Source organism: Arachis stenosperma, chromosome 7, assembly GCF_014773155.1.
Source record: "Arachis stenosperma cultivar V10309 chromosome 7, arast.V10309.gnm1.PFL2, whole genome shotgun sequence".
Classification (NCBI taxonomy): Eukaryota; Viridiplantae; Streptophyta; class Magnoliopsida; order Fabales; family Fabaceae; genus Arachis; species Arachis stenosperma.
In genome coordinates, this window is record NC_080383.1 from 85,647,100 (window position 1) to 85,717,101 (window position 70,002).

Below are 70,002 nucleotides of genomic sequence, written 5' to 3' on the forward strand. Positions count from 1 at the left end.
CTACGTGTAGCTAAGGATTAATAAAAGATGCGACTCCCCTAAATTTACTTAAATTGATAACTAGCAGCACTTGAAGATGAGATTACGGTATGCCCAAGCAAAACAAGTACACTACATAGCTATGCCCAAGCAAATAGACCCAACACACAGAGATTACGGTATCGATAAGCATGCATCCATCACAAAATAAAGTCCTAAATATGGTATATATAGTTAGAAAAGGTGATTGCCTCTTGCATAGCCTCCATCATGTCTCTTATACAACGATTTGATTCTTGATTATTGGTTAACAAGAGAATATCTAAGTATATATTGGGTGAAAATAAAAAATGATCAAGTATTTGATTGACTCAATATATAACTTCATTTTGACTGTGAACAACTAGCCATTAGGATAGTATTCAATTTCAAGTTCTGCAAATCACATGCAGCATGGAGTAGATAATTAAATTAAAATAAGAGAAAGTAAAGTAGATTTGGTGTCTTATGTCTATAAAGGTGTTTTGATTTGAAGTATTGGTAGCAGTCTAATAGATACCACAAATTCTACCTATGAGTAATCCACAATATAAACTCAGAGCCAACTAAAAGCATTGTTAAATACTCAATTAAAGAGCTAATGATAAGAACATTTTTAATGTCAAATTGTACTGTAATAGCAATAGAAATAAGAGAATGCAAAAAAAAAAAAATAAACAAATTTGATTGAAGCATTTCATCGAACATGTTGAATATTGTGGTTAAAAGAGAAGAAATAGTTACCGAAAAGAGGGGATTAGGGTTTACACTAACAAAAGAGGGAAAGAGAAAGGACAGCGTAGGAGACGGAGACGGAGACGGAGACGGCAAACTCGAACCGCCACGGTGAACGGCGAACTCGAACCGCGACGATGATGAACGGCGAACGGCAAACTAGAACTGCGATGGGAGAACAAGGAACAACGAACTCAAACCGCAATTGTGAACGACGACGAACTCGAACCGCGATGCGAGAACAGTGAACGGCGGACTCGAACCGCAACAGTGAACTCGAACGGGAATGATTGTTACTTTCTCATCTCTTCTCCTCTCATCTCCATGATTATAGCGGAATGGATTTGTGAATGGGGTTTTGAAAAAACAAAATAAGAGAAAAGAGTGAGACTCAGACAGAAAGATACTAGTACTACAGTGACGGTTACAAATTTATAAATATAAATGTCACTATATAAATGCATAGAGACCCTTAAAATAAGGGTCACAAATTAAATGTAGCTATATGTTAAATTTGGCGTAGTGTCATAGCTATGGTATTCTTTTGCTTTAGTAATATAATGTGTATGTTGAAAAATTAATGAAAATAACGTGGGATTTTGGTATCGTCCAGGACTGCACTGTGCACTGCTTGCAAGTGAAATTATGTTATGATCTAAATATATTTTTTTCAACTTTCTATATTCTGACGCAAACTACATTGCTCATGCAGGTGTGCCACATGAAATTATAAAAAGAGCTGCAGTTGTGTTGGATGCTGTTGCAAATAACAAGTGTGTTGAAATTACGCCATTATGATTGAATGGAAAAGTATAGGGTACCAACATATTATCTGCCAACTTATTGCCAATAATAATTAGTTATTATATTTTAAACATATATATAAAGAGACACATCCAAAAATATATTTATAAAGACACTTCTATTAAAACACAGCTATAAAAAGGACATTTTTATTAGACACATCCACAAAGACACTTCCATTAAACACAATTATAAATAAGAGTTGGCAGATGTTGGCAGAAATGATGTTGGTAACGTAGCGGAATTGTGATTGAATTTATATTGGCTTAATATAGTTAAGAAATTGATTGGATATCTGCACATTGTGATTTCTGTAACTGAAAAATTCGGTAAACGATGAACAAATTGAAAATTGACGAGATGGATAAAGCGATGAACAAATTGATAATCAAAGAAATTTGATGGAAGATCACAATTATAGAATTGGTTAATTGAAATACAAATTAACGATATATTATGTACCAATTATTAATTTTAGTATTCAAAAAGATAAAATTTTTTTTTGGTGACTTGAAAAAGATAAGATTAAAATATCTAAATCAAAATAAGATTAAAAAAAATTAAGATAGAATTTTAAAGATAATATAGATGAATAATAAAATAATAATTTATAAAATAAAAATAAATTTTAAATTAAATAATAGATAAATAATTAATTTATAAATAAAATTAAATAAAAATTATTTAATAATTATTAAAAAATATAAAAAATATATTTTGTTATTAGATCATTTAATAGTTCAAACATTCTGGACTATCCAATCCTTTACCAACTGAATAATCCTCAATCCTCTCGTTAACAGATGCTGATTTCACTTGAGTCCAGGTCTAAGCAGCAAGGGTTTCCTAGCTTCTAAACTTACTACTAACTTAATAATCTTATAGACTAGCTTCTATTCTATTTATTCCAAAAATTTAAACCGATACAAATAAGTAGGTTATATCTTTAATTTTAATTTAAATTCAAATACTATAATCAGAAAAGGGCTTACTGTTTAAGAATTACAAGCCTTCATTTCATTCAATAATATAATGCAACAGTCCAATAAGGCAACAATCGAGCTTTAATTCTTGGAACATTGAAATATATAGTGAAAATTAATGTTAAAGCCATTAAGTTTATTTTTGTTAAAGCCATTCAATCTCGATGCTATGTTAATATTCTCATAGCATCTATGTAAGATTTTCCATCAAGTTTACGAGCAAATAATCCCTGTAGGTACTCCTTTAATTTGATTGTTTTGAATCGTGGTGGTGTTTCTTTAGTGATCAAACTTGATGCAGGACCTAATGTGGTATCATATCTTGGACTGTAGAATGTAGCAATTGAAAGCCTTTCCTGTTCAGAATTCACCACTGCTCGATGCTCTATACTTCGATATATCCCATTTGTTACAATCTGCATTATTTGTACGTAAATATGCAATCAAAATAACAAAGTAGAGAAAGTCTAGGGCCAGCAGATTTTGTGGTTTTTAGCCATCAATGATATTTTTAATGGTGTGAGATTGCATCTAATAGTATAAAATTATTCAATTTTTTTTATGGTTAAGTGCTGGCCAGAATTTAACAAAAGTGCCGACTCCCTAGGAATATTGTAAAGAAAAAGTAGAAAAGCCATATATATACTCAGTACAAATTCATATACAAAATCCACTTTTTTTTTTTTTCAATTTAGAGGTTGGATTTAATTTTAAGTCATACCAAAGTATCACACATCAAATTTGTTATTATTAGTTGTACTGCTTTTTAACTTATATAATATAATTTCTAACCTACACACAAAAGTGAAGAATGAGTAGTATTGCCTTGATATATAAGACAAAACAGTTAAGTATAACAAATTAGTAATTTCTCTTAAACTAATGGTCACTTTTTCTATAAATAAAGGTTGACTTACAATTCAAGCTCCCCTGCCCCTAAAACAAGCGCCCTATTTCATGTTTAATCCTGTTTAACGTTAACATACATAAGTAAATTGACTTTTTCTAAATATGTAAATTGACCCTTAATACATTTTTCATCGATTATTATAAAAAATTAATTGAACATACTTATCAAAGGGCGTTAAAATGACATATTTAAGAAGGAAAATATTAAAAGGTGAATACTTTTAGTATATAAAAAAAGAGTTGGTTAGCATTAATTTAAATGTAGAATAAAACTAAAAAAAGAGTATTGATCACCCAGAATTTCTCATTTAAGAAAATTCAGGTGGCAGTTTCACATTACCACAAGTTCAAGGGATTAAACATAATTATTATGGGTAAAATTGCATATTGTAAAGTCAAAGGATAGATTTGCCGACTTAGACAAGTTTATCTAGGGGTGCACATGGTCAGCTTCTATCCGAAAATTCGGTTCGGTTTTGAATATTTTAATGGTTAATTTGGTGTAATTTTATCGAATTTAGTATCGAGTAAGGATATCAAAAATAAACCCGATCATTATTTTGGGCCAGATTTGGATCAAGGTGAATTCGGTTTCACTGGACTTCACCTGGTTCATGTACACCCTAAGAAAACTAAAAAAGATATATATATATATATATATTAAATTAATTTCAATAGCATGTTATATTAATTATAGGTTTATTGTTTTATTTTTAATCACATTTATTGAATTAGAAAATAGATCAAAGCATTAAATTAAAATTTATCAAGTTCAAATATGAATATCAACTTTTCAGTAACAATTTTTTTTTTTCATAAATAAGTACATCATAAACAAATTTTTTTTATAAATTATTATTAAAATTTTAAAGACCCGATTTTCACTTGATTTGGATCTGATTTTACCCGCCCATGAACATCCTTGAGTTTATCAACCAATTTATATATTTTTAAAGCATATAATTAGCTAAAGTTTAATTAGAAAGTGTGAAATATAGTTAATCGTAAAATAAATCCGTGATATAGGTGAATAATATAATAAAGTATGCATGTACCTCCAAGATATCCCCAATGTTAACAATGAAGGCATTAGGGAGGGGTGTGACAGGAACCCATATGCCATCTTTCTTTATTTGTAGCCCTTCAACTTCACTAACTTGTAGGAGAATGGTTAAACCTCCTCCATCTGAATGTGGTGTGAGACCAATAACCTTCTCTGGCTCAGGACATGGAGGGTAATAATTCATTCTCATGGATTGTATTCCATCTACTTCAAATAACTCCCTCATTTCTTTTTCATCCATATTCAAAGCTATTCCCATTTGTTTAATAATAACATTGCCTAGATTTTTCAGCTCCTCTGAGTAAAGTTCTAGAGTCTCTCTGCAGGCCCACAAAAAACCCAAAATCAATTAACACACATAATATTTTTTTTAAGCATTTTTTGCTGTTAATTAACCTCCAAACTATATTAAGTACTAAATAATTAATAAAATATTTACACATAAAATTGTCATTATATAAGGTTATTTTGGTAACTAATTATGTAATAAATTTTTTATGAGTTTAGGTTTCTTAATTAGTGTACAACACTACACCTGATCAAATTATAGTGATAGTTAATTGTATTTAATAGAAAGTTACAAAGTAAATTAATAGTTCTAATAATGAAAAATTTTAAGTATGAGCAATTATAAGTTTACAACTATGGAAAATACCAATTTATTCAAAGATTGAATTAACTTGACAAAATTATCTGAAACATTTTATAAAACTATCTAAGAAATGACCTACTTTGTGTAAATTTATTGAACTATTTATTTATTAATATCAAGTTGTTTACATTATTTATGGTTAAGATTACAAATTTTCAAATTTTTCATGGTTAAATGTAATCCATAAGAGATTTTTTTTTTTGTCAAGATACATGTTTACGCCTAAGGCACACATATAGACATATAGACACTCTCTTTTAGAATTGGCAGTATATATCTTATCCGCGAGTACTCAACTCGAACCAATCCGTTCAGGTAGAATTGTCTATTCGACCCGCTGCGGGTAGGGTAAGATATGGTGCGAATTTGTCTGCGAGCAGGGTAGGATACAAGTTCAGGGTATATCCTATCCTACCCGCACTCTTAATATATTATATAATATATATGTAAAAGTTATGTATGTAGTGAAGAAAGTGAATGTTGAATTCACAATCTTCCTTTTATAAAAATTTGAAATAATCACTAAACTAGTTGATGATCATATTATTTATAACTTTATGTTAAATTTCTTTAAGATTTTATTGTTTTTAATTTTAATTTGAACTTAGGTTTTTATTTTCTATTTTATTAATATGTATAAAATTTAGAATGGTTAGATTTTATATTTGCTTAAATTTTTTTTATTTTTTTGCGGATAAAATCAGATAGGGTAGGGTTTATAACTTTAGGATGTGGGTAGGATTAGGGTTGAGAGATTCTCAACTCACGGATAAAGTAAGGTAAAATTTTAAAAAAATTTTTAACCCACGACTAAAATTAGGGTAGAGTCAAAACCTTACTCTACCCTACTCATTGCGACCCTACTCCCTTCCCTCCCATATGTTTTATATAACTACTTTCTAGTCACACCTGAAATTTGAATCGGTATACTTGTTAATGCCTAAATGTAAATGCTACTAAACCAAGTCTTATAGTGTATCTAAGGGTGTATATGGTTAAGGTTAACTAAAAAATAAACATATTTTTGATAATCAAATATTTATTAGTTTATGTTAATTAATCAAATTAATTTATATAATAAAATTAATTATTAATCGATTAAACAAATTAAAAAACTAATTTTTAACCGATTACAAAAATAAAAATCAATTTAAAAACATAACTAGTTTTTATCTAAAAAACTGATTTCTACGTAGGAAAAACGATTTTCCCAAAAAAAAATGTTAAAAATCGATTTTTACAAAAAAAAAAAAAAACAGTTAACCAATTTAGAACAAAGATTACAAAAATTTAATTTTGGTTAACCGATTAAAAATTAATTTTTAAAATTTGATTTTGATTAACTAATTTTTAATAATATAGATATAATTTTTAAAATTATTTTATTAAATTGGTTAACCAAAATTTAATTATAATTTTTATCTAATTAACCACATTTTAGATTTTAAATATACACCCCTAAGTGCATCCATAAATAAAATCACATTCCAAATAAATAAAAGCACATAGATACACACATAATTGACAAATAGAAAGATCAAAACCTGAAAGGAAGGGGAAGGTTTGGAAATAGGTGGGGCAATCTCATGTGAGTTGGAAGAGTGGACATATAATAGATATCAGCCCAATCAAGTTTTTGGTCTTCACTCACAACAAAAGCTTGTCCAAACCCTTCAACATATTGAGAGGTTTGCCAAAACTTTTTCTTCTCTGACATTGGAAGGTTGAAGAAATCCTTAGTCTCCAACTTTACTTTCTCTATTAAAGAAGGGCTAACTCCATGATTTACCAGCTATATTAACAAATCAAATATAATTAACAGTAATCCCAGATAAAGCATGAATTGGCATAAAGTTTAAGTGATCCAAGTATCTGAAAACTTCAAATTATACTTGATAACAAATATTTTTTTTGGTTAAATTACTCTATTAATAGATATATTTTTATCAAATCTATAATTAAGTTCATACGTTTCAAAAGTTTTTAATTGGGTCATACATCAATTTTAAATTTATATCACTCTATCGTTTAAAAAATGGGGAATTTTATAGTGATATTAGTTTTGGTGGCTAATAAAAATGACATAAATTTAACTTACAAATAAAATATTAACACATGACATGATAAATTTATGACCAAAATAATTCTCTCTCTCTTATAATTTTTTATTATTACTTTTATATCAAAATAATTTCTTATATTATAAAAAATAATTTCAAAAAAATAAAACCAAAATAATTTTTTCACTATATTTATAATTGTTATTTTATTATTATTTTTATTTTTAAAAAGTAATTTTTTATAATTATTTTTACTAAAATAATTTTTTATAATTATTTTTATTTTTTAATTATTTTTTATTATTATTTTTAATAATTTCTAAAAAACCAAAATTATTTTTTTAATTATTTTTGTTTTAAAAAATAGTTTATAATGATTTTATTATTATTTTTGCCAAAATAATTTTTTATAATTATTTTTTTTGAAATTTTAAAAAACTAACACCAAAATATATTCTCTCTTATAATTTTTTATAATTATTTTTAAAGTAACACCAAGAGAATATTATTTTGATGTTAGTTTTTTAAAATTATAAAAAATTATTTTGGTAAAAATAATAATAAAAATAATTATAAAAAATTATTTTTTAAAAATATAAATAATTAAAAAATAATTTTGATGTTAGTTTTAGAAATTATTAAAAAATAAAAATAATTATAAAAACTTATTTTAGTAAAATAATGATAAGAAATTATTTTTAAAAATAAAATAATAAAGTAATAAAATAATAATTATACATATAATTAAAAAATTATTTTAGTGTTATTTTTTTAAAGTTATTATTTATAATTATAAAAATAATTATAAGAAATTATTTTAATAAAAATAATCATAAAAAATTATAAGAGAGATAAAATTATTTTGGTTATAAATTTAGATGTCATGTGTTAATATTTTATTTGTAGGTCAAATTTATGTCATTTTTAGCCACCAAAATTAATGCCATTATAGAACTTCCCTTAAAAATTATTTAACTTAATAAAATATATTGAGGTATATTTACTAATAGTATAAAATGGATGTAAAATTTTTATAACATTTATTGTTAAAAAAATCTAATTACAAATTAAAAATTAGTATAAAAATTCAATTAAAAACTTTTAAAAAATAAAAATTTAAATTACAAATTTAAATAATTATAAAGACTAAGAAAATAATTTAACCCATTTTTTTCAATTATGAAGAGTATAAAGTGGAAATAATATTGACTCGGTTTTTTTTTTTTTTCAAATGATAGATATTATATAAACTGCAGACATATAATAGAAGATTTTGGAGGAAAAAAAGACCTGAAAAAATCCCCAATCTTTGCATGCAAGGTGAAACTTAGACAATTCAGAATTCCCATGTTGAGTAGAAAGCAATTTCTGCAAATCAATAACTGGAATCTCAAGAGCAAGATCAGTTTCAGAGATGACCAAATCTTCATGTTGCTGAGGATGAACGTATCTTTGTGGCACAGTTGAAATTTTGTGTTTGGCTAATTCTTGAACTGATGGCACAAGAATTGAAGTCCCATATGGATTCTTGATCTCATCCATTGCTCAATATAATCGTGTCCTTATTGTCAACTCTTAATTGATTTGAATATATATAATGACAAGCAAATTCAATCAGCCCTATCTAATTTTTTTATTTTTCTAACATGCACAGTGACAAAGCTAACAACTTGCTTATAGCTTTCAAAAAACGTGAATATTGTCATATCTGAGTGGCTTTCTATCTAGAAGAACTATTACTATCATTATTGGGAAACACGTGTCATAATCCTATATGTGATGGAACTAATAGGTGGTGTTGCTATTTGAATTTGGGGACTGAAAATTCCAAAAGTTTGAAAAAAAATTATTAATTAGTAATATTTCAGCACAAGATCCAGATGACAGTAATGTTTGGTAAGACACCTACCGACTACAGCAAGGTCATGTATTCTGGGAAACTGCCAAATTAGGATTAGATTGTGGAAATCTCCTATCATATGCACAAATATCAATTTCCTACGCATCACAGATTCACTTTCGCATTCACACATATTCAAGGGTTTTATTTGCTATTCCTTTAACTATTGAGTATTGCCAAAATTCTAACTCGAATGTAACATATTAAAAGACATTATGTTTTATCCTTCAACCAAAATAATTCTTTTTTTCATTATTTATTTTCCGATACAAATATGAGTGGCGATCCTCCTGCAGTTTGTTTAACTCGTCAAAAAAAAGCCGCCAAAATTAAATACCAATTTGATATTAGAGAGGTTAAATAATACTCTAAAAATATTATTAACAAAATAATTCTTAAAAAGTTATTAATTTTAACAAAAGTGATCAATATCAACTAAGTTAGATAATATTATCCTTAAATACTAAGGTGACAATCAATAATTATAAAAATTACCCTAAAATTATTTACAAGAACTATGATAATCAAAAGCTAATGTAAAGCAATAAAAGCAAGAAGTTCCATGGCAGATATTCAACGGGACATATGAGAGCTACTAGGAAGCATGAACAACTGTGGCATTACCTGAATTCTTAGGAAAGGAAATGCCTTGGCACATGAAGCAGCGAAACTAGCAGCAGTGGGTGATTTTTCTCAGAATTGGGGCTCCAATCCGCCGTAATCCTTACTCAACATCATCCGAAAAGAAGCTGTTCGAGTGCGGCAATGGCAGAGAGGCCAGACCTCCTCCATGGGAGACTCAATGAAGCTTCGGATGAAGGAGTGCGGCGGCAATGAGGAAATGGGTTAAATTTAATACACCCAACACACTTGTTTACGGGAGTGGATCCTCTCCAGTTAAAAAAAAATTGGATGGTGTGCAGTATTTATATTTAATCATTCATTACTCCCTCTCTCTTATTTATTTTTGGTCCTACTTATAAAATCAAAAATAAAAGATCACACTGAATTTTGTCAAGTATTAAAAAAACTAGAAAAAATCTATTTCCCCTATTTACAGTACCTCCCAATATACAAACAAATCTGTGCATCAATTAATTCATTTGGAAATATATTTCATGATTTATAAGAAAAGAACTCATAATTTTTTATTCAAAATACATTTTTAATTAAATTAAAAACAACCAATTCAAGTTTTTTTTATGATTTTTATCTTTTATATTCTTTGTTCTTGTATGTAATAAATCAATGAAAATAGTATAACAATATATAATTTAATACAATAAATACCAAAATTTAATGGACAAATTTAAATATTAGTAATATATATTTTCAGATATTATTTGTCCGCATGAGTCTTGTTCAGTCTTATTCTAGTTGAGTAACAATGCATTCAATCAGGCACACCTAAGCATTGGAACATTGAAGTAGTACAAATAAAGCTATCAATTAATAAGTCGTTAGCTACTGTTATCTAGATTATTTTTTTATCAATAATAGATTTACCATTATAATTATTTTTTAATAAAAATACATAAAAAATACATAATATATAAGGTATAATAATTTAACAAATATTTTTTAAGGAGATTTTTTATTCTCTTAAACAATGAGAAGAACTTATTTTTCTCCATCTCTTAATCCCTTCTGGTTCATCAAACCATCAACATCACAGCTTGAACAGCTTAGGACATAAGATTTTATTCATGGTGCGGTGAGCGTGGAGAGCAACCAAGCTGTGAATCCAATTAAAAAAAGAGTTATGAATTGAGATCCAATCCAATTTCGCCATTTTTGTTTCGACATTTTCTTTTCCCCATTCTTACCCTCTTCCTTCAAACTCATCCAATTGAGTTTGATGAGAGGCTATTTCGCAAGATTCTTTTTTGGTGAACATAGCTGTTCCAATCAACGAGTTGGAAGGAAGAAGATCCGAATCCTTATTACTCTGGATTCATTGATTTCTCAAAATGGCGAACATGGTTAACATATCCTCTCAAAAAGAGTCTATGGTCACAGTGTTTCAAAAAAGGGTGACCTAAAAGGGTCTATAGTCACGGTTTTTGGGGGTGGCCTAAAGGGGTCTATAGTCACAGTTTTGGAGGGTGGCCTAAAAAGGTCTATGGTCACGATTTTTCAAAAGGATGACCTAAAAGGATCTATGGTCACGGTTTTGATGAGTGATCTAAAGGTATCTATGGTCACGGTTTTGGGAGGTGGCCTAAAAGAATATATGGTCACAATTTTCTAAAAAAGGGTGACCATAGAGTATATATAGTCACGGTTATTGAGGGTGGCCTAAAGTACCCTATGGCCAAGGTTTTTTTAATTTTAGAGTAAAGTATCGTTTTTGTCCCCAACGTTTGGGGTAAGTCTCAAAGTTGTCCCTAACGTTTCAATCGTCCTATTTAAGTCCCCAACGTTTCAAAATTGACTCAATGTTGTCCTACCGTTAGGGATCCGTTAATAAATTGACGGCGGGACAAAATTGAAACGATTTTGAAACGTTAGGGACTTAAATAGGACGAAAACGTTGGGGACAAAAATGATACATAGAAATAAATTTTAATTTTATTCTTCAATAATAATAATTTTTTACTATACATAGTATTCAATTATTTTTAATCACATTTACACTTAATCACATCACTTTTATTCTAAATAAAATTTTTTTTATTTTATACTTAAAGTAATGTAATTTTTTTATAAATAAATAAATTTTACACTTTTATTCTAAATAAATAATGTAATATGAATAGAATGAAAGTGTAAAATTATAAAAAAAAATATAAGTAATGTGATTGAGTAATGAAAGTAAAATTACATTATTTAGAATGAAAGAGTAAACGTATAAAAAAATTAATTTATTTTGAATGAAAGTGTAAAATTATAAAAAAAAATTATAAGTAATGTGATTAAGTAATGAAAGTAAAATTACATTATTTAGAATGAAAGTATAAAATTTATTTATTTATAAAAGAATTACAATACTTAAGCATAAAATTATAAAAAATTTATTTATTTAGAATGAAAGTGTAAAATTAAAAAAAAAATATAAGTAATGTGATTAAGTAATGAAAGTAAAATTATATTATTTAGAATGAAAGTGTAAAAGTTATTTATTTATAAAAAAATTACATTACTTTAAATGTAAAATTATAAAAAATTAATTTATTTAGAATGAAAGTGTAAAATTATTAAAAAAATTATAAGTAATGTGATTAAATAATGAAAGTAAAATTACATTATTTAGAATGAAAGTGTAAAATTTATTTATTTATAAAAAAATTACATTACTTTAAGAATAAAATTATAACAAAATTAATTTATTTCAAATAAAAGTAATGTGATTAACTGTAATTTAAAAAACGATTGAATATTATGTACAGTAAAAATTAATATTATTGAAGGATAAAATTAAAATTTATTTCTATGTATCGTTTTTGTCCCCAACGTTTTAAAATTGTCTCAATTTTATCCCGCCGTTAATTCTATTAACGGATCCCTAACGGCAGGACAACATTGAGTCAATTTTGAAACATTAGGGACTTAAATAGGACGATTGAAACGTTAGGGACAACTTTGGGACTTACCCCAAACGTTAGGGACAAAAACGATACTTTACTCTTAATTTTATTTTTAAAGGTATCCCCAAAACTGTGTCATTTCTTCTCTTTAGTTAAAATCCCATTTTTTTCATTTATTTTTATCATCCCTCCCCAAAACCAAAACGTGGCCGTTTTTCCTCCCTCCCAAAATCCCCCCTTCCTTCCCAAAATCCCCATTAGTCCCAGCTGGTAACTTAGGGAAAAAAGAAAAAGAAAAAATTCCTAGCTAGCCATCGAAACCCCTGTGTGTGGTGGTGGTCGTTTCACTCTTCTTCTTCTTCAACCTCCTTCGGAGCTCAACTCAGTCTCTCTCCACTGTGCCATTTTCCTTTCTCCCAGCTACAACCATCGCTGAAGGAAAAAACCCCACCATCGCAGACCTGAATTCTGTCTCTCTTCACCGCGTGAGCCAAGGGTCGTCGTTGCTTCTTTTCCTCCTTGCGAGGCTTGCTATTGTTTCCCTATTTCGCGTCGTGTGTCGCCCTCACGTCGTGTCTCTGCCTCACCGCGAGCTCCCTATCACTGTGAGTTCACCCTGTGTACTCTTTTCAAGTTCAGCAGAAGCAACAGGGTTTGGGTGCTCATGTAAATATTTTCAAGTTCAGCAATAGGGTTTTAATACCTTTGATGCTATTAAGTGGTAAGCATATTGGATTGGTAGAAACGAAACCAGGTTTCATTGGCCTAAGTTTGCACAGATTCATTTCCTAGTTTTTATAGTTTTAATCAGTTGTATTTAGAAGTTTAATTTGCATGTATCTACTTGTTGTATTTAGGGTGGAGAAAGTTTGGAGGAAGCTGCATGTGAGAAGAGAACATGGGAGGAGACTGATATTGAAGTGGGAGAAGTTATATATCACAGCTCTCAGTCACGGCCTGGTAAAATATATTCAACATACCTTAGTTTAAGTTTATGCTCTCAGTTTAGTATTTCTCTGAATTTGCCACATGACAATAATCAGGTAATGGTTATTAGGGTATAAATTAACAATATTAGGTTATACTATATCAGAACAAGTAGCATATATTATATATGTGGAGTATGCAATAAGAACTTAAAAAAATAAGAGAGTAAAAAGAACACGTTCAAGGGGAATAGAAAGTAACAGCTTTGTCCTTCGGGTTTATTTATTTTCAATTTGATTAAAATGTTTTGATATGTACCTACAACTAAAACAGATAGTATATGTGTAAATGGGCTTTATAAAGAGGTCATAGACTGTGGTAAAAATTTTGAAGTGGGTTCACGTCAGTTTTTGAGTAAATGAATGAATTAAAGGTACTTGCAAAAAATTCTGATGTCTAAATAAGTAAGAATATAAGTAAGATGAGTGTAGAATGGATTGAAAATATCTAAATATTGAGATATGCATCAAGCTAAGTAAGATGATGACTTAGTTCTCTATAAAAGTAATCCCATATGAAGATAGTACTAGAAGTTTGTTACCTTTTTTGTTTAATTGGTATGATGAATCTTCCCTTTAACAAGTTCATTTATAATTACTACTAAAAAATTATATACTGCACATTTTTAGCATTTATTTAAGAATAGAACATTATTGTGATCCCTGTGTTGCTATTATAATTATAACAACTACTAAACAAAAAAAAAGGCATGCTGAACAATAAATAAATATATGAATTAAAATGTGATCTTGTACAGCAAATGCAATGTAAAAATGCTAGAAATATGAATGTACATATAATTTCTCCATGCAGTTGCCAATGTTCTTTCACAATGGCATTTTGTTATTTATTTTGTACAAGATTTGGAAACTCTGCAATGTGATATTGATTTTTCGGTTCCGCTACGTTACCAACAGCATATCTGTCAATTTCTGTCAACTCTTATTTATAACTGTGTTTCATGGAAGTGTGTGGATGTGTCTAATAAAAATGTATTTTTTATAACTGTGTTTAATAGAAGTGTCTTTATAGATATATTTTATGGATGTGTCTCTTTATATATGTATTTAAAATATATTAATTATTAGACACATTTACGAACACACTTCCATGAAACATAAATATAAATAAGAGTTGGCAGAAATTGGCGGATAATATGTTGGTACCCTATACTTTTCCTTGATTTTTTTACTCCAAATCTTGTGGCAAGGCCCAAATACTGCAATGTGATATTGAATTGTTGCTGGTCTTTGTTTAGATGTGCATTTAATTTCTCTTTGCAAGAGTTGCCAATGTTCTTTTGCAGTGCCATTTGATTATGTATTTAATTTTATACAAGATTTTGAAGCTATGTAATGTGATATTGGTTGTTCACCACAAATATTGTGCCAAGGCCCAAATACAGAAAAAAAAAACTAATTATTTTTTATATGGCTATTTCTTCTATATTTCTCATCCCTTAATTGAAAAGAGTTTTGTGACAGCAAGTCATAAGCTTTATCATTTGAGATGTTCCACTAATAATATCATGCCTTCACTTGAATGAATTTTGTTTTAATTTAGTCTAAAATATTCTACTCTAGCATAGTAGCATTCACATAAGGCCAAGATATACTGCAATTCATGAATGTAAACTGTTCTGTTATTATACTTGAATTTATGTTCGGACAGCAAATTATTGTTGCATTTATTAGCTCTTTAGTGATGGTTTACTTCTATTGCTGGAAATAAATGGCTATGCTGCTTTCATTTATATTTTTGGTATTTACTAAGCTGATTGGCTAAACCATTACATTTTTGGTTCTAAACTTTAGTTGTTTTACTTTTTATATCTTGTGCTCATCTTTATTAATTTAATTTCTCTTTATTGATCCCTCACCACTCACAAGGAAAAAAACTTAAGATACTTTCACTAAGTGCATGCAACATTTAACCGTTAAATGATGGGCTACAGTGAAGCAAATAAGCATTTTTTTTTTAACAAGTTGAAGGCTAACAAGTTTGATACCAAATTAAATTTAGATTTTTTTTAACAACTATTATTTAGGTTTGTCACTTGTGTTATTGGTAGGTCTATATCAATTGAACTTTGTTGTTCACATAAAGAAGGACATGTATGTATAAGTTTTGGCTAAGATTTTCTTTTTATGTGGCTCATCAAAACACTAGCAAATACTCCTTGCTGTTTAGTGGTTGAAATTTTTAAGTTAATTGACTTATTAAACTTTACTGCATATGTACTGCATATTCAAAAGCAATTTTGCTCTGTTTTAACATATTTATTTTTTTTGCTAGGAGGAAGACATGATGTGAAGAAAATATGTTCCATACAAATATAATATGGGATGGGTCTTACACTTTAGTTATTTAAATGTAATTTTTTTATGTGTTCTGTATTTTTTGAAAAGAGACTTTACTCGGTATTAATTACATGTAATTGGATACATTACACTCTATTTTGATTTTTGTTGTTTAGACTAAAAATTAAACATATCTAATTTATAATGAAACTTTTATGATTTACATTTCTTGTTCTTAGATTTATTTTGTGATTATCATTAATTTGAGATGTGATTATGCTTTAAAAAAAAATTAAAGCTCATAAAATAAAACAGGTTGTGGTCATCATTTTAAAATAGGGTGACCATAGATAACCTATGGTCACAGCAAAAACCGTGACCATATGTTCTATGGTCACGGTTTTGAAGACGGGTGACCATAGAGGCTATAGTCACGATTTTGAGGAGGGGTGACCATAGAGGGTCGTGACCATAGATATGGCTATGGTCACAGTTTTGAGGAAGGGTGATCATAGAGGCTATGGTCACGGTTTTGAGGAGGGGTGACCATAGAGGCTAAACCATGACCATAGATAAGGCTATGGTCACGATTTTAAGGAAGGGTGACCATAAAAGTTATCTATGGTCACGGTTTTGAGGAGGGGTGACCATAGGCTCTATGGTCACAGTCAAAATCATGACCATAGATAAGGCTATGGTAACGGTTTTGAGGAAGGGTGACCATAAATAAGGGTATGGTCACGTTTTTAAGAAAGGGTGACCATATAGGCTATGGTCACAGCCAAAACCGTGACCATAGATATGGCTATGGTCACGGTTTTTATGCGTGACCATAGATTGTCCTATGGTCACGGTTAAAAACTGTGGCCTAAAGTGTCAGAATTTAAAAATTGTAACTGTGACCATAGATTAAAAAAACTATGACTATAGACCTATGGCCATAGCGGAATAGGCCACGATAAAAAACCGTGACCATAGGTTCTAAACCGTGATCATAGATCTATGATCACCCTTTTTACCGTGATTATAGGCTTTTTTTTGTAATGTGAATTTGTCTTTATAAAAAAAAAGAAAGGTGAAAGTTATTTGGAGAATCTGATATATATAGCTATCCTTTGTGAAAATTTCATATATAATTTCGCATGCAACACGTGCATTAAATGAGTGTTTAAAACTATACAAAATATTTTAAAAATGTTTAAATGAGTAAATATGAATTTTTTTTATTCAAAAAAAACCCTAAAAGATCAAGATGTTTGTTATATACTATTTATTTCACAAATTAAATAATAATTCCATGGTATAATATTTTAATGATTTTCAAATTACATGTTCTGTAGATTTGATCGGTCTTTTATTACAATTATTTGTTATTTTAACATGATATATTAATAATATAAAAAATAAGAGATATATTGAACCTTATGGAGAACAAATGTTATGTATCAAAGATAGTAAAATTAAAAAAAAAATACAATTCGGACAAAAATTTAACATAAAATAGGAATTTAATTTCTCAAATATTGGTACAACACCATATATCCTTTATTGGAATGCACAAGTACATGAACAACAACATTGACAAATATTAACCACTATGATGTACCAAGAAACGATGCATCATGAATGCATTTATTGGGCTACAAATATATATAGCATGAGATATTATTAGAGTGCCTTAGATCAAACAAAATAAACTTGGATTTATTTCAATCATGATGATTCTCTATTTTCATGACATCTATGTAAGACTTTCCAGTAAGTTTTTGGGCAAAAAAAACCCTCGTAGTATTCCATTACTCCAACACTTTTGAACCGTGCTGGTGTTTGTTCAGTGATTAAGCTTTGTGCAGGACCTACCATAGCATCTTCTTTAGGACTATAAAATGTAGCAATTGAAAGTCTTTCTTTTTTATTGTTCACCATTGATCGATGTTCGATACTTTGGTATACTCCATTGGTTATAATCTAGCAAGTGAAAAAACACAATAAATAATTTAAGTAACAAGATTAATTAGTTTAATAACAATAAATGCGTTTCCTTTTAAGGGACACTCTACTATACAGATTGGGGTGGTATAGAGAGAGAATATAAATTCTTTTTATAGTTATTTTTTATTATTTTATTGTTATTCAAAATGTAGGTCCTACCTTTATCAATTTCTCTTTCATGTGTACCTTATAATTCACCTTACAATTGAAGACAAATATTGTTTTACGAAAAGTTTTAGGTGATTATTTTTCTTTGTTTTTGCATTATATTTCATAGGAAAAAACATTATAGATAATTATATCTCTAATAACACGTTTTTTAAACAATAATTTTTTTTATATTTGTTTAATTTTTTGTATAAATTTTTTTTATTTACTTTATATATTTTTTTAGTTCACTAAAGATTGAATTATTGACTAATATTATATCATAAAATTATTTTTTTAATTTAAATTAATAAAAAATAATATAAATAATTATATTTTTAATAATATTTAAATTAATATTAATAATTTATTTTTTTACACTAAAGGTGGTGTTTCCTTCAATATTCCTTTAATTTGCAGACCAATTTCGCTATATTACTAACAGTATTTCTGTCAATTTCTACCAACTCTTGTTTATAGTTGTGTTTAATAGGAGTGTCTTTGTGGATGTGTCTAATCAAAATATTTTTTTATGATTATATCTAATAGAAGTGTCTTTATATATGTATTTTTTAAATGTGTCTCTTTATACATGTGTTTAAAATATAATAATTAATTATTATTGATAATAAATTAACAGATGATATATTAGTATCCTATATTTTTCTTTTGCAGACGCATTCATTAGTTATTTTTCTCTTTTAGAACGGTAGTAGTGTGCATTTAACACATGGTTTTGGTATTATAGACAATTTTTTTCTAATTTGGACCCTGCCCCAATTTTTAGAGATACTTTTTGGCTCGATAAAGTAAGAAAAAACAAAGAAAATTTATATCATAATTCTACTGGGATCTTATTCTTATATATTTTATGCAGTGATAAATCCAAAACAATATATAGTGGTGGGGCAAAAATATATAGGGATAATGTTTTTTAATATATAGTGTCATCAAATCTTTAATAAATTAATTAACGCATAAAAAGAATTAATTTAAAATATAATTTCTTTTACCTATATTATTCTTAAACAATATCATTCAACTATTTATTATTATTATTTTCTATTCATCAATTACGAAGTCTACTTATTATAATATTCATTGTATAAAAATTATCTTAAGCAAATTAGCTGCTAAAAATAGAAGACTATTTAAACGTGTTAAAATAAACAAATAAAGCATAACAATAAAATAAATAATAATATTAATATATAGATGAAATACTTTATTATTTGAATAATTCTTTCTGTTAAACGAAAATCAATTATATTTAGGAAAGTTAATTTAAAATTTTTTAATTTAATTAACTAACTAGTATTTCAAATTTGACATCATAATTTATTCTTTTTTATTGATTTGATATATTTATTTATTTATTTATTTTTAGTTTCGATGCAAATCAAATTTTAAAAAATAACTTATTATATTTAATTTTAATAAACTTAATTTCTTTTAATATAAAACTTACAAAATCATTTATATTTTATTATGGGAACAAATACATTAGCAATAAATATATACATCTATATAATTGCTAAGAATTTTAAGATCTTAACTAGTGCCTCTTTCGCTATTTCTCGATCCGTCCGATTTTATTTAATTCATTTACCTAATATTCATTTATATCCTTGAGAGCCGCTTAGCAGGCACTACATCGAGCATAAAAGGATGATTTAGGTGGACTTTTTATGTAAATTTAATAATTGATATTTATTAGATGATAATTTAATTAAATTTATTAAATTATTTAACAATTTTTTATTATCAATTTTATATAAAGATAATTATAAATAAATTTTTAATTTAACATAATAAATTGTTTTTTGAAACACCTTGAATCATGATCATATAATAATCTAAATTTAAATAGACTCAAATCACTTACTTTTAAAAATTATTGGGATAAAAATAAAACTTAATAAATTTGATAAGAACCGAATCCAAATACCAAATATAATAGAGACTAACACTAGAAAAAAAATATTGAATATTATCGAATTTAGCATCAGACATTAGTGGTAGGTTTATCTTTAACAATAAATTCGTCGAGTAAAAAAACTATTGTAGAATTAGATTTTTTCACGATAAATCCACTAGTAATATTTGAAGGAAAAAAATTGGTATAAGCATTATTATTAGAATTATCAAAATGTTATGTTTTGGCCATACGGAATGCATTACCATCAAATTTATCCGACAATAAATCTGGTCTAATTTAAAATATGTGTCCTTCTCCCCTCACTTTCAAGCACACCCTTCTCTCTCCTCCATTCTCCTCTCTCTTCTCTCTCCCCTACAGCTACCACCGGCAATCCCTCTGGCCACCTTCCATCAGTGCTGCTCACCTCCATTTTCCTTCAAAGTTAGCATAAAATTTCCTGTATCGTGTTTCATTGTCTCAAACGGAGTTGTTCCCTCTATCTCCGCCACTGTTGAAAAAGCTGCCACTATCGCTCTCTTTGTTGTCGGAGTTGTGTTTCTCCTCTGTCGTTTAGGTAGGTTGTCCTCATCTCTCTTCCTATTCCATTTTTTTTATTTGTTTAATAAGAAACCTAACCTCTTCTTTCCCTGACCCCCTTTTTTAACCACCATTCAGGTTCACTTCTATCTCTAATTCCTCTACTCGTGACTGCTTTAATTACCGCCTGCATCTCCTTCTATTTCTGTTACTTCTGGTTGTCCTGCTCAACTCTTCTATCTGTGTTTTTGCCAAAGAAAAATACCTCAAGATGAAAGGAACCATGAGGATTTTCACTAAGGTTTTTCACATCACTACCAAAAAATTTTCTTGTGATGAAGGTAAATTCTTCACTGCTCCTTCCACAATTTTTATCGTTCTGCGATTACTTTGTAATTTGTGTTTTTTTTTTCAAATTGAATCTCTCTCTCTCATATTTGGATATCATTCATTATGGAATGATAAAGAATTTTGGATTGAAAAAGTTATCTATTTTAGTACTTGGGTATTTAAATAATAATTGTTCTAAAATTTATATAAATAATGGTACTGTTACTATTGCTTGAGTTTTTTATGCAAGTTATTTATTAGAATTTTAAGTTTCAGTGATCTTAATATTAGTTTTATGTTGTGGTTAATTTACACTATATTTGTGGTTTGCTGTGTTGCTTCTTTGGTTTGTCTATGGAACATATTCCAGTATTGCAAGTGATCCGAGATGCATTATAAATTATATATGTATGTGATACATCTTTCTTAATTTAGACTAACATTTTGTTATTGCATTAATTAAGTATTGTTTGGTATAAAATGACAATTATAGATTTGTTGGCACATCTTATTTTCCATGGAATTTACTGTCGATTAAATGGTATAAAATGGTAATCATAACTTAAAGTTTAAGTTTACCATCAAATTTACCGTCGATTAAATCCACCAGTAAATATTAATTTAATTATTGATAATAAAAAATATATTACCATCATATTTATCAGAAGAAAAATTTGATAGTAACAAACTCTAAAATTTCACAATTAAAAGTTTATATCTGCTGATAATAAGCAACTGACAAAAAAATGCGTCGATGAATAATTACTAACGAGATTTATATCGTCAGATTTATTCTGTCACTAAATTCGATGGTAAACAAATTATCGACAAATTTTTCTAATAAATTCACCAATAAATTCGATAATATTCGACGATTTTTTGTAACGTTAAAAGTTATTTAATGAGTATTATCATTTCTATCAAGTTGATAATTGATGTTATAAATTTGATATGGTTGGGTCTATTACCTCTAATATGTCCCCAATGTTGATGACAAAGGCATTAGATAATGGTTTAACAGGAACCAAAATGCCATTATCCTTTCTTATCTGCAATCCTTCAACTTCATTGGCTTGTAGGAGTATAGTTAGACCAACTGCATCCGAATGTGGTGTGAAACCAATAACCTTTTCCGGTTCAGGACATGGAGGATAATAGTTCATCCTCATCATTTGAATTCCATCTTCAAATAATTCTCTCATCTCCTCTTCTTCTATCTTCAAAGCCTTAGCCATTTGGGTAATAATAACTATGGCTAAGTTTTTCAATTCTTGTGAGTAAAGTTCCATAGTTTCTCTACATGGCAAAAGCATCGAGTACACACATACAATTAATGATACTAAAAGTTCACAACTACAATTGTACAATGATATTAAAGGGTGGGAATAATAATATTAAATTAATTTGGAAAAAAATTAAACATAACATTAACATTTATCCCAAATGTTTAAAACAAAAAAGTGATAATTTATTATAAATTTTATTGTGCAACTATGATATGAATAATATCGAATTTAATGATAGTCGGTAGTAATAACCCTAGTAAAAACATAATCTTGGAGACAGCAAAGAAAGAATACGGATAGCATGGATTATAACAGAGAAAGAAGATGTGGTAATAATTATTACAAATAAAATTATTTATGCACTTTTTTTTTACAGGTTTAAATTTTTAACTAAATAATTTTATAATATAATATTAAATTTTTTATGAATTAAAAATCAATTTCTATTCTTGTTATTCAAAAATAAAATAAAATAACATTATTAAAAAATAAAAAAAATCATGAAACCAAAAAAAAATATTGTCTAAAGTAATATTTACAAATAAAATCTTTTACATGTTTTTTTATCAGTTTAAATTTTAAAATAAATAATTTCATGACAATAGTAAAAACAAAAAATTAATTAGAAGGGAAAAAACAAAAATATTTATATAATAATAAAAACTACCATGCATTTCACACTAACGATCTCAAAAAAATAAATTGCACAAATTAGGAGGAAAAAATACCTTAGTAATAGTAAATAATCATGTGATCGAAAAGACAATATTACTTTCGTAGAAAAACTTTGATATTATGTCTGAGCCTAAAAAAATATAAATCAAAATTTTTAAATTAAAAATATAACAAAATCTCACTATGCACAGCTAGAGCTACTTATCATAAAATTCATAATATATTTTCAATCATGGCAATTGCATCCATATATAATCACAACTTGCAAGCTACACAATTGTTCACACAAAACATGCAAACAAAGATGAAAATTAAATAAAACCTGAAGGGAAGAGGAAGTTGTGGAAATAAGTGGGGAACTCTCATGTGGTTTGGTAGTGTGAGCATATAGAATATATCAGCCCAATCAAGTTTCTGATCTTCACTCTGAACAAATGCTTGTCCAAACCCTTCCATATGTTCTGGACTTTGCCAATATTTTTTCTTCTCTGACATTGGAAGGTTGAAGAAATTTTGCATCTCCAACTTTACCTTCTCAATCAGACAAGTGCTAACTCCATGGTTTACAAGCTATAATAATAACAAAATTAAGTTGATTGTTCATTCTAACTATTAACCATACATATCTAGATAAATGAATGAAACGATTGATTTTATATGAATTGAAAGGAAGAGAATTAAATTTGGTATAATAACTATATAATAATTATTAGTTTGAACAAAAATTCAAATCACTATTTTAAGTAATCACACATGTCATTTCAACGACCATATTAATTCTTATTACGTATACGTACACATGATTGATTATTTGGTGTTATAAGATATTTTATTCCAATATATATATATATATATATATATATATATTCTTATATTTTTCTCATTCAATTGAGTTTTTACGTTGTTTTTAATTTTATAATTAGGTCCTTTTTAGTATAAAAAATGTTATATTACAAGTTGAAGTTATTCATAATTAAAAATTTAATTAGATATTTGATCGCATATATTTTAGGAGAAATATTCTGTTAATTTTAACTCTTTTAATATGAAAATGACTTAATTAAAAAACTAAAAAAATATAAAAATTTAATTAAAAATTTAGTAAAATTATAAAGATTAACAGAATAATTAAACTACGAAAATTAGTATTCAATTTTTCTTCTTGGTGAAATTATTCTCGTTTCTTTATTTATTTCTTTCATAATGAAAATAAAATATATGTTTTCCATTATTAAGACTAGACTTAACTATATATTAGTTAAATAATACATATATTTATATACAAATTTATAAATACATAATGACTGATTTTAGTATGTAAATAATTTTTTATAAGTATAATAAGCCATTTTGGATTGAAATTAAATTTTTTAGCGATGTCTACAGTACAACATATAAACTTTTAATTCAAAAGTTAAATTTTTTTAAAAAAAGTTGCACAAAATTTTTTTCATTGAACTGCACAGATTTAAGCGCTACCATTTTTGGAAGGAAGTGAAGTTAATGAAGTGATAGGGCGTGAGAAAAGAGACCTGAAAGAATCCCCAATGTTTGGAAGCATGGTGAAGTTTGGCTAATTCAGAATCTCCATACTCAGTAGAAAGCAATCTCTGCAAATCAATAACTGGAATCTCAAGTGCATGATCAACTTCAGAGATTACCAGATCATGATCTTGTTGTGGCTGAATGTATCTGGCTGGAACACTAGACAATTTTTGTTTGGCTAATTCTTGAACACTTGGCACCAGAATTGATGTCCCAGATGGGTTGTTCTTCTTCAAGGTCACTTCCATGACTCTAATATTATTGTAATATGTATCACCCTTATTCTGAATGCACTTGATGCTAAATTTGCGGAATTTATAGATAGATAGACAGATAGGAATTATTATTGAAAAAAGTCTAATAGGCCAGCATTTTTATTATAATTTGGTCAATACTTAATCAGTAAAAGAAAAATGAGTAATTCTATATTATTGGATAAAATCTTATACTATTAAAAATACCAATAATAATTAATGGTTACAAATTACAAAATTTATTGTCTCCTATATCACTCTTTATATTCCTCTTATTATTGCGTGTTAAACTACTGTTAAAAATGGTGACATTTGTTTTGTCTAGAGGTCACAAATTTTTTTTATTTAAATTAAATAAATATATTACTTACTGATATATATATAAAGCACGCAATATTTAATATGCACAATTAGTCACATCTTAAATATTATGATGTATATTCTGATAATTAAACATCTAGAATATAACACAACAAAATTTAAATGTATTCTGAGTGTACTTGAAATATGACGCTAAAATAAAAAAAGGTCCTCAATACATACCTAAGATACGTAAATAGGGTCATAGTATTCAAAATCATAATATCCGAGATATACTGAAACGTCCATATATAATGATTGCAGCTGTGATATTCATTCGTTTGTATTAAGATATTAACCAACAAAATACGACGTTATACGTAGTCGGAACATTAGATTTCAAGGTTAGTTTTATCTTTTTATTTTGAGTAATTAACTAGTTTAATATTTAGACTTTATTTAGTTAACGTGTTAGGTATTTTGAATTCATTAGTTAGAAGTTTTATTAAAATATTTATATAATTTTGTTCAATATGTTAAGATAATTAATTAGATATAAGTAGTTAGAGTACTTGTTAAATATTGACATGTTAGATTAGATTTTTTTTATTTAATTAATTAGTAACGTTGGATTTAGAGTAACTAAAAGATCGTTAGTTATGTTAAAATAGTTGAATATAAATAATGAATTTTTAAAACTTACATAAAATTATTTTTTATTTAATACTTAAGATATTACTAATTAATATTAATGTTGTTATATGAATTTGTTATTCATAAAATAGAATATTTTATTAACAAAATTATTTATGTACTAGATTTGGAATATTTAATTACAACGAATATTAGAAATATCTATGGATTAAATAGATTAATTTATAAGACTAAATGTTGTTATTCTTGCAAAGGCCTTGGTTGTTGTTACCACGGGAGATCTTGTCCATCTCCCATGACGTCCTATTACTTTACATTAAGGAGGTTGGATTTAGATATATAGGAGAATTAAAAAAATTTATGTTTGGTAATGTCTTATTTTCTGCATTGGAATGATGGAGATCCAAAATTTACAGTTTTTATCTTTCATAAGCTGAGGTGATTATTACACTCTAAGATGTTATTTATTATCTTAGTTTACAGATTGATGGTGAACTAATCGAAAATTATACCAGAAATTTTTAATAGTATTATGAACATCCTCCCACATGATAATAGATTGAGGATTTGTCCTGCGACAAATCGTTACCACAACCAGAAAACAGATACAACAAATAGTTCAAATAGCAGTTAATAACAGATAAGTAATTAGACAAATCAGATCAAAAATATTATTTATTAAATTAATAAATTCATTAGACAATTAGGCAAATTAAAACTAGGCAATTAGGTAATTAGACAATTAGGCAAACTATGACTATTATTAAATTAATAATAGATAAACAATTAGGTAAACCAAAACTATTTTTTTAAATTTGAGGATCTAATTTGTTACAAATAAAATAAAATATTATCTAAACAAATTATTATCTAAAGTAATATGTTACAAATAAAATCTTTTACATATTTTTTTATTAGTTTAAATTTTAAAATAAATAATTTCATGACACTAATAAAAACAAAAGATTAATTAGAAGGGAAGAAACAAAAAAATATTTATATAATAATAAAAACTACCATACATTTTATATTAACGGTCTCAAAAAAATAAATTGCACAAATTAAGAGGAAAAAACATTTTAGTAATAATAAATAATTATGTGATCGAAAAGATAATATTATTTCTGTAAAAAAAATTTTAATCTTATGTCTGAACCTGAAAAAATATAAAAAAAAAAGTTTTACATTAAAAATATAACAAAATCTCACTATGCGCAGCTAGAGTTACTTATCATAAAATTCATAATATATTTTCAATTTTGGTAATTGCATCCATATATAATCACAACTTGCAAGCTACACAATTGTTCATACAAAACATGCAAATAAAGATGAAAATTAAATAAACCTGAAGGGGAGAGAAAGTTGTGGAAATAAGTGGGAAATTCTCATGTGATTTGGTAGTGTGAGCATATAGAATATATTAGCCCAATCACGTGTCTGGTCTTCTCTCTTAACAAATGCTTGTCCAAACCCCTCCATATATATGTTCTGGACTTTGCCAAAATGTTTTCTTCTCTGACATTGGAAGGTTGAAGAAATCTTGCATCTCCAACTTTACCTTCTCGACCAGACAAGTGCAAACTCCATGGTTTACAAGCTATAATAATAACAAAATTAAGTTGATTGTTCATTATAACTATATATTAACCATACATATAGCTAGATAAATGAATGAAACTATTGATTTTATATGAATTGAAAGGGAGAGAATTAAATTTGGTATAATATCTATATAATAATTATTAGTTTGAATAAAAATTCAAATGACTATTTTAAGTGATCACACACAATTTTTCTATAGTAATCAAACATAGTTCATACATGATCATCATTTTTTAGCCAGAATACTTTATACTAAATATTCTGCATGGTGTCCAATAAAATGCTTAATACCCAATTTTTCGAACGTGCATAATTTTAAATATTTTTACGTTGACCAAAATTAAACTTTTAAACTCTGTCAATGAATACAATCGCTAAGTATGCATAACAATAGAATCATTGCATATTATGCACTATCATCTTTACATGATACTATTATATTCGGATGAACAATAACGACTATACTCTCACTAGTCATTTAGTGAATTTGTCTTTTTGAGTATGAAAAAAGAATAGATGAAATGTGAAAGTTATTTGGAGGATCTGATATATATAGCTATTCTTCGTAAAAAATTCATATACAATTTCGTATGTAGCATGTGTGTTATAACTTTTTCTCACGATTTCGCTGCTATTAGCCGTGCAATTGTAAATGTTTACCGCTATTTATACAGGCAGTATATGCGCAATAACATTATTAGTCTATTTTACAATCCCTGCATGTGCTATAGATTACCTGTGAAATTGTAAGAGAGTGTTTTAAAACTATAAAAAATATTTTAAAAATGTTTAAACGAGTAGATATGAATTTTTTTTCATTTATTCAAAAAAATCTTAAAAGATCAAGATGTTTGTTATATACTATTTATTTCACAAATTAAATAATAATACCTTGATATAATATTTTAATTTTTCAAATTACATGTTCTATAGATTTGATCGGTCTTTTTATTACAATTATTTGTTATTTTAACATGATATATTAATAATATAAAAAAATAAGAGATATATTGAACCTTATGGAGAACAAATGTTATGAATCAAAGATAGTAAAATTTAAAAAAAAAATACAATTCGGACAAAAATTTAACATAAAATAGGAATTTAATTTCTCAAATATTGGTACAACACCATATATATATCCTTTATTGGAATGCACAAGTACATGAACAACAACATTGAAAAATATTAACCACTATGATGTACCAAGAAACGATGCATCATGAATGCATTTATTGGGCTACAAATGTATATACATAGCATGGGATATTATTACAGTGCCTTAGATCAAACAAAATAAAGTTAGATTTATTTCAATCATGATGATTTTCTATTTTCATGACATCTATGTAAGACTTTCCAATAAGTTTTTGGGCAAAAAAACCCTCAAAGTATTCCATTACTCCAACACTTTTGAACCGTGCTGGTGTTTGTTCAGTGATCAAGCTTTGTGCAGGACCTAGCATAGCATCTTCTTTAGGACTATAAAATGTAGCAATTGAAAGTCTTTCTTTTTTATTGTTCACCATTGATCGATGTTCGATACTTTGGTATACTCCATTGGTTATAATCTGGCAAGTGAAAAAACACAATAAATAATTTAAGTACCAAGGCTAATTTGTTTACTAACAATAGATGCGTTCCCTTTATAATTGAAGACAAATATTGTTTTACGAAAAGTGTTAGGTGATTATTTTTCTTTGTTTTTGCATTATATTTGATAGGAAAAAGCAATATAGATAATTATATCTCTAATAACACGTTTTTTAAACAATAATTTTTTTCTATATTTGTTTAATTTTTTGCATAAACTTTTTTTTATTTACTTTATATATTTTTTTAGTTCACTAAAGATTGAATTATTGACTAATATTATATCATAAAATTATTTATTTAATTTAAATTAATAAAAAAAGATAATATAAATAGTTATAGTTTTAATAATATTTAAATTAATATTAATAATTCATTTTTTTCTAACATTAAAGGTGGTGTTCCTTCGATATTCCTCTAATTGCAGACGCATTCATTTTTTCTTTTATTTATTTATTTATTTATTTTTCTCTTTTGGAACGGTAGTTGTGTCCATTTACCACATGGTTTTGGTATTATAGATAATTTTTTCAAATTTGGACCCTGCCCCAATTTTTAGAGATACTTTTTGGCTCGATAAAGTAAGAAAAAAACAAAAAAAATTTATATCATAATTCTACTGGGATCTTATTCTTATATATTGTATGCAGTGATAAATCCAAAACCATATATAGTGGTGGGGCAAAAATATATAGGGATAATTTTTTTAATATATAGTGTCATCAAATCTTTAATAAATTAATTAACGCATAAAAAGAATCAATGTAAAATATAATTTCTTTTACCTATATTATTCTTAAACAATATCATTCAACTATTTATTATTATTATTTTCTATTCATCATCAATTACGAAGTCTACTTATTATAATATTCATTGTATAAAAATTATCTTAAGCAAAATAGCTGCTAAAGATAGAAGACCATTTAAACGTGTTAAAATAAAAAAATAAAACATAACATTAAAATAAATAATAATATTAATATATAGATGAAATACTTTATTATTTGAATCATTCTTTCTTTTAAAAGAAAATCAATTATATTTAGGAAAGTAAATTTAAAATTTTTTAATTTAATTAACTAACTAGTATTTCAAAATTTGGAATCATAATTTATTCATTTTTTGTTGACTTGATATATTTATTTATTTATTTTTAGTTTCGATACAAATCAAATTTTAAAAGATAACTTATTGTATTTTAATTTTAATAAACTTAAATTTCTTTTAATATAAAACTTAAAAGAACCATTTATATTTTATTATGGGAACAAATACATTAGTGATAAATATATACATCTATATAATTGCTAATAGTTTTAGGAAAAATATAGGTAGATAATGAAAATATTAAATAATGTAAACAATAGATATATAGGATGTTTAATTCATTAGGTATGCGGATAGAAGGGGTGTATATGGCTCGGCCCGGCCCGGTTCCAAACATTTTAGGGGCTAATTTAGTGTGATTTCACCGAGTTTAGGGTCGGATAAGGGTTTCAAAAATAGACCCGGTCATTATTTCGGGTCGGGCTCGGGTCATAGCTCGGGTTGCTCGAACTCGGCCCGGTCATCATACACAATTAATATTTTGTGTTATTAGTAATGGATGATGACTATTCTTATGTAAAATTTAAGTATTGTAAACCTTAATATTTTGTGTTATTAATCATTACAAGACTATAAGTTGATGTTTTATGTTTAAAATGCATAAGACTTTAGACTAATGCATAATATTGTGTTATTTGTATAGATTTAAATATTTGGTGTTATTAGACAATATTAGTATTGATTGTGGTTATGCTTTAATTTTAGAGAATGGTTGATTCTTGTTATATTTTTCTAAGTGAATTTTACCATGTTAAATAATAGTTGGAACCTTGAAAATTTGGATATTTTCACATGCTAGTTTACAAGAAAATATCAAGGTAATGTAATGTTAATGGCCTGATTTTCACTCGGTTTTTATCCGGTATAATCGTGACCCGAAAGTGTGTAGGCTTTATCGGGTCTTAGGTCCGACTTCGGGTCTAACAAATGGGCCCGGTATATATTTTGGGCCGGGTCTAGATCACATCAAATCTGGTTTTATCCGGCCCATAAACACCCCTAGCGGATGGTTATTCTAATATTAAGATTTAGGTGAGTAATTTGAAGATGTAGTGTGTTTTACTTGAATTGGGCCAATTTTAGGGCTCGTTATTCATATTGTTCAAGAAAGTCATTAATTACTTAACATAACCCATAATTTTAAGATCTTAGCTGCATTTGTGATAGTGCCCCCTTTGCTATTTCAGGATCCGTCCGAGTTTATTTAATTCATTTGCCTAATTGATAGTTAATAATTGTTAAATGATAATTTAATCAAATCTGCTAATAATAATAATTTTTTACAATCAATTTTATGTAAAGACAACTATAAATAAATTTTCAATCCAACATAATTATTTTTTTGAAACACCTTAAATCATGATCATATAATAATCTAAATTTAAATGAACCCAAATCACTTACTTTTGAAAATTATTGGGATCAAAAGAAAACTTAATAAATTTAATAAAAACTGAATCCAAATACCAAATATAATAGAAACTAACATTATAAGAAAAATATTGAATATCATCGAATTTAGCGTCAGACATTAGCGATAAGTTTATCTTTGACAATTAATTCATCGAGTAAAAAAGTTATCGTCGGATTAGATTTTCTACCGGTAAATCTTTCAGTAATATATAGAAGGAAAAAAAAGAAAAATTGGTACAAGCATTACTGTCAGAATTATCAGAACGATATGTTTTACGCAATGCATTACCATCGAATTTATCTGCCAGTAAATCCGACAGTAAATCTGATCTAAATTTAAAATGTGTGTCTCTCGCCCGTCACTTTTGAGCACACCCTTCTCTTTCCTCCATTCTCTTCTCTCTTCTCTCTCTGATCCCTTGCAACTACTTCCGCCAGCCCCTCCGGTCACCCTCCGCCAGTGCTGCCCACCTCCATTCTCCTCCAAAGTCAACGTCAAGTTGTATATATCGCGTTTCATTGTCTCAAACGAAGTTGCTCTCTATGTCTTTGCCACCGTTAAAAGAGCTGCCGCTGCCGCTCCCTCTATCGTCGGAGTTGTATCTCTCATCCGTCGTCCAAGTAGGTTGCTCTCATCCCTCTCCCTATTTCATTCTTTTTTTAATAAAAAACCTAACTTCTTTTTTTTCTAACCTCTTTTTTGAATAACCACCATTCAGGTTCACATTTGCCTCTGATTCCTCTGCCTGCGGCTGCTTCAATTGCCGCCTACATCTCCTTCTATTTCTGTTGTTTCTAGTTATCCTATTCGGTTCTTTTGTCCGTGCTTTTGTCAAGAACAAACGCCTCAGAGTGAAGAAAACCGCGAGAATTCTCACTAAGGTTCTTAACGTCACTACCAAGAAATCTCCTTGTAGTAAAGGTAAATTCTTCACTGTCCCTTCCACAATTTTTATCATTCTACGACTGTTTTGTAATTTGTGGTTTTTTTAATCAAATTGAATCTATCTCTCATATTTGAATATCATTCATTATAGAATGTTAAAAGATTTTGGTTTGGAAAGATTATCTATTTTAGAGTTTGCATATTTATTTAATAATTATTCTAAAATTTATACAAATGAAGGTACTATTACTATTGTTTGAGTATTTGATGCAAGTTATTTATTAGAATTTTAAGTTTTTGGAATCTTAATGTTAGTTTTATGTTGTGATTAGTTCACACTATGCTTGTGGTTTGCTACGTTGCTTGTTTGGTTTGTCCATGGAACATATTCCTGTATTGCAATTGATTCGAGATGCATTACAGATTATATATGTATGTAGCACATCTTTCTTAATCTAGATTAGTATTTTATTGTTGCATTAAATTAAGCATTGTTTGGTACAAAATGGTCATTATAGACTTGTTGGTACGTCTTATTTTCTATCATAATTAAAATTATTTATAATGAACCTATAAAGCCAGATAATGTGAAGCTAGAAATTGATAATAAAAATGAATATATATAGTAACTCATTCTCTTCCAAATAATTCATACATAGGTTGCGTATTATTTTATTTAATGCTTATTATTGATTTTTAATTTAATGTCCTGTGGTTCATTTATCTTTTCTATTTTTTGTTATTTTTTTTATTGGACTCTTTTTGACGGTTGCAGATTTCTATAAAATAATAACTTAACAAATCAAGCTCCATTAAACTTAATTGAAGAATTAGAATTGAACCTTGGGTAACTAAAGAAACTTATTTATTTTTCAACTTTTAGAATTGTCTCAGACATTTAATAATAATGGCAGATGACAATAAATTTTTTATTGGTTATGAATTGGTGTTTGATTTGACAATTGTATTGGTCTAATTTATAATAATGTATAGTTGATATTGTGGATGATAAATTAGTTAATTTTTAGTATCATAAGTAGTTTGGTATGTTTGATTCTTTATGTAATATAGTAGTATTAGTATAGACTAATCTCTAATGCTCATCGGTTTGCTCATTCGATTTCTGATTTAATATTGTTCAATTTTTATAATTGAGGATTTAGGGCATTTTAAATCTGATTTTTTTACTTAATTGAATTTTTTTTAATAATAAACTTTGATATTTAAATTTATTCAGAACTTTTAACTAAAAATTATAGACAAATTATTATAAAAAATTATAAAATTTTAAATTTTGTTAGTTTAAAAATTATTAAATTTAAATATTTAAAATTATATATATTAAATTTTAAAATAATTTTTTTAAGAAATTAAAATTTAAGTTTACCATCGATTAAATTCGCTAGAAAACATTAATTTAATTATTAATATTAAAAAATATATTGCCGTCGTATTTATTGAAAGAAAAATTCGACAATAACAAATTTTAAAATTTCACAATTAAAAGTTTATATCTGTCGATAATTAGCGATGGATAAAAAATCTGACAATAAATAATCACTGACATAATTTATACCGTCGAATTTATTCTATTATTAAATCTAACGGTATTTGACCCTTTTTTGTAACGTAAAAAGTTCTTTATTTATTTATTTATTATTTTTTTTTTTTTGGACTGGACAGTGTAAAAAGTTATTTAAAGAGTATTATCATTTCTATCAAGTTGATAATTGATATGTTTTAAATTTGATATGGTCGGGTCCATTACCTCTAATATGTCCCCAATGTTGATGATGAAGGCATTAGGTAATGGTTTAACAGGAACCCAAATGCCATTATCCTTTCTTATTTGCAATCCTTCAACTTCATTGGCTTGTAGGAGTATAGTTAGACCAACTGCATCCGAATGTGGTGTGAGACCATTAACCTTTTCCGGTTCAGGACATGGAGGATAATAGTTCATCCTCATCATTTGAATTCCATCTTCAAATAATTCTCTCATTTCCTCTTCTTCTATCTTCAAAGCCTTAGCCATTTGGGTAATAATAACTATGGCTAAGTTTTTCAATTCTTGTGAGTAAAGTTCCATAGTTTCTCTACATGGCAAAAGCATCGAGTACACACATATAATTAATGATACTAAAAGTTCACAACTACAATTGTACAATGATATTAAAGGGTGGAAATAATAATATTAAATTAATTTGAAAAAAAATTAAAGATAACATTAACATTTATCCCAAATGTTTAAAACAAAAAAGTGATAATTTATTATAAATTTTATTACGCAACCCTTTTACCGGTTTAAATTTTTAAATAAATAATTTTATAATATAATATTAAATTTTTTATGAATTAAAAAAACTAAATTTCTATTCTTGTTATTCAAAAATAAAATAAAATAACATTAAAAATAAAGCATACAAACCAAAAAAGAAATCATTGTCTAAAGTAATATGTTACAAATAAAATCTTTTACATGTTTTTTTGTCAGTTTAAATTTTAAAATAAATAATTTCATGACAATAATAAAACAAAAAATTAATTAAAAGGGAAGAAACAAAAAAATATTCATATAATAATAAAAACTACCATACATTTCACATTAACGATCTCAAAAAAATATGTGATCGAGAAGACAATATTACTTCCGATCCGTAGAAAAACTTTTAATCTTATTTCTGAGCCTAAAAAATTATAAATCAAAATTTTTAAATTAAAAATATAACAAAATCTCATTATGCACAGCTAGAGCTACTTATCATAAAATTCATAATATATTTTCAATCATGGCAATTGCATCCATATATAATCACAACTTGCAAGCTACACAATTGTTCACACAAAACATGCAAACAAAGATGAAAATTAAATAAAACCTGAAGGGAAGAGGAAGTTGTGGAAATAAGTGGGGAACTCTCATGTGGTTTGGTAGTGTGAGCATATAGAATATATCAGCCCAATCAAGTTTCTGATCTTCACTCTGAACAAATGCTTGTCCAAACCCTTCCATATGTTCTGGACTTTGCCAATATTTTTTCTTCTCTGACATTGGAAGGTTGAAGAAATTTTGCATCTCCAACTTTACCTTCTCAATCAGACAAGTGCTAACTCCATGGTTTACAAGCTATAATAATAACAAAATTAAGTTGATTGTTCATTCTAACCATTAACCATACATATATAGATAAATGAATGAAACGATTGATTTTATATGAATTGAAAGGGAGAGAGTTAAATTTGGTATAATACCTAGCTATATAATAATTATTAGTTTGAGCAAAAATTCAAATCACTATTTTAAGTGATCACACACATGTCATTTCAACGACCATAATAATTCTAATTACGTATACATGATTGATTATATATATGGTGTTATAAGGTATTTTATTCCTATATATATATAATCGATAGAAAAAAAGTTATTTAATTATTCTGTTAGTTTCTATAATTTTATTAAATTTATAATTTTATCTCTATACTTTTTTCTCTTTCAATTGAATTTTATACTACTTTTAATTTTATAATTAAGTCTTTCTTAGTATAAAAATTATTATAATTAACTGAATATTTTTTCGTAATTTAAAATTATTTATAATTAAAAACCTAATTAGATATTTGACCGCATGTTAGTTTTAATTTTTTGACATGAAAAGAACTTAATCATAGAATTAAAAAAAAATAGAGACCTAATTAAAAAAAATATAAGAATATAATTAAAAAATTGATAAAAAAAATTATAGAGATCGACAGAATAATTAAACAAAAAAAAAATTAGTATCCAATTTTTCCTTTTAATCAAAATATCCCAATTTCTTTATTTATTTCTTTCATAATGAAAATGAAATATACGTTTTCCATTATTAAGACTTGAATTAACTATTAGTTAAGAGATAAAACTATTTAACAAACCAAAAACACTGAAAATTCAGTAAAACAAACATAGGAACCTTCTTAAAAATTAAAATCAACCAGAAGAAAAATCACCTAAAGAATTGAGGCTTATATTTGAAACGTATGTATTGAGAGAAATAAGAGTATAAGAGAAGAAATTGTTGTTAAATTTTGTATATATAATCAGGATTAAAAAGAAACGCGCATAAGTTTTTTTTTTTTTAATGATTATTTGAAAAGACTTGGGATTAAAGGACATACCAATATTAATTTAAGTAATTAATTGTTTATAATTTTTTGTAGTATGTAATATATATTTTATTATCTAACATTGAGTCACACTAATATAGAATGAAGATTATCTATACTAAATTTCTCTAAATAAAACTGTACATCAATAAGCATGTATGTAACTGATGAACTCTTATTTTCGTATATTTTGAACATCAATTGTGTATATCAAAATTAAATTAGTTATAAAAATTAGTCACTAATATAAAATACATATTAAAAATAAACTAAATAATATATATTTATATATAAATTTATAAATATATAATAACTGATTTTAGTATATAAATAATTTTTTATAGGTATAATAAATTATTTGGATTGAAATTTTAATTTTTTAGATGTCTACAACATATAAACTTTTAATTCAAAAATTTTTTTTTTAAAAAAATGTTACACAAAAAAAAATCATTAAACTGCACATTATTAAGTGCTACCATGCATTTTTGGAAGGAAGTGAAGTTAAACAAGTGATAGGGGGTGAGAAAAGAGACCTGAAAGAATCCCCAATGTTTGGAAGCATGGTGAAGTTTGGCTAATTCAGAATCTCCATACTCAGTAGAAAGCAATCTCTGCAAATCAATAACTGGAATCTCAAGTGCATGATCAACTTCAGAGATTACCAGATCATGATCTTGTTGTGGCTGAATGTATCTGGGTGGAACACTAGACAATTTTTGTTTGGCCAATTCTTGAACACTTGGCACCAGAATTGATGTCCCAGATGGGTTGTTTTTCTTCAAGGTCACTTCCATGGCTCTAATATTATTATAATACGTATCTCCCTTATTCTGAATGCACTTGATGCTAGATTTGCGGAATTTATAGATAGATAGGAATCATTATTGTGTGTTAAACTACTGTAAAAGATGGTGACATTTATTATACATATATACTAAAAAAAGGTAATCTGATTCTAGTTATTTTATAAATATTTTATAATGACTAAAAATTTTTAAGAGTAAAATTATAGAAAAAAATATTTATTTAGATGTGATTAAAAAATAATTGAATAATTATGTATTGTAAAAGATTGATATTATTAAAGGATAAAATTAAAATCTATTTCTATGTAACGTTTTTGTTTGCAACGTTTTCATCCTATTTAAGTCCCTAACGTTTTAAAATTATCTCAATTTTATCCCACCGTCAATTCTGTTAACAGATTTCTAACGGTATGACAACATTGAATCAATTTTAAAACGTTAGGAATTTAAACAGGACGATTTAAACGTTAGAGACAACATTAAAATTTATCCCAAATATTAGAAATAAAAACGAAACTTTACTCAATAAATAAATATATTATTTACGAAAATCTATAAAACACACAATATTTGATATGTGCATGATGATCGGATTTTTGTGTGAGTAAAGAATTTCACAAATGAATTCTTGTTGCAAGTATAGTTTTTAAACCAACAAAGAATCCTGTCGTACAAGCATTTGGTTGTCACAAGTAACAAACCCCTATAAAAATAAATCGAAGTATTCAAACCTCGGGTCGTCTCTCAAAGGAATTACAGGGAAGTGTTCTTATTATTGGTTATGGACACATATATTTTGGGATTTTTAAGATAAGAAACAAAAAATATAAATTGCAAGAATTAAACTGATAGCTAATAAAGCTCTTTACAAGGTATGAGAACTAGAAATCCTATCCTCATTATCCTCATCAATTGTGATGACAAATGCCATTGCTCCTACTTAGTCAACCTCTACCTATGAAGGAAAGTCAAGTGGATAAATCGATTTGATTCCTCAAGTCCTAGTCAACTCCTAAGGAAATACTAGTTTTAGTGGAATTCAAATCAACTAGCAACTTCTAATTATCAACCAACAAAAGCATCAGATAACTTAAGAGTCACTAATTACTCAACCTAAGCCAAGAGGAGAAAAATCTACTCTAACATCCTTCCAAGCATTTTATCACACACTTGGAAGGCATAAAATAAAAGCATAAAAAAGTAATAGGAGAATATTGAATCTAAACAACCAATTGCAAATATAAATAAGGACAAATAAAGGAAGAAGCAATAAACATAAAATACCTCAAATTGCATTAATAAGAAATTAAATGGAACATGAAGAGTTCATAAACTAAATTAGCAAAACAAGGAAATCACAATGAGAAATAGATAACAAAAGTGTTAGAACAAATAATAGTAGAAGAAACCTAAATTAAAGTAAAGTAGAAATCTGAAATTAAGAAGAAATAAGATTAAGAACCCTAAAATCTAGAGAGAGGAGAGAGCCTCCCTCTCTAGAAACTACATCTAAAACCTAAAATTGTGTGTATAATGAAAAGTGTATGTCTAATTTCCCCACTCTACAGCCTCTAATCTTCATTTTTGGGCTTGAAACTGGGCTAAAAACAGCCCAGAAATTGCCCCGGCGAATTCTGATATGCAGCACGTGACGGCCTTCCACGCGTACGTGTCGTTCACGCGTGCGCGTTGATGTGCATTCTCTAATCACGCGTACGCGTGCTATACGCGTGCACGTTACTGCTTTTTCTCCTAAACATGCGTACGCGTGCGCGTCGTTGCTCGCCCATGAAATCTTTAATTCCTTGTCTTCCTCCCTCTCTAACATGCTTCTTTTCCATCATCTACGCCATTCCTGCCCTGTAATCTCTGAAGACACTGAACACACATATCACGACATCGAATGGTAATAAGAGAGAATTAAAATTAGCTGAATTAAGATCAAAGAAGCATGTTTTCAATCATAGCACAAAATCAAGAAAAAAAATATAAAACATGCAATTTATATGAATAAGTGTGAAAATAATGAGTAAAATCTACTGAAATAAGCATAAAATAAACTGTAAAATACCGATTTATCAGTGCAGTTAGTCACATCTTGGATATTATGACTACCCAAATTTAATTAAAAACATATTTTAACAATTGAACACTCGAGATATGACCTAACAAGATTTGAATATATCTCAGGTGTATTTGAGATATGACACAAAAATAAAAAAGAGTATTCCGTACTTGAGATACGTACGTAGAAGAAATAGGATCAGTACTTAAAAATGTGCATAGGGAAAAACAGGGTCACATTATTCTACTGAAACGCCTATATATAATGGTTGTAGTCGTGATATTCACTTAATTATTCGTGAAATTTGTAAAATTTTATTTACTTTTTAACACCTTTAGTTCTAATACTTGGAGTATAAATAATGATTTCCGACAATATGTGTGCGATGAAGATATCAACCGACTAAATGCAATGTTTCACATAGCCAGAACATTAGATTTTGAAATTAGTTTTTTTTTTTGAGTAATTAATTAGTTTACATATTTAAATTTTATTAAGTTTGTTAACATGTTAGGTATTTTGAGTTAATTAGTTAGAAATTTTATTAAAATATTTATATAATTTTGTTCAACATATTAGGATAATTAGATATAAGTAGTTAGAGTACTTATTAAATATTGACATGTTAGGTTTGATTTTTTTTCTTTAATTAATTAGTATTGTTGGATTTAGAGTATCTAGAAGACCGTTAGTTATGTTAGAATAGTTGAACATGAAAAATTAATTTTTTAAAATTTACGTAAAGTTATTTTTTTATTTAATACTTAGATATTACTAATTAATATTAATGTAGTTATATGAATATGTTATTCATAAAATAAAATTTTTTATTAATGAAATTATTTATGTACTAAGTTTAGAATATTTAATTACAATAAATATTAGAAATATCTACGAGTTAGATAAGATTAATTTATAAGACTAAATGTTACTACTTTTTTAAAGGCCTTAGTTGCTATTTTTAACAAAGACCTTGTTCATCTCCTATTTGACATTCTATTGCCATACATTAGGGAGGTTGAATTTAGACATGCAGTAGATGTAAGAATCGGAAATTGTTAACTGTTTAATTAAAATAAAATAATAATTTGATTGCCCAAAATATGTTCGAAAATTTAAAAATCTTAATTTGAAAATTTAAAGGTGAGATTTAGATTCAGTGAATTTTTTCGAGTAGAAAAATGTAACTGCGAAAAATTACGTAAAATTGCGTACCGATAAAATAGTCGACAGTACCGATGATGAAAGCTGTAGAAAAACTTAGGAAAATATTTAAAATTGAAAATCGGACGCTAATTCAAAAGGTTTTGGCCCAAAGTTGGGTCAAAAGAACCGAAAACGCTAAGCGATTAGACCGGGCCCAAATCCAACATATATATGAGCTTGTAAGTGGTCATTTCAGTCACATTCATAACAAAGAGTGAGAGTTGCAACTGAGATTGAGAGTGAAAGGGGAGAAGAGAACACTATTCACTCTTCTTTTCAATTGCCCATAACTTGAGCTTTAGTGTTTCGATTCGTGTGTCATTTGCGGCTACGCAAACCTATTGCCGAGCCCGTCATTTCTAGGTAAGTATTGCTGGTAAGAACACAAAATTCATATTCTTTTCTTTAGTCCCAACAGATTTCAAAATTTAGGTTTGAGTATTGAGTAGATTTTGTATTTTTGGTTGATTATGTTGTATCTAAGATTGGGCTATTGTTGGTTTTTGCCCCTAATACTGTCGAATAAGATAAGTCACTTCAAAAATCCTTATGGATTAGTAATTTGGTGAATCCTAGGATTAATTTATGGTAAATTAAATGTGTATAGCTTAAATTTGGTGATTATTAAAATTGATGTTGGCATTTGGATTGGCATTGGAGGTTGAAGCTTGTTTGGAATCAAGTTTTGGTGTTTTGTGCGTGTTGAAAATCGGCCAAAGTATGGTTTCGATTTTCTCTAGTCAATATGTAATGTTTGGTGAAACATAGGCTAGTGGACCTTAAGATATGATTGAATTGATGATGATGATGATTATTGATGATTGATGATTTATGATGTTGTTGAAAATTGATGATTTATGATGATGGTTATTGATGTTGAGGAGAAATGATGAGAATTGATAGTGATAAATTGATGATTAATGATTATGATGGTTTAGAATGGTGTAAATGTGATGTAATTATGTTTGGGTTAACAATGATGAGGATGGTGATTTGAGTGGAAATTGTGGTAAGAGTTGGTGATTTGAAACAAATTGGTTGGTTGTTGTATGATTGGGCAATGATTGAAGTGTAAATGGTAATGTGTATGAATGCATAGAATTGGAATTGGGTATGGCTAGAATGAAATGAGACATGCGAGTTTGGAAAACTTGGAGATTTGTAAAATTTGGTAAAACTATGTTTTAAACCAATTTCGGCGAGCTATAACTTGGTCTTCGAAGTTTAGATTCAAGTGGACTTTAGTTGAAATTAAAGATAATCAAGAGATCTTTAAAACAGTATAAGGATGAGTGAAATTGGAATTTTATAGAGAAAGTTATGGACGTTAGAAGTTAGGATAAAAAATTTGAATTATGTGATGTAGAATTTCTGGAACTCTAGTGTGTGCCCACGAACACAGTCTGTGCGCATGCACGGAACAGAGAGGGTGTCATAACTCGTGTGTACGCACAACGGGGTGTGCATGGGAAAATTACAAGTTGTGCATACACACAGGCCGAAAAAGACCTTCTATTGTATGCTTATGCACACTACCATGCGTATGCACAAGATGAAAATTTTATGTTGTGCGCGTACGCACAACACCATGCGTACGTACAAGCCTTATTTTTCAATAAAAACTCTGTTTTTAATTATTTTACCTTCTCAACAAGCTTGTAAACTTCTGTAACGCATGTTTAAGATTCCCTAGCTTGTATTTAGGCTTTAAAATAAGGGAGAACACAATAAGTGAATTTAAATAGGTATTTTTTTTTATGAGTTAAAGACGGTGACCTAGGCTTAGGATGAATTATGGATGGAATGACTTGAGTGGATTGGTGGAGTGTTGAGATGTTGATGTATTGAGACAAACGAATTGTTATGGTTGATGAGATAAGTATTAATGGAGATGTACTATATGAGCAGTGATCACTGAGATTGATTGTATACTACTGACACTACTGATAATGGAGTTGTGCTATGCGCTTGGCAAGGACAATAGTTAATCCCGCTTGTCGAGGTTACGACATCAGCGTAAGGACGGTGGTTAATCCCGTTTACGTTGAGATGTGAGGTCTGAGGCTGAGTATCCCACTCACATCCTTTTGAGTCGCAAGAGTGGGTCGGGCACTATATCCCTGAGGTACCAATTATTCGTGACTGAAAGGCGACATCCTAAGGGGATGTGTTGGGTTGGCAGTTGAACCGACAAATGATATCACAACCAATAGGACAAGCATTCATCATGTGCATCTTCTTTGTGTTTGCTTGCTTTGTTTACTTGCATTCAATGCCTAAATATATAACATGCTTACTTGCTTCCTAAATTACTTGCTGTAAATGTATATTACCTGTGTTTTACTAGCTTGCATTTATCTGTGTTTTCTGCTTGGATTGAGGAAGTTTGGTAGGCGGTGGCGATGGGATCGCATGGAGGTTAGGCTGGCGAAGGCTGTGGGACAGCGGTGTTTATGTTAGTTAGAAATCCCTTAAGATAGATAACCTTTTATGGTTTAGGTTACTTTAAGTTTGAATCATATGCATGTGGGAAGTTCTAGGATTGTCTTTGGCGTCCCGAAACCTTATATCTTATCTATTGGGCACTGTTACCATATTAAAAACCTCCAATTCTCATATCATATGTTGTTGTTGTTTTCCAAATGCAGGTCGCAACCTACCTCAGTGAGTTTGTGGGATGGTGATAGAATGGAGGATCGCTTTTATCCTTATCTTTTTTCTATTTTGGTGTAGCATTCTCTTACTTTTGTATTTGATACTTGTTGTCTTAGAGGCTTACTTTGAGAGACATGATGGTGCTATTTTATTTCAAAAACTCTGTTGTATTCTGTTTGAGTTAGCTGGCCTAAACTCCACAGGCTGTGTCTAGTATATATATACTCTTGTTTATCTTGTATCTATGAACCTTTTCTCATCTTTACTCTTTAGTTATCGTGTGTAACGCTTCGCGTTTCTTTATCTTTGTTTTCTATGTCTTTGAGCTTTATTTCTTCATCAGGCTTCTAATATTATTACTTTTTTCCATACATATTATTGTACGAGCTTTAAAACTGTCGCGACGCTTTGTTATCCTTTGTTTTACAGCATGAGGTAAGGCCTAGGTGATAAAGTGTTACAGTAGAGCTAAGAAATTTTACATTTGACAATGTCTTGCTCTCTGCATTTATGGAGTGGTAGAGTCTCAAGATCCATAGTTTTTACCTTCCGTGGGGTGAGTCACCATTACGCTCTAAGATGTTACTTACCATCTTAGTTTGCACATTGATGGTGAGCCAATTGGGGATTGTACCAGAGACTTCTAGTAGTACTATGGATACCCACAACAAGAAAAACGTTGAGTATCATCAGATTTACTATCAAAAAAATGAAAAAATTTGATAGTAAATTAATTACTATCAGAAACAATCAGACGGTATAAATCTCACCAATAAATATTTATCGTCAGAATTTTTTCATCCGATGGTAATTACCGTCGGATTCTGCGACGAATTACCACCTCAAAAAATCAATTGGTTACTGGCGGATTTTTCTGACGGTATTGTTGGCGCCAAAAAATGTTGTTTCGCGCACTATTACCGTCAGATTATTCCTACGGTAAATTTCACTGTAATGTCAACTTTTTTTAAATTTAAAATAAATGGTCAATTTTAATTTTAATTTAATTTTCACACAATTAATGTTCAATTCATAAATATTGAAAACCTATTATTTAAAATAAATAATACAATGTTCAAAAAATTAAAAGTTAAGTACATCAAATAAATACAATGAAACAATAAAATGAAACAGAAATAACTACAGATCCAGGTAGTCCTCGTCATCGTTGTTGTCGTCAGTGATGTCCATGTGTTACCAGCAGGACCGCTGCCACCAGCAATGGCATTGCCACCAGCAGGGTCGATCAGCGGCGGGCATCTGGTCCTAATACACCTCTTATCTGAGCCTCCATACGCTAAAATTGCTCCAGTGACTCCCTTCACTCTAGTCTGAGCTCATCCATAGATGTCACACGGGTTAGGATCTTCTGATAACTTTCTCGATAATCGTTCAGCTACTCTTGAGCCCGCTGGTGAAAGCTACGTTGGAGCTCCTGCACATGCAGCCTCTAATCCATGCCTTTCTCGAGCTTGATGGCTCAACTGGTGATAGAGCTTGACGACGACCTCAACGTGGAGGTGCAGATGCTGGTGGCGAAGAACGACCCCAGCCCGTATACGCATTTCTTATACGGCACTGAGGTAATCTCGCGCCAAACCGCATCGAGATCGATGACTGAAGTTGCAGAGCCATTGGCGGTGTCCTCCCCACTTTGCTGAGACTGTTGAGTTGCAGCCTCTAGTCTCTATGTGTAGGACTCCTGGGTAATCAACACAAGTTATTGTGACTAGTACAATAAATATACAATTAATCTCTAATAATTTTATAGAAGAAGATAATTAGATGTATGTTTACTCATATAATGGTCCTAAGATCGATAATCAGCAAATCTGTCTTTGTTCTCCTTTAGCGTGTAGGTGTACTTCAACATCTCCACCAATGTCGCTTCGCGATCCAACGACTTTGACTACACATGTTGCATTGAAACAATATGATTAGGATGCCTAGTAATGATATGCCTAATAATATAACTAGGTTATTAACAAAATTAAAGTCACTACGTACTAGCCTATCCTTAGTTTTCATGAAGGTCGCTAAGCTGCCAATATACTTGGACGACCTGGCTGATACCCTGTTAGCTTTGTTGGTGAGACATCGATGCCTGAATCCCTCTTCAGTCTCCCAATGAACTAACACAACCTTCTTTATATCTGGTCGGAGCCAAGTCGTCAGGTGGTCCGGCCCTTAATGAACATCATTCAGCATTTGCTGGAGCCGCCGAACTATTCTATGGTCGAATATCTTCCTGATGATTAGATCGTGCTCAGTGTCCCATCTAAAGTGAAGATGTAACAAATAAACATTAAAATTAGTTAAGCAAGATAGAAGATATAAACTAACTAACAATGTTTAAAACTAAAAAAAATATATTACCGCTCATTTCTGAAACCATCGCTCCCTGATCTCAGCGAGGATCTTCTTGTAGCTAGATCAGGGATGGTCATACATAAGTTTGATGACATTGGTCATCTCCTGAGTACACGCATTGTTGTTTGGCGCAAATCTAACAACAACCCACAAATGTAACAATATGGCAATTCAATAACTAGGCAACCTAATAGACCTAAATCCACTAAATATGAATCAATTTTCAGGAATGTTTAGCAATAATCATTATCAGTAAACAGGAATTCCATAACCAGGCAACTAAATAAAGCTAAATCCACTAAAGAGGAATGAATTTATATAAACTTTCAGCAATAACCATAATCAGTAAACAAGAAACCATAATCAGGCAACCAAATAAACCTAAATCCACTCAACAGGAATCAATTTTCAGGAACTTTCAACAATAACCATAATCAGTAAACATGAAACCATAACCAGGCAACCAAATAAACCTAAATCCACTAAACAGGAATCAATTTTCAAGAACTTTCAGCAATAACCATGACTAGTAAACAGAAAACACTAAACAGGCAACCAAATAAACCTAAATCCACTAAACTAGAATCAATTTTCAAGCATTTTCAGCAATAACAATAATAAAAAATATATAAGACTCAAAGTGATACTTACCCAATGCTGCCATCAGGCCAAATGGTCAACCGTACGATTGGAGGTGGTGGAGGGATACACTACAAAAAATTTGGTTATTACGGCGGTTTTTTAGGGTTATTACGGCGGTTAGAACCGCTGTTATTACCTTGAATGGCGGATAACAAAAACCGCCGGAATTCAAAGCGCCATTTGGTTATTATGGCGGTTTTTAAAAAACCGCCACAATTCCCATAGTTAAAACGGCGGTTTTTTAACATGTTAAAACAGCGGTTCAAACCGCCATTAATTCCGGTTAAAATGGCGGTTTTTTGATTGGTTAAAACGGCGGTTCAAACCGCCGTTATTTCCGGTTAAAACGGCGGTTTTTTGGTTGGTTAAAACGGCGGTTCAAACCGCCATTATTTCCGGATAAAATGGCAGTTTTTTGTTGGTTAAAACGGCGGTTCAAACTGCCGTTATTTTCGGTTAAACGGCATTTTTATGTTGGTTAAAATGGCGGTTCAAACCGCCGTTATTTTCGATTAAACGGCATTTTTTGTTGGTTAAAACGGCGGTTTAAACCGCCATTATTTTCAGATAAAACAACGTTTTTTAATTGGTTAAAACGACGTTTGAAACCGACATTTTTACCGAGTTAAAATAACATTTCATGTTGTTTAAAACGGCATTCATGAACTGCTGTTTTTACTGAATAAAAAAGACATTTTCTGCCGTTTAAAAAGGCATTTTTAACTATTATGTTTACCACGTTAAGCAAACAATTTGTTTAAAATTTCATAATAACAAAAAATTATAACCCATAAACAAAATATTACATAACTCAAATAAAATATCAAACATAATATATAGTTTTTGTATTAAAAATCGAAAGTAATAACTCTTATACAAATAATTAAGCAAATCATATCCACTAACTATTACTTTGAGAAGTATTAGCATAGAGACTGCTTAGGTTACTTAATAACCTCGACGGATCATAATTTGCAATAAAGACAGTTCTCTTTTCTTATTTTCGTACATGTAACTAGTTACTTGAACTTTGGTGCAGTGCCTAAACTTGAAACTATTATCCCCTTAACCTAATAGCTACCTGTATGTGGAACTGCTGCTGCATACTGAGTGTCCATAACATCGATCACACTGTTGGCTATAGCACTGACATAGACTGAAGAACCTTCTATTATCTGCCCCAGTGAAATAGGCCATAGTTAAAATACAGAAGCATAACAATGTGATTCAAAAGATTTATGATTGCCCTTGTTAGTTTCATGTCAAAAAGAAATACCAACCTTGGTATTGAACAAGAAACTGTATTATTTGCCAACATGTCCACCTGCAACATGGTGAAGTTCCAACTGAAGTTCATCCAGAAACTTGGCAACTGAAAGCAGACAGTTAATCTTCTTCCTCTGGAAGAGTTTGATTTTAACATCATCATCAACAATCCGCACATCAACCTCGCTATCTTTCAATTTCCTTTGAAGCCATGAGGTCCTTATGCATCTATCTGGATTGCTGAAAGACTTTATGTTACAACTCTCTGTAGCATCATCTTTCGCTTTCTGCCTTTTGCATCTTTCCCTTTAATATCTTTTCTTCTCCACCAGTAATTTGAGCTCATTAACCATTTTGAGCAGCTCCCTTATGTATTCATTGACATCACCCACCACAGAGGCTCTATCCATCTGTTAGTAGTAGATTCAACCTATTAGTTTGATTTGTAAAAATTAGTAAACAAGTTTATAAGTGTTTTATACCTTTGTGGGGCTTGGGATAAGACTCCTTAGGATTTTGTATTTGCCATTCAGTTGCTCTCTTCTTTGTTTCTCAGTTGTAAGGTGTTTGGTGCCTTTTCCTTTTCTGTTTTTTGTCCACAGAAGTCGTGACCCTGCTGAAGTCGAGCACTCCCATGTCGAGAGAGAGAGAGAGAGAGAGAGAGAGAGAGAGAGAAAACCTTCTTGGCAACCAGGGATGCATTCACAAGTGATTTCAAGAAGGTACCCACTAACGAACACCCTAAGCCTTCTTAACAGTTGACAACCAGTAAGAAAAACACAAAATTAGAAACCAAAGCATATGAATCCCTTCTTTAAATATTTACAAACTCAATTTATCAAACAAATCAGATACTTTAGTATACTCACAACCATCATTTCTTTTTAATTAGGTTTTAATGTATATTAGTAGTAGACAATAACAACTACTATCAAAGCTTTTTAATTAGCTTTTTAACATGCAATATGCAGCTAAGCCATATGGCACCTAATTACATATATATACGAACATGGTTTCCATTCATTTTTCCAACAAATTAAGTCATAACCTAAACCTCCTTTATTATTAGACATTGCAGTTGCTTATATTGTTGGATATCTGACAAGGATCACTTTATCAAGTGTAGTATCACCTAAACTTTACAAAAGAATAAAGATGCATCCCTCCTAAACCATCATCTAAGATATCCTCATAATTTCTAAAAAGGAGAATAATACAAACACAAGATAAGATGGACCTGAATCACCTAAAGTATATATTTGTGTCATCACTGTAGAGAGGTAAACATGATCATCATGACTCACTTCTTAAGTAGGCTTCTAGAGAATATCCTCTTGCAGTATGGACTAGTGCGCAAGATCTTGTAAGGCCTAACTGCTTCCACCAATGATACATGAAGTGCACCCTATACATATAATTAATCATCACAACATTTCAGTTATCAACTTGACATTGCCTTTCTTCATCTGTCAGGAAACTAAATGTCAGTAAACTGTAAAAAAGAGGACATAAACGCATAGCATAATCCATTAATGACAGCACATTTCATGATATGGCAAATTAGCTTGTAACTAGCTAAAAGATAGCACAAGCATATGCTTATTACAGCACACCAAATCAATAAAATAGTGCAAAATGCAAATATTAACTTATTTAGACAAAGAAATTGAACACAAGCCATAACAATTTGGAAGTAAGTGAAGTTATACATGGATGAAAATAGGTGGGAAAAGCTAACCTAAAAACTTAAGAGTGGTGCGGATCTGGATGAGGAATAAATTGCATACCGAAAGAGCATTCCATTCTTTTGTAAATTTTAACCATGAAAATCCACAATTTCCTTGCGAATTTTCATCAACTCTTTACTAGAAACATTCACCTTGGCCACCCTGTACTGAAGCTCCTACATATTTAAACCGCAACAAACATTAGTGACACACTTACATATCCAGCACTTCTATAATAAACATTAATCCCATTAAACGTGCTTATCTTTAATTAATAATTAATTAATTAAATTAATTAATTAGCTTAAAAGTTCCAGTAATTTTCTGGAGTATAAAAGTTGACATTGACATTGACATTGCCAAATTGAAACAAGAATAGCTACTTTTCCCAATAGAGACAGGAGAGCTAATATTTTATTATATCATCGTATCAAATGTCAAACAAAATAATCATATTCGTAATTTGCTAGTATGTTTTATTGCTAATCAGGCTAACTAAATTAAAATTCCACATAAATCTTAAAATAGATTCGAAACTTTTCTTTCTTTCTTTTTAAACTTCTTGGATTAGTTAACGAGTCAAAGAGATTAAATGATTAATTGCGCACCTTGAGTCTGATAATGTACTTTTCCTCCTTCTCGACTAAAAATTTATTGAATTTCTCGAGGTCTTTTTCAAGAAGATTCCTGAAGTCAAGTTCCTCCTTGGAGATTTCCAGTGCGGCGGAGTCAGAATCTCCGGGGGCGTCGAGCCTAGAGCGTTTAGCAGGGCGATCGTCAAACTTAGGAGCAGGGTCCAATTGCTTGGCATTCCGGTAGGGTTTTCTTGATCTGGTTGCTCAGGCTCTTTCCGAATTTCATGGCTTTCTGTTAAAATAATCGGTAATAAGGCAGAGACTAAGAGATATATTTGCCGACACTTCAACCATATTTAATGTGTGACCACACATACATAATCACCAATTTTGTTTCATTTCTAAACAGAATATACAACCAATGTAAGCACACAAGTTTCACATAGCAGAGCACACATTAAGTCAACCAGCTTTGTTAGGCAATAATCAACACTCAAAAATAATACAAAAGTCAAAGAATCTAGCTAAGCATGTTTAACGACAGAATAATCAAGAACCAAAATTAGAAGAGAGAGGAAGAATAAAACAGAGGAGGGCGCTCATACATGATATCATCATAATCCATAATCATCTAGCATACATACAAACAAAATTAGAATAAAATTTTGTGAATGCCTGACCTCTAATTTCTTCTGACAAGGAAGAAAATCGAAAACCTAGACATAAAGAAAAAGACGTAGTCATTGTTAGAATAGAAGATGGCATATTTATAAATCATGAGTAAACAGAAGAACATAATGCAAGTTTGTATACTAACCTAGATGCTCAACGAAGCTCGATAGAGATGGAAAAGCCGTAGAATACAACTCGATGCCGCAAGAAACACTTGCGCAACAGATCTCATGGAAGAGAAGCGTTGATGGAGAAGATCGCCGTAGGAGAAGATCGTGGGAGGAAACGCGCAACAGATCTCATATAATTTTATGAAGTTTCTGCAACTTGATTTTCCATTTCAAACTTTCAGGTATTTTCGACAACAGTAGAAAATTGAGAGAGAAGGAAGATCAACCTTGCTCTCTTACGGAGATTGTTGCCGGAGGAGAACCGCCGCTGGAGGAGAGGAGATCGTCTCTGAAGAGAGCACACAATCTCGTCGAAGGATAACTCTGCTGAGCAGATCTTGACCGGAGCAGTCACTGGAGTAGATCGTCGACGGAGCAGTCGCTGGAGCAGAGCACAGATCTTTGTTTTTGGGTGTGGTGGAAGCGCGCGTTAGTTTCAGCAGCAATGGGTTTCGGGTTAGGGTTTTCCTTTGTTGCGGAAGGGTTTTATTTGGGCCTTCTTTTTTAAATGATGGGTTTTGACAATGGCGGTTTATAACCGCCAGAATCACTAAAAATGCCATTTTAAACACATTAATTATGGCAGCATCATAAAATGTCATAATACTTGGACATTATGGCAATTTTTTAAAACCGCCATAATATAAATGCCATTTTAAACCTCTTTTTTTGTAGTGATATCAGCTGCCTCACTTCTGTGAGAGGACTCCAGGGCCGCGGCTTCCGTTGCTGGAGGTGGCATCGCCGTGGCAATAGGCTGCTAAGCGGTAGGAGGCAGCGGCGGCGCCATAGACAGAGACACGTAGTTGGGGTTAGGGATCATGATGAACGGCTGGTCCGCTAAACCCGTAACCTGTGACGTCACCGGGGTGGTCGGAGTAGATGGAGAGGATCCAGAAGTTCCTAGGGTATGAAAGAAACCCTTCCTCTATCCCGACCACGACCAGCAGCCTGATCCAAAACACCTTTATCGGTTGTCATGTCTGCAAATAGCATACCAATTAACAGAAATTCAAAACAACAAATGAACAATAAACTATTTCTGTAAATTAAATAAGGCATATCTTTGACATATGGAGCGGTATAAAGTGGTATAAAGCATATGTAAGAAAAATGAGAATAAACCATTAAAATACTAGTGAAATTTGGGTAAAAAATGCAACCCATGTGTGATTAAATTATATGGTATTGAATAAAAAGTGGTGTTAAAAATTTAATTAAATGGTAAAACTAATATTCAAAATTACAAAATGATGGTTCGAAATAATGAGTTAACCGATCTATTGTGGATCTCACAAAATTCAGCAGTATATTACAGTGTTCAGCAAAAGATCAGTCAATGAACCTTAAACAAATTCAAATTACAAATCCAAGAATCACAATGGCATGCTTAATGGCCTATGAACCAAGAGAAATCTTAATAAAAAAATTTAATTTTACTCTAAATCGACCTAACAGCAAATAGTTTAACTAAATCGAATTATTAAAGAAAAATTAAAATTTAATTAAATCATAATGAATTTAAAACAGAGAAGATTAATAGTAAAATTGACAAAATCCTAAAATCAACCTCAGAGCAAGAAGAGTGGAGCAACGGTGGAGGTGGAAGTTGTGGCAATAGAGGTGACTCGCTGGAGTGCGCCTCGATGGAGCGGCGGATGTCGCGGTGGCGGAGGCATGGCTCGCGGTGGAGGTTCTGCTTTCCCAAATATATGTGGAGCATTGAGCGCGGCCGGCAGCGGAGGTTCTGGCTCGCCGAGATCAGTGGAGCAGCGGCGGCAGCGACGGGAAGGGGCAGAGAACGGAGGTGGAGGCGGTGATGAGAGAGAGGGTGGTGATAAAGAGAGAAGGAAAAATTCGAAATTGGGGAGACAACGGTTTGCGCTTTCATTTAGTGCACGTTTACCGCGGATTTATCGTCGAAAAAATTCGACAGTAACGTTTTCGTGTGCCGAAAATGCAACGTTTCACTAAACAAGGTTACTGTCGGTAAATCCGACGATAGCCATAATTTCTTTCTTTTTTTCCTCCAAATATTACTGTCGGAACATCAATTCCGACGATAATATATTAGGGTTACGAATTTATAGCCAAATCCGACGAAAAACTCGCAGTTAATATCCGACGCTAAATTCGATGGTACTCATTATTTTTCTTGTAGTTATTCCACATGACAGTAGATTGAGGATTTGCTCTGCAGCAAGCCGCCACCACAACTAGAGGATAGGATGTAGGTTTTTGGTTTGAGAATGACCTGGCTAAGATCAAGGATTCAATTCATACATTTCATTTGGGTAGATCCGGATACTTTTCGCAAGTATGACAAGTACTATGATCTCATTTTTTACTACACACGTATTTTGGTACTGTGTGATTCCATTCTTATGCGCACATATCTCGGATATTAAGTATTTAGGTTTTTTTTTGTGTGTCATATTCCAGGTGCACCCAGAATAAATTTAAATCGTGTTCTATTATATCTCTGATACTCAATTATTGAAATATGCTTTTAGTTAAATTCGGGTCACAATATCAAAACTGCGTACGTCAATAAATATTGTGTGTTTTACGGATTTTGATAAATAATATATTTATTTAATTTAAATAAAAAATCTCATTTGAAGAGAAATTTTTGTACAATGATAGGAACCTAATCGAAAAATTTATTTTTCCTGGATGACAAACAGTCAAGCTTTACTGCATGCTACGGAACCATTGCACCATAAATGTTAACTTATTTTGTCTTTTTATTTAATATTTTTTTTCTTTTTTTCAACTTGATGTTTAGATTTCTTTGTATCATTATAAGGAAGGCAAAAGAAACCCATCGAAATGAGTACCTGGGAATATTACCTGTGAATACGTATGTTATGTACTACTCACATCTATAAAGTTTTAGAAAGTTGCATTCAATCCGATCATTCATAAATGTTTAAATTAATGATATTTATTCAATGATAGATTTGCATTTGGAAAGATTTTTTGTTTTTTATGAAAATATTGTGTTCTATAACTTTTTAATTATATTTAGATGAGTAATGCTATATATTTAAATTTCTTTTATAAATTAAGTCGAATCAAATTAAATAATAAAAATTAGAATAATATTAATTATAATTAATTTTTATTATATTAGACTAATTTAATTAAATTTAATTAATAAAAAATTTTGAATGTATAATATTATTTTATTTGGATTTAGATTTCACATTAGTGCGATGAAAGGCTTAAATAATACTAGTGGCATGGAGCACTAGGTGAGTGCCTAGTCATAAATGAGTTAAATCAGTATCATTACTAAATTCATCGGTTATTCTAGAAAGAAAATTGTATAAATATATATTATTTGTCCATCTATCACAGTGTGACCAAAAGGTAGTTATTATTATAAGTAGAGCTAGAAATTGGGAACAAGTAATGGTAATGGGATGGATAAAGAAAGATTTTTGCTCTATTTGATTTTATTTTATTCTACAAAAATTCGTATTAAATTCGTTCTACTTTTATTTATGGGTAGTAAAAAATTAAATTTTAATCTATTTTGTGGGTATTTATTTTTGTAAGTATCTACTTCGCTTCTATTTGTTCTTATAATTATTAAAATTCAACAAATAAAATTAAATTTAAAATTAATACAACTATTATTACATATATAATATAAATTAATGTAAAAATTTAAATATAATACAATATTATTAATTATTTTACAAATTATTTTATATATATACTACATATATTATATATTAAAAGTATATATATTATATATACCGGAAAGAGTAGGGACGGGTTTAACCTAAATCCGATTCCGCTCCACCTCGTCCAAGAACCTATCCCATTAAAAATCCGCTTCGAACGAATAAGGGCAGAGTGGATACCCACGAGTTCGGATAGTGTTGTCATCCCTAAAAGCTAGAAAAAAAATTGATAATGCTCAAGCTTCAAAAAATTGCTTTTTATTTTTGCGATAGGCTTAGAATGGTGATTTCTAATAGGGTTAAGTACTTTTGTTGTTCATAACGCCTTAGGTCAAAATTAAAACTGTTTTCGACTATTTTTTATTAATATCATCCTCAACGTTACAAAATATTGTAAAATTATCATTTTTTAATTCTTAGACCAAAATACCTTACATCGTCAGTATCCTCCTCTTTTCGCCTTCCTCACTTACACCACTTCCACCACACCCACTGCCACCTATATTGCCAACGAGAAAGAAGAAGAGGAAAAAAAAGGTTCCAGCAAAAAAAGGCATCGCCAGCAGCAATGACGACCCACCAATAGCAACTCTCTCTCTCTCTCTCTCTCTCTCTCTCTCTCTCTCTCTCTCTCTCTCTCTCTCTCTCTCTCTCTCTCTCTCTCTCTCTCTCTGAATTAGCGGCAGCAGCAGATGCAGCTGTGATAATGTAGGTGGCAGTGGATATGGTGTGGGTCAGAAAGGTGAAGAGGAGGATGATGATGATAAAGGATATTTTGGTTCAAGAATTAGAAAAATGATGATTTTATAACATTTTGTAACGTTGAGGATGATATTAATAAAAAAAAGTCGGAAATAATTTTGATTTTGACCTAAGACATTAGGGACCAAAAAAGTAGGGACAGAGCTTAGTTTAGACAAGGGGCCCCCAAACTTTTATTAAAAACGTTAGTAATACTTTTTTAAAAAATAAAAAATAGTTAAGTTGGTTCAAATATTTTGCTATAACTTAAAGTACCAAAGTTCAATCTTCATCTCTTACTTTTATTGCACAATAGTTTTTAGTTTTAAACATTTAAAACATGTTGGATTTAGACTGAATTGAGTGTATTATTCACATTTCGTAACTCTTTATTCAATAAGCAACACTCCCACGACTTTTGAGTTCAAAGATAAAAAATTAGGTATTTTTTATTTATATAATTTAATATTATTTTATATTTATCTGTTTATTTAATTTAATTTTTATATGATAAACAATATTAGAATATTCAATAAGTATTGATACTATCGTATTTGTATAAATTGATAAAAAAAATTCAATAAATATTATAAATTTTAATATTTGTCTTTCTAACTTCTTTTTTACATATTTTACAGGATATATATTCAAATTTTTATATAAAATAATCATAAAAAATCAAAGAATTAATGTATTTTTTAAGAGGAAGGTTAATATTTAAGAAAGAGAACATATAACTTTTACAATATCAACACATGTAGATAGTTCTTCTATTTTAATGAATCACAAAGAAAGTGAGATACAACCTTCAAAAGTTCAAAGAGTTGCATCTAATTAGTTTGACCTTAATTTTTTGAAACGAGACCCTAAAAAAAGGTTTCAAATTTGACAATATCACACAAATCAAAGAGATATGATTAGACGAGTTTATCTTAAATAGGGTCTATATCAAAAATATATTGACAATTATTTTTTATTTAACCCTCTAAAATTTTATTTCAAACTCCACCGCTGCAAAAGAGTACTTAACTATTTCAACTAATATGGAGACTTAATGTATTTTTTTTCATGTGGAAAGCACATATTTAAAAGTAAGCTTTGTGACCTTTATTATTTATTTTTTTTAAACATACAAATCTGAAGGTTAAATTTAATTTTTTTTCTTTTAAATTTTTTTAAATATACAAATTTGACCATTAAATTTATATTTTAATATTAAAATTTTTTTAAAAAGTGTAAATTAGACTCTTCAATTTATTTTTCAGTTTCAAAGATATTCGTTGCCATCATAGAAATTACACTCCAAATTAAAGCCACACCCAAAAGTGGTTTAACAACGTGGTGAAATTTTTCGATATAAAATGCATAAATAAAGTTAAGATTTTAAAACACCTACTCATTGTCTAAAAATAAAAATAAAGGAGTGGTTATTACCAACCATATTTTTATAATGTGCTTTGTTATTTTGTTCTCTTTTCTTTAAAAATAAATTTTATTTTTAAAATATTAATCCAAAACTATTAATTATTAAATTAAATAATTTATCATCTTGATTAATCTCATATTTATCATTATTTCACATATTAAAAAATAGATAATATAAATAAACAATTAAAACTCTCCGGCTAAAATAAAAAGATCAATTCTATAATATTTATGAATTTTTGTCTAAATTTTATCTAATTTATTTTTTATAGTAAATTTTAATTTTTTAAAAATTATTTATTTTTATATCTTTTAAATTAAATAATAATAAATTTTAATTTTTTTTAATAAATAAACACCACTTTTTAAACACCATAATATTTACTAAATAAAAATGTAGTAATAATAGCACCTAGATCCTTTCTATTTTAACATGTTTACTCAACAGTCTACAAAGAAGAGGGTAGTCATCAGGAGTCAAGACATCAATGATTCAACATGTCATGTCTTTTTTTTGGACCTATTCAAGTATTCAACTTTCAACACGATATCTTATTTTTGTAATCAAAATTTTTCTCCTGTATTCTAGAAGCGGGAAAGAATGAATCATTGAACAACTGCGGCCCCACAATGTAATAACTACAGGTACTAATATAAATTATATATTAAAATATAATATATATATTATCACTGAGTTCAATAATTAATTTTAGTGTATAAACAATATTTTTTACATAAATAACTATTAAAATAAAAATAAAATAAAGAAAAAAAATTGAACAATAGGCCTGTCAAATGGACCAACTAAACCTATTTAAGATTGATCCACCTAAATATTCGACTTATATAAGTTCGTTTTTTTTTTTTTTAAATTGAGTGAAATTTGAATTCGCAATTTTTAATTTAGTTGGAAGGAAAGAAATAGAAAAGAAAAAAATAAAAAAAAAAAGAAATTAAATATTTTTTTTAAATGTGTTTAAATAAAAAAATAAGAAAAAAAAATATTATAAAAATATAATCTTATTTTTATATTATAAAATATATTAAAAAAAGTAAAAGAATAATATTAGAAATAAAAAAACTAATGAATCCAACCAATTTTTTTTATCTTTTTTTTCTCTCCTTAACTAAATAATAAAAAATAATCATTTACGATTAATTTGGTGAATTATATAGGCTGGTTTATTTATTTATTATTTTTTTGAAAAACAGAAGAGTTTATTTAAAAAAAACATGTTTTAGGCAAGAACAAAAACAGTTTTCTCGATAGAAAAGAAAAGTTTTATGACAAAAATAAATCACTTATATATACATCCAAAAAAAATAAACAATTTTTTTTGTTAGTGGGTCAAATTTTTAGGTTTGGTTTTTTTTTTGGTTAGATTGAACAAACTTCAATTTTAAATTACACATTCACATCTAAACCAAAAAAAAAAAAAAAATTACACATTCACATACATCACATTATATTCATACACACATGATATTCTCTTTATACCACTTGAACTAAGGCTCATTAACAAATCTTTAAGTTGATTATATTTAGAGAAAAAATCAGAATCTTGTTAAATTTGTATTAAAATGCAAAGGGAAAAAAAATTAAACAGACTATCTATTTAGCTATTTAGCTGTGAACTGGCCCATTTAATTTGATATTTTGTGAATTAATCGGATTTATCCCATTTAATTTTTCCTTTTTACGGATCTAATTTTAGATATAAGATTATAAAAACAGGTCCGCTTAACTCAGATAAATAAATTGTCTGTCTGTCCAAACAAGTTTGGCTCATATTTTTAAGAGCCATATGTCTAGGAAATTTAAACAAATAATCGATAAAAAAAACGTACCGTACATAAACATATGAAGTGTTGTAAAATAAATAAATAAGATATAATAAATATAGAATAAAAAGTGTAAATAGAAGACTCTAATATTGATATTTACTAATATAATTATCTCACTATAAAAGTAATTAATATATTTGATTGTATTATATATGTAATAACTTATACTTAAAAGAGAGAAGAAATAGAGTTTTGTACGAGAGAAAAAAGTTAAGAATATTTCTATTTATATTGCTTTTGTATATGTGTGTAATATTCTTGAGATTGCTCTTCTATTTATGAGCGTATGAAGTTTGCTTTTCAACTTCATTAAGCATTGGAAATAAAATTCAACCGCCCATATTAATGGGCATCTAATTTGATTTTATCACAACACTCTCCCTTAGATCAGTAGATGCCCATTTAGGATTATAACTCATTAAAACCTTACTAAAGAAAAATCTAATGGAAAAAAAACTTTAGTGAATTAAAAAGAGTACAATATCCTCTGATGGGGACTGCCTCATTAAAAACTCTGTCAAGAAAAACCCAATGGGAAAAAAAACCTTACCAAGAAAAAAGGAGTACAGCCTCCCCCTCTTGTCGACATCATTTAATGTCTTGAAATCGGCGCATCCCAATCTCATGTACCAATTTTTCAAAGGAGGATTTTGGGAGTGACTTTGTAAATAAATCTGCCAGATTGTCACTTGAGCGAATCTGTTGGATATCAATTGTCCCTTGATTTTGAAGATCACGAGTGAAGAAGAATTTGGGAGAAATATGCTTTGTTCTATCACCTTTGATGTATCCGCCTTTAAGTTGAGCAATGCATGCTGTATTATCTTCAAACAGGACAGTTGGAGCTATCTTATGATCAATCAGTCCACATGATGATAGAATATATTGGATCAAACTCCAGAGCCAAAAACACTCGCGACTTGCTTCATGAATCGCTAGTATTTCGGCATTATTAGAGGATGTTGCAGCAATCGTCTGTTTCGTGGACCTCCATGATATAGCTGTTCCACCATATGTAAACAGGTATCCTATTTGAGATCTCTCTTTATGTGGATCAGACAAGTAGCCAGCATCTGCATAGCCAACTAGTTGTGACATGGATTCATAGGGATAAAACAATCCCATATCAACCGTTCCATGAAGATATCGAAAGATTTGCTTGATTCCGCTCCAATGTCTTCTGATTAGAGAGGAACTATACCTTGCTAGTAAGTTCACAGCAAATGATATATCGGGTCGTGTATTATTAGCAAGATACATTAGCGCTCCAATGGCACTAAGATATGGTACTTCTGGACCAAGGATATCTTCATTTTCTTCTTTAGGACGGAATTGATCCTTCTCCACATCCAAAGATCTTACGATCATTGGGTACTCAAGGGATGTGACTTGTCCATACAGAATATTTTGAATATCTTTTCTGTGTATGTTGTTTGATGAATAAAGATCCCATTTTTTATATGCTCGATCTGCAGGCCGAGACAAAATTTAGTCCTTCCAAGATCTTTCATCTCAAACTCTTCTTTTAGAGTTTTTATAATTGTTGAAATCTCTTCAGGAGTCCCAATGATATTTAAATCATCAACGTACACAGCAATAATAATGAATCCAGATGCAGTTTTCTTTATGAAAATACAGGGGCAGATATCATCATTCTTGAATCCATTTTTGGCCAGATACTCAGTAAGATGATTATACCACATTCGTTCAGATTGCTTTAGACCATATAAAGATCTTTGCAATTTGACTAAGTATAACCCTTGCGAATATTCATTGGATGGTTTAGATATCTTTAGTCCTTCAGGGACTTTCATATAGATATCCCGATCTAATGAGCCGTATAAATAGGCTGTTACAACATCCATTAAATGCATATGCAGTTGATGATATGCAGATAAACTGACCAAATAACGCAATGTCATCGCATCCACTACAGGGGAATACGTTTCTTCATAATCTATACCAGGCCTTTGTGAAAAACCTTGTGCCACAAGTCGGGCTTTGTACGCACAACTTCATTTTTCTCATTTCGTTTTCTCACAAATACCCACCTGTATCCAACAGGTTTTACATCTTCCGGTGTACAGACTACAGGTCCGAAGACTTCACATTTTGCAAGTGAGTCTAATTCAGCCTTCATGGCTTCTTTCCATTTTGGCCAATCATTCTTTTGTCGACATTCTTCGACTGATCTTGGTTCAAGATCCTTACTTTCATGTATGATATTTAATGCTACATTATATGCAAATATTTCATTGATAATTGTCTTATTTCGGTCCTATTTCTCTCCTGTAAAGACATAATTTATCGAGATCTCGTCATTTTCATAATTTTCAGGTACCTGAACGTCTTCTGGCGTTAAAATTATATCAGAATTTTGGACAACTGCAGGTGTCTTTACTATGTCTTTTCCAACGGAAATAATATTTACCTCTTTTCTCTTTTGAGGATTTTTGTCTTTGGAACCAACAGGCCTACCACGCTTCTGGCATGAATTTGCTTCAGTGACTACTTGTCCTACTGGGACATCAATTCGAATTGGAGCATTTTTCGCTGGTATATAAGATTTGGTTATCCTCTTTGTATCGAAAAATACATCAGGCAATTCATTTGCTATTCTTTACAAATGTATAATCTTTTGAACTTCTAGTTCACATTGTCCTGATCGAGGATCTAAATGCATCAAGGATGATGCATTCCAATTAAGTTCCTTTTTAGGAAACTTATTCTCTCCCCCCTAATGTTGGAAATTTTGATTTATCAAAATGACAATCTGCAAACCGAGCTTTAAATACATCTCCCGTTTGTGTCTCAAGATACCTCACTATAGAGGGAGAATCATATCCAACATATATCTCCAATCTTTTTTGGGGTCCTATTTTGGTGCAATCAGGTGGTGCAATGGGAACATATATCGCACACCCAAATATTCTTAAATAGGAGACATTTGGCTGCTGGCCAAAAGCTAATTGCATAGGAGAGAACTTATGGTAACTCGTTGGCCTCAAACGAATAAGTGCTACGACATGTAAAATAGCATGCCCCCAAACCAAGGTTGGGAGATTTATTTTCATAAGTAAGGGTCTAGCAATTAATTGGAGGCGTTTAATAAGTGATTCTGCTAACCCATTTTGTGTGTGAATATAAGCTATTGGATGTTTAACACTTATTCCATTAGCCATACAATAAGCATCAAAAGCTTGGGAAGTAAATTCACCAGCATTATCAAGACGAATTGCTTTGATTGGATTTTCTGAAAATTGTGTTTTTAATCGAATAATTTGAGCCAGTAATCTCGCAAACGCCAGGTTGCGAGAGGACAATAAGCACACATGTGACCATCTCGAAGATGCGTCTATCAGGACCATAAAATATCTAAAAGATCCACATGGTGGATGAATAGGTCGACATATATTCCCTTGAATCCTTTCTAGGAATTCAGAGGACTCAAATCCAACCTTTACTGGTGATGGCCTTAAAATTAACTTTCCCTGAGAACATGCAGCACAACAAAATTCACTAGTTTTAAGAATCTTCTGATTCTTTAGTGAATGTCCATGGAAGTTTTCAATAATTCTCCTCATCATGGTTGTTCCCGGATGACCCAATCGGTCGTGCCAAGTTATGAATTCATTTGGACTAGTAAACTTCTGGTTTACAGTGGCATGTGATTCAATTGCACTAATCTTGGTATAATATAACCCAAATGAAAGTGAGGGCAACTTTTCTAATATAACATTTTTATTTGAATCATGAGTTGTGATACATAAGTACTCATGACTTCCCTAATTCATAGTCTCAATATGATATCCATTTCGGCGAATATCTTTAAAGCTTAACAAGTTTCTTCGAGACTTGGTAGACAACAATGCATTATTTATTATGAATTTTGTTCCTCCGGAAAACAAAATTATAGCTCTTCCGGAGCCTTCAATCACATTTAGTATTAACACATTCTTCTTTTGGCATAAGATGGGTAAAATATATATTACTTTTGAGAATAGTCTGCGAATTTGCACTATCCGCAAGGCATACATCTTCATTACATATTCTTGCCATTCTCTTCAAAGCCAAATAATAATAAAATGAGTAGTATGCATAGTTAAATTGAATACTTGATTGAAATTATTTTTCTAAGAAATACTGCACATAAAAAAAATGTCATATAGTAAATTTTTTTAAAACATGACACTTTTAATGATTTCAAATTTCATAAACATTAATATTTCATTATTTATATACATCATATTTGAAATTTAAATACATAGAAAATAAAACTTAACAATAAGTTCTTTACATTATTTATTTACATGAATACTTAACAATCTCACACATTAAACTATTCCATCATTGATCAAATGACCAATATTTCCTTCAGGATTCTCAAAGAAATCAGATACATCATAATGAGTGGTGAAATTTTCAACATCATTTGAAACGAAATTCGAGTCTTTTTCATTGTCGTCCTTTTTCAAAGATGCCTGGTAAAGATCGACTAGGTGCCTTGGGGTACGGCAGGTACGTGACCAATGGCCCTTTCCACCACAACGGAAACACTTATCATCTGTTGATTTATTCTACCCAATATTTCTTTCTTTATCCCACTTCTGGTGAGATCCTCTCTTTTGAATATAATTCTTTTTTCTTCAATAATTTTTCTTATTATTAAAACCTTGCCATTTACCTCTTCTGGGGTAATGATTTGCCGCATTTACTTCAGGAAATGGGGCGGCGCCAGTTGGGCGCGCTTCATGATTTTTCAATAGCAGCTCATTGTTGCGTTCAGCAACAAGAAGGCAATAAATTAACTCAGAATATTTTTTAACCCTTTTTCTCGATACTGCTGTTGTAGGAGCACATTCGAGGCATGGAAGGTTGAGAAAGTTTTTTCCAACATATCATGATCAGTTATCTTTTCCCCACATAATTTCATTCGTGAGGTGATTCGAAACATTGCCGAATTATATTTATTTATGGATTTAAAATCTTGTAAACGCAAGTGCGTCCATTCATATCGGGCTTGAAAAAGTATTACCATTTTTTTATGATTATACCTTTCTTCAAGGTCTTTCCAAAGATCTGTAGGATCTTTTAATGTGAGATATTCATCTTTCAATCCTTCGTCAAGATGACGACGAAGAAAAATTATGGCTTTGGCTTTATCCTTCTGGGATGCATTATTTTCAGCCTTAATGGTATCTCCAAGATCCATTGAATCAAGATGAATTTCAGCATCTAGTATCTATGATAAATAATTGTTTCCAGACATATCAAGAGCATTGAATTCAAGATAAGAGAGTTTTGACATAATGAAAATTTGTTACCTGAGTCTTCCTAAAAATTTGATCAGAGTCTCGTGCTGATAACGTGTTGTAAAATAAATAAATAAGATATAATAAATATAGAATAAAAAGTGTAAATAGAAGACTCTAATATTGATATTTACTAATATAATTATCTCACTATAAAAGTAATTAATATATTTGATAGTATTATATATGTAGTAACTTATACTTAAAAGAGAGAAGAAAGAGAGTTTTGTACGAGAGAAAAAATTAAGAATATTTCTATTTATATTACTTTTGTATATGTGTGTAATATTCTTGAGATTACTTCTTTATTTATAAGCATATAAAGTTTGCTTTTTAACTTCATTTAGCATTGGAAATAAAATTCAACCATCCATATTAATGGACATCTAATTTGATCTTATCACAATATGAAGTAAATAATAAGAGGATTTTAGTTTAGGATACTTATGATGATGATATATGAGTAAATATAAGATAACTGCAGTTATGGTAATAATATTTATATTCGTTAAATTTTAACAATACTTATATAATAATTAAAATTACAAGAAGTATTCTTAAAAATTATTAATTCAAAAATATCATTATTATTAATTCAAAAATGATCATTTTAACTCATGTTAGTTTTAGTGACGCAAAATATTTAATATCAATATAAAATAACTTTATTTATAAATTTTAATTTTACAATAAATTTAATTTAAGGAACTTAATATCCTAGTAACCCTAAATTTCTCATGGCATTTTAAAAATTGTCATCATATTGTAATTTCGACAAATTTTCACATTAGAAAAAAAATCAAGTTACACATTCAAAATTCATAATTATTGACTAATTTTTTTTTATTATTTTCACATATTTATCCTTTTTAAATATGATGTTTGATCAAACACTTAAACGAACATTATAACTTCAATAGAATATACTAAATAAAATATCATTTTTAATAATTAATTTGGTTGATTTAGTGGTCAGCTGACTCGTCTATTTAAACAAGTGTCAAAAATTTAAATTCTACCTTATACATGCAACAACTCATTCAAACTCTTTAATTGAGTTCAGATCCATGACGAAATAATTATTGGCCTTTCGAATTGGAAATACCATAGAGAACAAAAAAATATCATTCTTAAGTTTTTTTCTGTATTAGTAGCACATGAATTGTCCCATCACTAGACAGGTACAATTGTCTAAACAACACAGTAGAGAAAAAAATTCCACGAAATGTAGTTAATGAGATTCACGCTAATTTGGATGGGAGTGGTAAGCAACATGTTGGCATATGTTTGATGAGGGATGATGTAGTATATGATTCAGATTTAGAGAATGAGAGAAACAGGTGTTGTGAAAGTAGTCAATAAGTCGATTAGGAGTTACAAAGAGTGGAGTGATATTTGATCTTTAAGATTGTTGATGACATTATTGAAGATGATTAAGAATTAGTTTCTTTATCTATACATTTTTATTGATTCTCTACCTTAATGTGTTGAACATTTTGTTTCAGAAAAAAAAGTATAAACTCAATATTAATGTTACAGATGCTTGGCAAGGGGTGCAGGCAGCGGTGCCATGCGCTTCCGAAATCGTAATGATCAGGTAATGGCGGCATCAACTCAGAATCTTATGTGAGTTTGATGTTAGAAGCCAGAATTGTCGAAATGATATGCCTGAAATTGGGGATACTGTTAGCTTTTGATCTTAATGTTTTTTTTTGTATTAAACTCTTTTAAATTGAGGAGGTTATTAAAGTGATAAAATAAAAAATAATTTTTTTAAATTAAAATTTTACATTAACATTTTAACTTATTTCACACACACAAACAGCTGCAAATCAAATAGCAAATACATGAAGCAAATTTTTATAAAATTAAATAAATAAAATTTTAAATCTTAAAATAAGTTAATTCTAAAAGGATTCTTGCAGCGATAACTTTGATAGCAAAAAAGTAAAAGAAAGAAAGAAAAATAGAAAACTAAACAATACCAATATTGAATTGAGTTCAGAAAAATAATGAATCACAAAAAAAGTTTTCTACTTCATCTCTATTTATATAGCACACTTAAATCAAGACTAGTTCTCTACAATTGTCATAACTAATCACTCTAATTCTTGATTATCTTGACTCTTTATAGCCAAAGAGTTACACTCCTCGACACCCCTTCAAACTCGAGCTTGGCCTTGGGACAACTTGCAGTTTGAACCTCAGACTCTCAAATGTGGAGGCTGTCAAATGTAGAGTAAGAAAATCAGCAACCTGATCTGTCCCTGGAATATGCATAACATGTAACTGTTTTTGATTTATCTTGTCCTTGATTAATTGTACTTCAAGCTGAAAATGTTTAGTCTTGTCATATAACACAGAATTTGCCATTAACAAAACAGTGCTTAAGTTGTCACAATATATAGTTGGAGCAGTTTAAAGCTTGACATCCAGTTCTTCTAACAATTGCTTGAGCTATTGTACTTCAGCTTCACAAGCTGTTACACTCCTAAATTCTGCTTCTGCAAAGGAACGACTTATTGTTGTTTGTTTCCTACACATCCAAGAAATTAAGTTATCCCCTAAATACACACAATACCCTGACACAGACTTTCTATCTTCTAGATCTGCAACCCAATTCGAGTTAACAAATCCATATAATCTTTTATCATCGCTTCTGTACAGGACTAAACCATGATGCTGTGTGCCTCTCAAATATCTCAACACCCGCTTTACTGCCTTCCAATGAGCCAAGAGGGAGGAGTACATAAACTAGCTAATTTTTGCCACAGCAAAAGAGATATCTGGTCTTGTGACGCATAAATATTATAGAGATTCTACAATAGTTCGATAAAGCTTTGGATCTTCAAAATTCTCTGAACCTGCAGACAACAATTATAACGAAGAAACCATAGGGGTTGGCATAGAGCTAGCTTGAGCCATCCCCAATTTTGACAATAAATATGTAATATATTTAGTTTGTGAGAGATGCAATTTTCGATTTTTAGTTTTGTGAATCTCAATCCCCAAAAAATAGCTTAAGTCAGCTAAATGTTTTAGTGAAAAAATAGTGTCCAATTTCTTAATCATGTCAGCCATACAATGTGAATTATGTCATCCACGTAGCAAAGAATATAAATAATAGAACTGCTATATTTCTTGATAAAGAAAGAATTATCAGACTTGGCATTATTGAAACCAAAAGAATGCAAAGTAGCGCTTAGCTTAATGAATCACTCTCTAGGAGCTTGTTTCAAGATGTAAAGAAATTTGTTCAACTTACAAACATGTGTATCAGACTTCTCTTCAAAGTCAATTGGCTGTGACATGTGGATTATTTGATGTAAATCCCCATTCAAAAAGGCATTGTTGAAATCAAGTTGTCTTATCATCCAATTTCGAGAAAAAGCTAAGCTTAAGATCAACCTAATTGTTGTAGGTCTAATTACTGGACTAAAAATTTGTTCAAAGTCAAAACCTTCTTCTCGATGAAAATCTTGAGCCACTAACCTAGATTTATATTTGTGAATAGATCTATTAGGGTGTCTTTTAATAATAAAAACCAATTTGCTATCTATAGCTTTTGCATTTTTTGGCTTAGGCCCTAAAGACCAAGTATTGATTCTTTGTAGAGCTTTAAACTCTTCTATCATCGCCTCTTTCCAACAAGGAATACTGAGAGGAACATGAGCTATTTTAGGAGGTTGTTCATCACTAGCTTTAGACAAAATAGAAGTAAAAAATACTGTTGATTTAGACGAACCTATTTTAGACCTTGTCATTATAGCATGAGTATTGTAATGAGTAATGTCTTGTGAATGGTGTGATGTTGTAGAGGGTTGAGTGTTAGGAGATTCTATAGGTGGAAGAACCAAGTCTATGCCAGAAGTAGAGTGCATAGGGCCTTGGTGTTGTATTGGAGTAAGATTGTGATTAGGATCAGAAGCATCCTTTAATTGATGGCTTGGATAGTCATTAGTTGTGACAGAAGGAACACCTTTAATTGTGTGTGAACTAATAAAAGTATCTTGTTCATTTAAGGTGTATGAATTTTGATGAGTGGGTGAAGTGACATTTGGAACAATAGTAGGAATAGGGCACTTTGAAAAATAAAAAGAACTATCTGCATCCGTCTTAGTTAAGTCAAGCTTGTTAGTAATAGATTTAGAGAGAAATGAATCAGAATAAGAAAACTAAGATTCATCAAATTTAATATTTCTAGTGATATATATTCATCTATTGGGTGATATACATCTATAGCTTTTGTAATTAGGGGCATATCCAAGAAACACACACTTATGTGATATATAGTCTAATTTATTCTGATTATAAGGTATAAGAAGATAAAAATATACACTGCCAAAGACTTTGAGAGATTGATAATTAGGTTTCTGTTTAAATAAGACCTCAAAAGGTGATTTTTGTGACAAAATAAGAGTTGGTAACTTATTTATCAAATAAGTAGCTATAATAACAGCTTCATCCCAAAAAATCTTTGGCATTTGAGTAGTGAATAACATGGCTAAGCTCATTTCTATCAAGTGCTTATGTTTCCTCTCAACTCTTTCATTTTATTGGGTGATATATGGATATGAAAAACGATGTTGAATACCTTCTTGTGCAAGATATATAGAGAAAGATTTGAAAGTGTACTCGCCGCCATTATCTGACTGTAAAACCTATAATTTGCAATCAATTAGATTCTCTATAAAAATTTTATATTGAATGAAAGCTGTAAAAACTTGAGATTTGTGAGAAAGTAAGAAAGTACATGTATATCTTGAGAATGCATCAATAAATGTGACATAATACTTGTAACCAAGATGAGAAATAATGGGAGAGGGTCCCCAAATATCCGTATAAACTAATTGCAATTGTGAATTGTAAACAGTTAAAGAATCACTATATGGAATAGAATACATTTTGGCCTGAACACAATTTTCACAAAGACTAGATTTCTTATTATTAACAATATTATCAAAAAAATGTTACACTGTGATAGAACAAGATGTACAGTTTTGGTAGCAGTGTGTCCTAATCTCAGATGTATAAATCAAAAGAAGGAAGAGAGATAGAGAAAATTTTAGGACATAAATCTGTTTGTGAATGATAAGGGACAACAATGTTAGAAAACTGATATAAGCCTCATTGCCTAAAACCTTGCAATAGAATCTTATGGGTGAACTGAAATTTAACAAGACAATAAAAGGCATGAAATTCAAAATAAACAAAGTTATCCTCAGCAAAATTATATACCGAGATCAGATTCTTGGTTATATTAGGACAGTGAATTAACTTTTGTAGAGAGAACCATCTTTTAGAAGATAAAGAATACAAAAAAGAGTGTCCAACCTTAGATATAGAAATACCTGTTCCATAACCAATCTACACTTGTTTTGGCCCTGTTTATTCAGATGATGCAATCAAGTTAAAGGGAGACGAGGTTACATAATGAGATGCACCTGTATCTGGATATCAAGCTGGGTCAGAGACAGTAGATGGTACAACAAGAAATACAGCAGGATTGTGAAAGATATTTGTAGGTGGAGGAGGAGTTGATGCAATAGAATTTACTTGTGATGAAGTGGAAGCAGTCGATGAAAGAGAGTTATAGTTGTTCATTCGTCTTGATTTTGTGATGGTGGAGGAATCTGTTGGTCAAATCTATAAAAACAATGCTAAGCAATATGTCCAAATCTCCCACAAACTTGGCATTGAGGTCTTGGTTGTTGATAAAAAGACTTGCCACCTCTAAAAGTCCGACCTCCACTTCTTCCCCTTCCTCTCATCGGACTATCTCTTATAGTATTTGGCATAGAAGGAAAAGAACTTTGAGTAAAATTAGCTTTTATAAGAACATTATCTGGCTTTCTGAACTTATTCATCATGTCATCATGTGTCAATACCAGAGTTTGTACTTCACACAGATTAAAAGACTTTGATAATTTTCATTTAAACCCTAAAGAATAACTTCTACATGTTCTTCTGTCGAAAGAGGGTAACCTAAGGCTGCCAAAGAATCAGAAAGATTTTTAATTTTTGAGATATAATCTTGAGCAGACATATCACGTTTCTTGACTAATTTGAGTTGTGCTTTGAGTTATTTGACCCTATACTTGATGGATTTCTCGAAATATTCTTCAATCGTTCCCCAAATTTCTTGAGCAAAGATGCACCCAACCATTTTACTCTTGAAACCAGAAACCATAGAGACGAGCATCTATGAGCCGAGATTATAGTCTTCCTGCCTCCATTGTTTGAATTGTTGAGATTCAATCCCAACTTGCTGATTTGCCGTGGAATCAAATTGAGAAGGAATTCGTGTTGGATGGAGATGATCTTCAAGATCTTGTCTTCAAATTGCAAAAAGAGCTTGTTGTTGCCAAGTCTTGTGATTATTATCACCAAGTTTGTCACTGATTGGGTAAAAAGGTTTCTGATTGAAGAAATTTAGGAAAAAATCGTTGATAACAGAAGAAAATGGAAGAGTGTTGTTGGAATTAGAATTAGCAG

At 29.6% G+C, this 70,002-nt stretch overlaps 2 protein-coding genes, 1 long non-coding RNA gene and 1 pseudogene across 3 annotated transcripts; 1 reads left to right on the top strand and 3 right to left on the bottom strand.

Moving 5' to 3' along the window:
* Window positions 1-2,444: 2,444 nt before the first annotated feature.
* On the bottom strand, window positions 2,445-8,804 carry LOC130940500 (protein SRG1-like). The gene is made up of 4 exons (XM_057868639.1): window positions 8,515-8,804; window positions 6,709-6,956; window positions 4,505-4,832; window positions 2,445-2,956 (listed from the first exon to the last, which is right to left on the bottom strand). Exons 1-4 carry the CDS (start codon window positions 8,764-8,766, stop codon window positions 2,708-2,710), a joined length of 1,077 nt encoding a protein of 358 aa, XP_057724622.1. The 5' UTR covers window positions 8,767-8,804; the 3' UTR covers window positions 2,445-2,707.
* A 4,044-nt stretch (window positions 8,805-12,848) lies between these two features.
* Window positions 12,849-16,155, top strand: LOC130941729 (uncharacterized). Its single transcript, XR_009070698.1, has 3 exons — window positions 12,849-13,372; window positions 13,509-13,611; window positions 15,934-16,155. It is a non-coding gene; the product is annotated as an uncharacterized LOC130941729 (long non-coding RNA).
* A 1,462-nt stretch (window positions 16,156-17,617) lies between these two features.
* LOC130941984 (protein SRG1-like) lies at window positions 17,618-24,632 on the bottom strand (annotated as a pseudogene).
* Window positions 24,633-28,294: 3,662 nt separating this feature from the next.
* On the bottom strand, window positions 28,295-37,154 carry LOC130941447 (protein SRG1-like). The gene is made up of 4 exons (XM_057869949.1): window positions 36,869-37,154; window positions 35,066-35,313; window positions 33,955-34,282; window positions 28,295-28,755 (listed from the first exon to the last, which is right to left on the bottom strand). The coding sequence occupies exons 1-4, from the start codon at window positions 37,127-37,129 to the stop codon at window positions 28,498-28,500; spliced, it is 1,095 nt and encodes a 364-aa protein (XP_057725932.1). The 5' UTR covers window positions 37,130-37,154; the 3' UTR covers window positions 28,295-28,497.
* Window positions 37,155-70,002: the final 32,848 nt, after the last annotated feature.

Coding starts and splice junctions, on each gene's coding strand:
- LOC130940500 (XM_057868639.1), bottom strand. CDS start 8,766: ATGGATGAGATCAAGAATCCATATGGGACTTCAATTCTTGTGCCATCA. Junction 4,833..6,708: donor AACCTTCCCCTTCCTTTCAG/GTTTTGATCTTT, acceptor GTGGGCCTGCAG/AGAGACTCTAGAACTTTACT. Junction 2,957..4,504: donor ACATTGGGGATATCTTGGAG/GTACATGCATAC, acceptor CAAATAATGCAG/ATTGTAACAAATGGGATATA.
- LOC130941447 (XM_057869949.1), bottom strand. CDS start 37,129: ATGGAAGTGACCTTGAAGAAAAACAACCCATCTGGGACATCAATTCTG. Junction 35,314..36,868: donor AACATTGGGGATTCTTTCAG/GTCTCTTTTCTC, acceptor TTATTATTATAG/CTTGTAAACCATGGAGTTAG. Junction 34,283..35,065: donor CAACTTCCTCTTCCCTTCAG/GTTTTATTTAAT, acceptor TTTGCCATGTAG/AGAAACTATGGAACTTTACT.